This window comes from Pelodiscus sinensis, chromosome 16 (genome assembly GCF_049634645.1).
Source record: "Pelodiscus sinensis isolate JC-2024 chromosome 16, ASM4963464v1, whole genome shotgun sequence".
In the NCBI taxonomy this organism is placed as follows: domain Eukaryota; kingdom Metazoa; phylum Chordata; order Testudines; family Trionychidae; genus Pelodiscus; species Pelodiscus sinensis.
The window spans coordinates 2,125,508-2,185,019 of record NC_134726.1 but is presented as its reverse complement, the minus strand read 5'-3'; the positions used below and the strand labels follow the sequence as shown (position 1 = coordinate 2,185,019).

At 53.1% G+C, this 59,512-nt stretch overlaps 1 protein-coding gene across 1 annotated transcript; it reads left to right on the top strand.

Moving 5' to 3' along the window:
* The first annotated feature begins 8,544 nt into the window (after nucleotides 1-8,544).
* On the top strand, nucleotides 8,545-58,079 carry RAB40C (RAB40C, member RAS oncogene family). Its single transcript, XM_075899040.1, has 7 exons — nucleotides 8,545-8,693; nucleotides 9,214-9,576; nucleotides 37,855-37,915; nucleotides 41,027-41,087; nucleotides 52,552-52,629; nucleotides 54,093-54,315; nucleotides 55,477-58,079. The coding sequence occupies exons 2-7, from the start codon at nucleotides 9,423-9,425 to the stop codon at nucleotides 55,755-55,757; spliced, it is 858 nt and encodes a 285-aa protein (XP_075755155.1). The 5' UTR covers nucleotides 8,545-8,693; nucleotides 9,214-9,422; the 3' UTR covers nucleotides 55,758-58,079.
* Nucleotides 58,080-59,512: the final 1,433 nt, after the last annotated feature.

Sequence of the window (59,512 nt, the reverse complement as noted above, 5' to 3'; positions counted from 1 at the left end):
GAGCTACCCTGGTCGGGGAGAGACCTGCCCCTGGGGCCCGGCTGCCCTGGTTGGGGGAGGTGGCTTCAGCCCCAATAGGGCACAGCCGTGGCTTTGTTCTGTCACCTCAGCCCTCCTCTATAGGGTCTGTGTCTTGGACAATGTTCTCTCTAGTCTTTTCCATCCATGTGTGGAATTAATTTTTTTGTGCACCAAGGCATGTGCAAATGTGCACCACCAGTAGAAAGAAGAAAACCTGGCTGTGGGCGCTCTGCCTGTCAGCTGGGCGGCACGTGCGTTTCCTCTGCGCGGCCGCACAGGAGCCCAGCTCCCAGGGAACACTTATCCAGGGAACCAGCGGAAGTGATTCTGACTGGACCTGGATTTGTGGGAATTGCAGGGTCTCGGCACCACTCCAGACCAGGCCCTGAGTTTGTTGTGGCTACAGAGTTGTGCGATGGGGATTTTGCTGTCATCTAGCATGTCTCAGGCCTGTTGACTGTCAGGGCTAACCACTGATGGGACACTTCTCCTCAGTCTGAGGCTGATGTCTCTTGCCCTGCACACCCTAGTGAGCTTCGTAAATAACTGATCTCTCTGGGGCACAGCCTCAGCTGGTGTGAAATGCTGCGGCTCCACTGAGTCGTGGCGTGACACTGCTTTGCACTAGTGTCCATCTAGCCACCTCATTCTTTCTCTTGCACCAGACCCTCCTAGGGCAGCAGTGACTGTGCGAGTTCCCACAAGTCATGGGCGTGGGGCTGGCTCGTGAAGTGAAAGTGTGTGGATGTCTCCGGGGTGTTCCCCAGGGTGCAGTTGCTGTGTCCCCTCAGTTCTCTTTCCCACTGCTTTGCTGTGAGAGCCACGCTCTGGAAGTGGCTCGCACACAGCCTCCTGCGTGTACATCACTCCCAGCTGAGTGCCTTCAGCTAGCCACTCCGCTGCACAGGGACACCAGCAGATGTCCCGCTCCAGACCCGTGCATCTTGTACTTTCTCCTCGGGGCCAGTACAAGCTCACAGAACAGCGAAGGGCAACCGAGGATAGTGAGTGGGTTGCCTGAGTGGGCCGCAAGACTGTTGTAACCACGCCAGGCTCCTGGGAGAGGGTCGATTTGCTAATTGCATTTGCATACCTAGAATTGCAGGGTGTGCCAATGAACCATAGCAGCATTTGGATTGGACGCAGGGGAGCGCCTGGCTCTCACCATTAATGTGATGTGCCACCAGCACCCACCTCCCTTCCCAGGCCCTGGCCAGTTTAGTAATAGCTGTAGGGATGGAAACTAGCACAATCTGGCAGCCCTGCACGTGGGCAATGGCAAACAACATGTCTTGTGGGCTACAAATAAAACCCCAATGGGCCGCATGGGGGCTGCAGGTCCCCCACCACTCTCATAGAAAGGCTGTCTCTATGAATAGAAAATGGTATGCACAGACCCTGTTATCCCACACGCCGTGTCCCGAACCCGGTAATCCAAACGCACGCTGGTTTAGATACAAGTTTATTAACAACAGGTGGGGTGATTTTAAGGGATTACAAGGAATGAGGCATAAGAGTCAGAATCGGTTACAAAGAAATAAAAGCGAAAACTCAAACCAATACCTAACTTAACAAGCTAAAAGTGAACTTAAAGCAAAAAGGTTTCCGTCCCCACATGCTCACTGCCGACTGGCTGGATTCCTCTCAGCCAGGATCCCTCCCCCAGTTCAATGGTGCTTCCTTTTCTTTCAAGGATTGTTGATGCTGTGAGTAGCGATGAGGACAGAGGAGTAATTTGGGACTTCCATTCCTCATTTTTATCTTTTTCTTTTGAGACTTTTCTCCAGCGAGGGTTTAGAAGACAAAGTCTAGGGTTGGGAACTTCCAGCTACGTCTTTGCCAAGATGTACATTTCTTTCTGATACCCTTTTTCCTGGCAAAGAATGGCCACTTAACTGGCTGAGAGTCCCCTTGATTTTGTTGACACCTGGTTGAGGCATCAATTTGCCTTTTGTCTGTGAAGAACTGATTTGTGCCTGCTTATTTAAATTTGGAGCATGCCTCAGGAGCTTTCTATGGTAGACTCTTAATATTGCCAAACACGTTTTACCAGGACAATAATGTTCAGTATATTATGAGTTTTCAAATGATACCTCACCAGGCGCATTCTGTGTACAAAATCCATTATACTTTTGTGAAAGGATGGATATAGGGATACAGATTGTCTCAATCCCCACTCTGGATAAAGGCAGGCTTACTGCATGGTACTGTATGGGAAGAAGACCTCTAGAAGAACTCTACACTGGTTTAAACAGCCCCTTCCCATTCTCCAGCTCACCAGCCAGGATCCCAGCACTGATATGGCTTTGGATCAGACAACAATTTAATTTATTAAAGGTCCTTTCGTTTCTCTTTGGCGATTCCCACAAATGCGCCTGCATGCTTTCTCTGATTTCACTTCAGTCCCTCTCCCGCCTGCCCCGCCCTTCATGTATCAGCAAGAATTTTATATGCAGTCTTTAATCTCCCATCCCCTGGGTCCTTGGAGACGGTTATTGGCAATGGTGGGAGAGGAAAAAATAGCAGCAGTAGTGCTGAGTGAACTCAGCAGAACATCTGCTGTTTAATTTTTTCTTTGTACTTGTGATGAGCTGTTGATGTTCAGGAAGTACAGGTGGGAGTGGGTGGTGGACATTTCTGGCTGCTGCTATTTGGGTAACGGAAGAAAAGAAGCAGTATTAACCATGAGCCAAGGGACCCAGCACCAAAACACCGCCGCTGTTGGATCCCTGGGGCCAGGATGGGAGGCTGGCTAGATTTTTGACCATCACCTTGAGCAGAAAATGCTGGCTGAGGCCATCTGCCAAAGCTCTTCTCCTCTATATGAATCTCTTCGTAAAGCCTGGGAAATCTGCCTCCCGGGGAGAAGTTTATTTTATTTAAACAAAACTGGCCAGATTCTCAAAGGTGTTTGGGCACCTAACCCTCACTGAAATCAGCCTTAAGGGTCTGAGTCAACACCCTTCCCTGACCAGGTCCCGTCATGAGAGCCAGAATTTGCATGGAGCATGTCACCAGGTGAGCGGCACCGAGAACGGACGTGCTGCTCTGTGGCATGCACTGACCTCAGGGCGGCTTTTCCATTCATGTGCCAGCTCAGCTCTTTGGCTTGCAGTGAAGGGGGTTGGTGTTCCAGATGTTCTGCTAACGCTGGCACATGTGCGCACCAGTATGTGAGTGTGCCTCGGCTCGGGGTTCTTGGGGCATTTCTGCACATGCGGCGATGTGCACCAGGGCTGCATTCTCGCCCCAGTGCTGGTCCGTTGAGCTATCGATTGGATACTGGGACTTGCCGCACCATCCGTTGGAATCAAGGTTGGGGTAGGAGTTTACCGGCCAAGACTGCGCCAGTGCTGCTGCCCTGCTCTTGGAGAGATCAGGGATTTCCGCCAGGCCTGAATTCCCACACATGTAGGCAAAGCAAGTGCCAGGAGATGCTTCAGCCTGGACTTGCTGGGTCCCTGGGCCATGCAGTGGGAGCTGTCAGTGCTGCTCTAGCGGGATGGGGCAGTTTGCTTCTGTTCTGGCTCATACCCTGCCGTGTCCGTGTCACTTCTGGCCTCTCGGCAGAGCTGCTGTTTGGCAGGCTGCCAGTCCCTGCCCCAGCCGGGGAAGCACAGGCCTGAAGCCAGGTTCTCCTTGTGCACCTCTGGGGACGCCCTGGCTCCTGGCTTCGGAAGCCAGCTTGCATTGGCTCTGTGGGACCTGTGCTCCCGGAGAGTTGGGCTATTCCCCAGGCTTGCAGGGCCTCTCCATTCAGCCTCCCAAGTCCTAGGCCTGGAATTCGGGGTGTCCTGCTGGGCACAGAGAGCTCCCAAGAGGAGGAAGGAGACTTGGCCATGCAGTGAAGGCAAAGGCTGCTTTGGTAAAAACCCTGCTGCTGCAGCTTGGGGTGTGCAGCAGGGAGACAGGTGCACGCAAGAGGAACAGATGGGGTAGGGGAGCGGGTTGCTGACTCGACCCAGGGAAGCGGAGGCCGGCGTGAGCACTACAGCCTGACAGGTGAGGGTTTCCATGCCAGGGCTGAGACCAGGGTGACAGGCAGGAAGGGTTCTGACCATCCTCCCCCTGCCAGCAGTTATGGCCACCTGCCATTGGTCAGGCGTTCGAGGGCGGACCTGGCCACGAGAGGGACCAAGCCCCCGTGGGAGGAGAGCTCAGGGACTCAGTACCTTGCATGAGCAGGCCCTTTGGGGGTGCAGCGGTAGCACCTGTAGGAGGAGGCTGCCTGCTGCTACTGAGGCCAAGGAACCACAGGCCCAAGTGGGGAAGAAATTATTCTCCATGCGGGGCCCTTAGAGGGAGGGCTGGGACCAGGTGTGGAGGTGGGATGGAGGCTGCCCCCTGCGGTGGGGTCCCAGCAATGCTGGGGGCACCCTGAGCTTGCTGGCAGAGCGAGGTCCAGGAAGTGTGGGTCTCAGAGGGCTGGCGGGTCGAGGTGCCCCTGCCCCATGCAGCCCCCTCACCATGCGCAGCGGCAGCTCAAAGCTCGGATTCGTCAGGGCTGCGTGGGACGAGTAGTGAACGAAGGGCCAGGCCCCTTCTCTGTCACCCCCCGGCCTTTGACTCATCAGTGCTGAAATGATAAAACCCAGCCCCCTGGATCTAATTGGGGGGGGGGCTAAGGGAACAAAGGGGGCGTGTCCCCCGCCTGGCCAGCCACCCCCAGCCATGGGCAAGAGCAGGGAGGGGAAACAAGCAGAAAGGTGCCGCTCCAGGCCAGTTCATGTGTAATAAATGTGACTCCCAACAGGGGGCAGGCCCAAAGGAGCCCCCAGTGCCTCTCACTCAGCCCCTTTAAACCCGCCCTGCTAGATCAGCCACTGGGGGCCATCCAGCACTTCAGGGCAATGTCTCCTTCCCCTTGGTCTGACGTCCCGCCCCACCACTTCCCAGCCCCTGTCCCAGCCAGGCACCCCAGGGCCTGTGTTAACTTTCCGGCTTCGCCCTGGTCTCGTGTGACCTCGGGCAAGTCCCTTCATCTCACCGGGACACCTTGTGCAGCCATGGCTCACAGGAGCCGGCCCTGCCAGTGTGAGTGCTCACCAGTGTCCGAACATGGCCGGGCTCAGCCCTGGGGCTCCCAGCTGGGCTACGGGGACGTGGATCGCTGCCGGCAGGGCGTGCGTGGCCAGAGAACGTCGGGGCACACGTGCGACTCTTGGGACTGGCGGTGATCTGCCCTCCTGCCCCCATCCACTAGCCCCACAGCTTCCTCAGAGAAGCAGAGATTTTGGGGGTGCTCTCCCCAGCTGTCCTGTGGCCCAACCCACTCCCTGCAGCCTCGCTGGTGCCAACCCTTCTTGCTTTTTCATGAGTCCCTTGTTGTTTGGGAGTTGACTTAAAGCCCCAGTGGCCAGAGTCACATTATTCTGTGATCATCTGTTTTGGGGACCAAAAAAAGAACATTCCTGGCCTGCAGGGTGGCCGAGCAAAGCTTGACAGCGTGACCTGAAACAGCCCTAACACAGGAAGCAGAGGGAACCCCCCCAAGAGTATTAATTGTACTAAACTCATGATTGGGGGGGAAATACAATTGTCCCCCCCACAACCTCTTGACCCCCGTTTCCTTTCAGTCCCTCCCTTTTGGGGGAGCGTGGTCAATTTCCCTCCACTGGCCAGGCCTCCGGGGCCCCTCCCTCCCCAGTGGAGCCCATCCGGCCAGCACTGCCCCCAGGGCTAATGCTGCTTTTACCAGAAGAGGGAGGGGGAACTGGGGAACCTCTCTCCTGGCAGTGGACTGAGCCTGTCAGACGCCACAAAGCGTCCAACGGCCTGGCGCCTGCAGGCCAGGGAGCCAGCCAGGACACAAGGAAGCTGCAGTCCCCCTGTTACTGCAGTGAGTCTCCTAAGTGCCCCTGCCCGCCACAGGCTGGGCCCTGATGCTCTTTTGAGTTAATGCAGCAGGGGTACGGGAACGTGCCAGCCACCTTCCGCCGCTGCAGCGCAACGAACCAGCCTGCTGGGGCTCCGCACCCGGCGCTGAGCTGACGGAGGGAGGCGGATGGGACTGCGGATGCGGCACTAGCACAGCCAGGGTGCCCAGCCCCATTGGCTCCCTGCCGAGGGGAGCGTTAAGCACGGCAGGGCAGCCTGGCAGTGGCGTGTAAAGAGCCGGCTGCGCGGCCATAAAAGGATTAGCCCAAATCCATTGTTTGCTGTGAGATCTGTCACTGACACTCCCGGGAGAGGAGACCTTGAGCCCGCAGGTCCCCAGCTCCTGCCAGACGGGGCCACCCCAACCAGGGGCCTGATCCTGCTCCCCTTGTGTGGCCAGGGAAGGGTGCTGAGCAATGGCAGCTGTGGAGGGGTTGGCCTGTGGGGAAGAGCACCCTGTGGCCTCAGAGACCAGCCTCCCGGCCTCATCCAGCCGATGATTCCGGGTCCTTGGATATTTGACTGTCCAGCCTGAGGCCCCTGCTTTGCAGAAAGGGCGGAGCCCTTGTGGGGAGTGCTCTGCTGCAGGGGTAGCTGCTGCCTCCGGTATCCCCCACCAGCTCCCAGGGGCCTGAGTGGCCTCTGCTGCAAGGTGCCAGCTGTCAGATTGGCACAGCGCTCCTTCCTGGACTAGTCCTGTGCCTGTCTGCCCTTCCCGCCCCTCTCCCCCTCCCTTCCCCATGGGCCACCCAGCGCTGGGAAGCCTGGCAGCCCTAGGGCTAGCTGTCACTCCCCCTCAGGGGCACTAGCCAGGGCTCAGCCTCCCATCACAAAAGCACACGGAGCACAGTTCGGAAGTGAGGGACGCCAGGCACTTTCTGTGCCCGGACAACTGGCTGGGAACTAGCTGGGAGCCAGAGGCGCTTCTGGGCATTGAAGTGCAAATTAGCTCTGCCAGGGAGAGGCAGAGGTCCAGGCTGGCTGTGGCACTTAACGGGGCTCTTAAACAAGGGAGGAAATATTCCATTTCCAGCTGGGGCGTGGAGGGGCTTCTGTTTGTCCAGGATGATGCTGCGCTTAAACCTTCCGTGTAACCCAGGCCCCAGGAATCCTCCAGCTCTGTAGCCACAGACTCCAGCATCGCTGCCGACTCTATCTCCAGGACTGAAGCCTATCAAATGAAAGCTCCCACAAACAAAACCTGTGACATGTGAACTGAGTGCAGCAACCTCTGCAAAGAGCTGGAAACAACCATACAGGAGCTGCCCTGTTCATCTCACTTGACTGTTAACTCTGAAGCATAAGGATGGTGGTTGGAATGCCTGCCCTGTTAGCTATTGGAACAGCAGAGCCATGCTGCTCATGCGCTTACCACACAGGGGACAAGTTCCTGACAGTGTCACCGGAGAGAGGAGAATGAAGTCCAGCTACGAGCTATGCTAATTAGCCTAGTCTGTCCTTGTCCCCTTTGCAGATAAAGTGCTCCCTGCCCCCCTTCCAAAGTAGAGAAGGTCTGAGTCTTTAGCCTGTAAACTCTTTGGGACTTGGATCCTGCTTGGGCACTGAAATGGTGTTTGGAATTGACTGGAATAGGACTGACAGGCAGCTAGTGCCTTTCCCACTGAAGGAATCCTGTCACAAATACAGCAATTCCATTAAGGAGAGCAGTGACCTACAATACTTGGTATTTAAATAACTACATCTGTATCTTTCCATGCTCTCCTTATTTGCTTGATTGTGATTTCTTACTGTCAGTCTGTAATTTCTCTGTCCTGGAGACATGCACCTTTTTATCCAATATTGCCATCCACAAGTACTCAAAATTCACGAGTCAGGCCACAGAAAATCATGAAATTATCTTAAAAATCACAAGACATTTGAAAAAACAAATATGTGATCATTTTTATTTACCCCTTGAAGTTAGGATGGATTCGGGTCACATTTTCAAGCTTTTCTCTGCAATCAGCAGGGTTAGAAACTTATTTTTTTAATAAAAATAGTCTCATATAATCACTAGCCAATCGAGTACGTTGGCAATACTGTGCGTTGATACTTTCTACCAGTGGTTCCGCCGCTGTACGCACGCTGCGCCCCACAGCCCGCAGGCACTGGCTGCATTCCTCTGCCCCGGGAGTAATGAACCCGTCATGCAATAAAACCCCGCACGAGGGGTAATTGCATCGCAGGCAGGAGTGAGGCTGCTGCTTTCAGTGTGGAGCCATTTCCATGCCTGTGCCCTTCCCCTGCCAGCCACCGCGTCTGCACCGTGGTGCTGCGACCAGGGCTGGGGACCAGCAGCTGCCACCCGGCCGGCTCCGCGCGCAGCCCGGCGGGGACATGGGGGGGCGGGGCTGGGGCCCCCGCCGGGTCCCCGGGCTGGACGCCGAGCCCGGCCCAGGCTTGGCCCGGGACGTTTGCCGTGTCCGGGCAGCTCCCGCTCCCCTCGCCCGGCCCGGCTGGAGGGCGCCCGCGCCCCTGCACGGAGCCCTGCCCGGGGCCCACCGCTGAGCCTACAACTCCCAGCATGCTCCGCTCAGCCGTGGCGCGTGGCACGCTGGGGTCTGTAGTCCTGCCCTCAGCCCGTGATGGGCTGCCTTGCCCGCCAATGAGCTGGCTCCCCCGCGAGGCTGCCGCCGGGCGGGGGCGGGCCGGCGCGGCGAGGGGCGGGCGTGCGGCGGATTGGCGGGGCCGCCGGCCAATGAGCGAGCGGCGGGGGGGCGGGCGCGGCTGAGGCGGAGCTGGCGGAGCCTGGGTCGGAGCCTGCAGCCGCCTGCCCGGCCCGGCCGCGCCGCACGGTGAGTCCCGGCCCCCTCCCCCCCCGGACACCCCCCGCTCCTCCCTGCCCCCGCCCGCAGCCCCCTGCCCCTCCCCCTCCCGGGCGCCCCTTCTCGGCGGGGCCGGCGCCTGTCGGGGGGTCCCTGGGGGGCGGGGCCCGCACGCGCACGGCCGGCCTGGCTCTCGCCCCCCCCCCCCCGAGCCGGGCCCGCGGGGGCCCCTTCCGGGGGGGAGGGGCCGCTCCACTGGCCCGGCCACGGGCACCCGACCGGCGCGACTCCCTGCTGCGTGGGGGCCACCGCCTGGGCGGAGTGCGGTGGGGCCGGGAGCGGCTCGGTCCCTGCTCCCCGGGGCCCCGCAGGCCTGTTGGCGGGTCTGTCCCTTCGCAGCAGGTAGAGCCCTGCCCCGGGTCCGCGCGCCGCTGGCATTCTCCCTTAGCAGTGCGGGGCTCTGAGAATTGAACCATAATTTATGTCTGGATATTGGAAAAGCGCGAAGTGCGAGCGAAGAAACAAGGATCCTCCTCCTCTTTTCTTCCAGGCTGCCAGCGTATCGAAGAGCAGGTATAAGGTGGAAAGGATGGAAGGCTCATTCTGAGGTTGACTCATTCTTCCGTACCCTCCCTGCCCCCCTTAGAAGGGGGGACAAAAACTCTGCTGGTAAGAGCCTCTCTAAAAGCAAGGAAGCTGGCGTTAGTGATCCTTTCAGTCTGGCTACATGTTTAGTATGCGGATTGCGCCTCTTCACTAATGAGAGGCAGAATGGGAACCCAGGGAAGCCCTGTGAAGAGCTATGATTATCTGCTCAAGTTCCTGTTGGTAGGAGACAGTGATGTTGGAAAAGGAGAAATCCTGGAGAGCCTTCAAGACGGAGCATCCGAATCCCCTTACGCCTACAGCAATGGTGAGGATTTTGGAATGGGTCGTGGGAGAATGCTCTACCCAGGAAAACTGCAGCCATAATGATAAAGAAGCTGTTTATATTTGTTGCTGAGCTGCAGCCTTGGTTTTTCTTAAAAATAGGGTGACTTTAGTGAGGAAAGGAATTGTACAGGGACATGATGCTCAATGGCCGATGTCCCAAGTTTTTCATTGTGCTTTGCTCCAGTTGAGCTTGGTGGTTTATCAGTTCAGCTTAAAGCTGTGTTTCTCAGACTGTGGGTCCTGACCCCCCAAGGGGTTGCAGCAACTTAGAGGGGGGTTGCTGTATCACAAAGTTTGAGAACCCCTGGCTTAAGGGGACACTGGGACTGATGCAAAGGCACCGTGACTTTGTTCCTTAATCATAAGAATCTGCCTCATGGTTACCTAATCATTTCTCCATTATGAGACACAGTGCATGCTTCTGTTACCTGACACACTCATTAGCTGGGCAAGGCCATGGTGAAGAGCTGCTCGCAAGCACGGCTCTTCTTATACATTGTCTCTTAAGGAAAAAGCCAACTGTTTATTTTGGAGGGTTGTTGGAAGGTGGGTACGGGCACTGAACTATACTCAAAGGGGACTCAGACATTGTTCTTTCTGTACTAGTGAGACTAGCTTATACTTAAAGCTTCTGGTGAGTAGCTATTTTGGGTACTAGAGAGCCTAAACTTAATCTGTCTACCTCCAGCAAAATCAAGGTTTATAATGGAATCCCTGACAGCCCATTAACTATGTCACAAGACTATAATTAAGAGCCAAGGAATGGTGCTGCTCTCTCTCCTGCATCCCCTCAGAAGTTACAACGTAACATTGCCTTGCAGGGTGCAGGCCCCGTGGTGGCTTGCAATCTGTCATGGTTCGCACCATCTTCAATGCAAAATGTGGCCTAAGGGCTTGACAGACGCCATCTAATTCAGCTCCTGGAACATTGCATTTTCACCAGGATGGGTCTGGCGGCTGTAGCACTCGGCCCTTGCAGTTTAATCTACAGGCAGGAGTCTGAGAGAGTCAGGCGCTTGTTAACCTTTGGGGGGGGGAGAGATTGAATTCAGAGTTGGGAGGATCCGTCCAGCTCAACTCCTGACAGTGCTGAATTCTCAGCAGGCATAGTCTTTATTGGAGATGCGGCAGAGTCCATGCAATAACTGCGGAAGATGACTTGGAGAGGGCAGCGTAGCTGTGAGATCTGGACGCATAGTGGCAGTTTAAGGGGCTTGAGACAAGGCTTGATGTGCGTGCTAGCATTCATATGTTAAGGGCCTGCTCTTGGGAGGTACTGGGTACCTGCAAAAAGGGCTCAGCACCCAGCTTTATGTGAGAGCTGTGTTATTGAGAACTGTGTACTTTGCGCCCAGTCTTGGCTGACAAGAAAGAAATGAAGCATGCAGCAGGACTTATTGTTGATATCATTTCAGTAGGTGTGTCTAGGTTCTGAAAAATATAATTAAAACCTTTTATTTAATAAGGAAGGTCAGATCAGTTGGAAGCCAGTAATGCAGGGAAAGAACTAGTGACTCAATAACTTGGCTTGATTTTTACATCCTAACCATGACAGTAGCTCTATGAAAGGAACCAGTATGTTAGGAATGGTTCACTAGGGGCTAGGCCTCCTGCATCCAAACAGTGAACCCCAGAAAATTCCACAGCTCAAAACCCAAAAGAGCTCTGGTAGCTTTAACAGTTCTCCTTGCTGCGCTCCGTGGGTGCTTGCGCCCTTTTTTTATGTAGCTAATGTGACTGCTCTGTTTTGAATCTTGCTCAATGCTAATGCATTTTTTTCATATTTCCACTACTTATTGGCTCATCTTGCTAAATTGTATAATGGGGTGGGACAGGTTTGCAATGTGAGTGAATTTAACACCGATGGAAAAGCTTGGCAGTCCTGGCTATCGGCTTTCCCTGGCTCTGGAAGAGCTAGAGTGCACCCACAAAACCCTGCCAACATGCCACAACTGTGGTGAGGCAGGGACCATCTTAGCTGTAAAGAAAGTTAAGCAGCCATGTGCGTTCAGGGCTTGGCCTCTTGGCTGAAATGTCAGCTAAGGTATTAATTTTACATGTTTGTGGTGGTAGTGCTTGTCCACTAAGAACTGGCCTGAGGTCACTTATTGCTCCAAACATACCCCTTGAAGAGCAAGCCAGTTTGGTCAGTACTGGTCAAGATTAAACCAGTGATCTGTAGGTGAAAGGCTGCCGCTTCCCTTACCAGCCTCTCTCACCATCCAGTTTTGTCTGTCATAAGCTTGGGGCACGTTTCTCATGCTGTCCAAACCCCGTCCCAGGGGCTCTTGTGCAAAGCCTACAGACTTCTGTACACATCCTCTTTTTCCCTGCAAACAGATGTTCACGTTGTACCATCGTTTCTCACGTTAATTGTCCAGGAAACAGAGCTTACCATGGGTGAGAAAAGGGAATATGCTTTGAGCTGGCCTTGTGGTTAGTGCAGCAGCTCATTTCTCAAGCGTGATTTCCCCTCGCCATGCTGGGTCCTGGGGTAAGATGGCTGGGCCCATGTACTGAACCTGGGGGGTGGCCTCCAGGGTAACTGCTGGCCCCAAACAAGCAACAATGGGGAGTTGTGAAGGGAATTCCACATCCTTTGCCAAGGATGGCTGCTGTGTGCAGGGCTCTAAGGTGGGCTGGGGAAACTTTGGAGAGTAGGTGGGGGAAGGTGGACATGCAGATATTGAGAGTCACCCCAGGAGAGAGTCAAATGCTGCCCAGCTAACTAGCACAGTGCCCACAGACAGCAGCATGTTTCTACTGGTGATGCACACCCACACATGCCTCAGTGCACATAACAAAACTTATTCCACACACAGATGGAAAAATGAGAGGGATCACTGCCAAGGGCCAGAGCTTTCTGTGCAGCTGAGCTTTGGCTTACCCTTCTATTTGTCCTTACCTGATCTGATTTAGCAAAGGCGTGCCCCAAGAGAGTTCTTGGCAGCCTCTAGGTGTGACTTGAGACAGGGCCCAGGTGAGCAGTGGGTCTGCTTTCGTTGCAGTGGACTATGCAGTCCATAAGAGTGGCTGAGAGCCTCAGCAGCTGCAATTCCTGCTTATGCGCAGCTGCTCAGTGGGCCTTTGAGATGTCCAATGCCTCTTTCCTGAAAGCACGGCTAGTGTAAGGCCTTCTCAGCCTTTCCTGGTCCCTGCAAGCAGAGTCCAAAGCTCACTGCCGGCTAAAGCTCTGTGGCTGGGAACCTCTTATCACATGTGACAAGCTGGATTCTGATTGACTGTTTCTTGTTTCCAGTGCCTAGAAGAGGCCCCCCCACCTCCACCCTGCGGTGTGTTCGTGTGCGGTGACACAGCTGCCCCCTAGAGGCTGCTCTGGGAAATGCCCCAGTTGCATCCCTTGGCTATTGAGAGCTCTCCAGCATCTGGGCAAGTGGCTGCAGGAGGTGCACAGCCTCCAGCCAGGGTGTGAGAGGCATCTGCTCAGATGAACAAGCATCTTCCCCCGGCAGGAAGGCCTGTCATTCAGACAGTGCTGTGTCACCGCTCAGCCCTCGCCCTGCCAGCCATGCCGCTCCCATGCCTGCACTTCCCAGATCTGGTCCAGCCTGTTCCTTCGGCTGCGACCTGCTCTGCGCTGTGCTGCGGCACAGCCCGATGAGTCTTGTGAACGTCTCTCTGGCGCGCTGGGCAGCGGGTGCAAGCGGCAGTGCTGCCCGGGGAGCAGCATCCCCCAGACACAGGCTGTGTCTCAGCGCTGGCGAGGACCTGCTGGTAGCCCGCTTCCTTGGTGGCTGTGCGCATCCCATCAAAGGTCCCCCTCCCCGCCCGCTGCTAGCCCCCTAGGAACCGCACGTTCTCCCTCCCTGACCTACCCTTCCCTAAGCACAGGGTGTGGACCGGAGCTTTCCTTTCCTACCACGTCAGGGCACAGCCCAGGAGGTTGAGCAGGTTTCAGGAGAGCAGAGTCTGCTAGACAGAGTAGCCCTGAGTTGGGCTGCAGTACCGAGAGGAGCAGCGTTTCCACGTGCGCCCCAAAGCCCCACCCAGAATTGCGTTCATTCAGAGGAGTGCGGGAGTGAGCTCCCCAGCAGGGTCTGAGTTATAGAACCGCCCAAGGTGCTGTGGGAGGGGGGAGGGGGAGACCCAAATAACCTTAGGTCTTTCTGATGCCGCGTTTCTCTGTGCAGGCTTCCCGTTTCGGTAATTTTCTAGAAAAACTCAGCTACATGAGTCAAAGGGATTTGAAATGTGAGTTTCCCTCTTTTCACCCTGTGCTGCTGTTTCCACTCCTAGTGGTGCATCCTATGTAGAATCTGCTCATCCTTGCAGACAAGGGCATGTACACCTGGCCAGAGCCGAGGAACAAAGCGAAGCAGGATTGTGGACTGGCAGTTACCGAACTGATCGGCCTCAGCACAAGCTGGCCTAGGTGCAAGATGTAGGTCGGTGTTACTCGACTGTCCTTGCTCGGGGTGAGAGGGCAGGCAAGGAGCAGCGCAATAAAGAATAAATGAATGTGCAGAGCATTTCACTAGGATACGCTGGGTTCCCCCAATCCTTACTGACACCTTCTCCCCATTCACTCTTCCAAGAGAGTCTCCTCATTTCATTGGCAATAATCCATTTTGGTTGTTTCTAGAGCAGATCGTCTCTTCTGACCAAACGCTCCCTTTATCACATGCTCCGGTCTACCTCCATGGAGTTCCCGCTCTTGGAACTGCCCTCTTGACTAAGGCTCATGGGCTTCCACCCTCTGCTTCCAACCCACCTTTGAAATGTCCCCGCAATCCCTAATCAAACACCGCCTGCCCTTGCGTACCCCGGGGTCTTTCCACCTTTGCCATCGCTCGGCGCGTTTGCTGCGTGTTTCCATGGTCTGTGCAGCAGTCTGCAAGTTACCTCGTAGGCCCCTCGCGAAAAGACTCGTCCTTGTGGCAGTTGGTGCAGGCCGGCGTGGAGAGGAGGGAAAGCTTGTCTTTGGGAAGAACAGAGGAGCGTCCTGCTGAGCTTCTGACATCCACAAGCCAGAGGCAGCAACTGCCTCCTCCAGTTGCATGTCTTTCCTCTCCCCCTTCCCCTCCCCCCCAAATGGGTCTTCTGGGGGCAGAGTCCTGCAGTGACTGGGAGCGCTGCCCTGCCACTGTTTGCCTTGAGAAATACTAGCAGACGTGACACTGTTTGCTGCCTGGACTGCTAAGTCCTTCAGGAGAAGGCCTCTGTCTCCTTTCCTTGCAGTCCGTCTGACCTTCCCCCTTTGCACTGCACAGGGAGCATCTGACTTACACCCAGCGTTTACTAATGTCTTGGAAAGGGGCAGTCGAGGGTCGTTCTTCACAAGGTTGGTCACTGTGATGCATCAGGGATCCCGAGGGGCGGTGGGGAAGGAACAGCTATCCTGACACGGGTTCTCTGCTCCCTCTCCATCTTTCCCCCGGCTGTGTGCAGTTGGGTGTCTTTTGTGGTATCTCGACAGAACAGTATTTTCGTGATGGTTGTAGACATCCGTTTGGGCTGACCACCAACAGGCACTGCACATCAGTAGACATGACTTCATTCTCTGGCATGAATTGTGTTCATGGGAACAGTCTTTCGTGCTGAGGTTTCCACATTCTGGTGAGGGATGGATTGGGACAAAATCTTGCAAATGAAGCCATGCCATGAAGTTCCCCCTGTGGTTGCACAATTAATAGGCAGGGAACTCTTCAGTGTGGCTGCATTGGCCAAGCTGCTAGAAATCTCCTCCTTGTAATCACTTGAAATATAGTGCCCATGGAGAGTGATTATTACGGGAATCCCTTCTGCCTGCTAGCACTCAGTCCAGGCCCTCTCAGGGAGAGTTTATCTCCACTACAGCAAGAGGACATGGCTCTAATCTAATCCAACAGGCACTGAACCCTACAACTTCCAGCCAGCAATTCTGGTTTTCCTTTGTCTCCTTTTTTAGTTCTTTTTGTGAGCACACGCTCCTCAGATTCTCCCTTGTGTTCTCTTCTGTTTGAGGTGAGCCAGGCGGGGCTTCCATCCTGGGGTACAGGCAGGCCTGTTCCCACTGGGGTACAGGCAGGCCCTGGACACCTATGATCCGGAATATCTTCAGCTCGCAGGGAGGGCTTTTTGGGGTGCTCAGCATCTTTGGCTGGGCTGCGGTCTCTCTTTCGAAGGGGTTGGTTGAAAGGAAGCTATAGAGTTATGGAACAGATGCATAATGCAGAGCAGAAGGGAAGAGCTCTTCAAATGCTCTGGAAACTGTTAACCCAGTGATCTCAGCTGTTTACAACACACCTCCTTTTATCTGCCTCCTGCATCGTATGAGGGATTTATAGTTTGTAACGCTGAAGTGAGAGGGGTATAATTAATAACTAGAAGAAAAATGGTGCTTGTTTTGCTGCCTTGCTCTTATGATCACCTTGTTAAGCAAGCAGAGCCTGTTTCAAACTGCTAAACCCTGTCACAACACAGCATTGCCTGCTGCTTTGTGGAAAGACGGCAAGCTCAGGACAGAAGTTGCATGCATTTGGCCATGGCAGATCTTTGTCCTGCCTCCCAGTGAGGGTTACTGAGCACTGCCTGACACTTTCCTCGAGTTCTGCCCTTTACGGAGGGACGGGAAAGACATCTTCCTGTAACATCTGTGATTGTACTTGCAGCTGCCCCGCAGCAAGCTGTAAGTACCTTTGTGGGGGAGCAGTAAGTCTGGCTCCCAGGCTTCCCTCAGCTCTCGTCTGCATTTCCTTCCTTCCCTTGATAAGTCTCTCTCTCCTACCTCCCCTGCCTTCCCAAACATATTTCTCCAGAAACTTTCTGCATCTTACCTGTTTCCTTAGCAGCAACATTACGTCACTAGTCTATTTCAGGCTTTGGGTGAGTAGGAAGAAGCTGTCTGGAGTTGGAAAGCATTGGCACGGTGTCCCTTCCACTTCGTGTAGATATTCTGTGCACTGACAGAGACGGGATAACATGGGATTTTACATCCCTCGCCTGAAGTCTGGTGATGTGCGTTGGGGGCAAAATCCTGTCTGGGGGAAGTTTTTCTTTTTTGCAAATCTCATTCCCTCCCCTGTTAACGATTAAAAGAGACTGTTAAACATACCGGACTCCTAAAAACCTCATTGCTTGTTTACCCTTCTAAACCAGCCTCGACTGCCATGTCTCATATTTTGGTATTAAACGTGTACCCTTGTTGTTAATGTTGGGAGCTGATGTTCCCATTAAGATGTATCAGGAAATTATTTGTTACCCTACAATGTGATGTGGAGATCTCAACATAAGACATGGTATTTATTGCTATAGGGTTTTAAGATTAACACGATGTAGTTGCTGTTAGGCTGTGTAGAGAGGGAGGCACGCTAAAAGAAGAGTTACAGGTGCATTGAACAAATGACAGATGTAAGTGAAAGGCAGCAATGCAGGTCTGGGGTCATGCTTAGTTACTGGGTTAAACCCTTCAGATATCTGTGTGTTCCTAAAGGGACCTCAGCTGAGTCCAGTGTAAGAGTTAAATCGTTCCAGGTTCTACACTAGCCCTTAAATCACCTGCCAGCACTTGTGGTTTTACATTCCCACTTTACTCTCTTTTAGAGCAGGGCTGGGGAACCTTCTTTTGGCTCAGGGGCTGCTGATCCACATAAAAAGCGATTGGAGGCCACACACAAGTGAGAAGCAAAATAACCCACCCACTGACGTGGCCCCCAACTGAGGAGAAAGGCACTCCCCACATTCCCCTCATACCAGAGCATAGAGGGGCCCAGCCTACTAGATTTTGTATGCTCCAGCCCCATGGGAGACTGCGGGGGAGAGGGGACTGGAGCACCAGCACGGGCTCCCCAGTGCTGCAGGGGAGTCCCTGAGCCTCGAGGGTCAGATCCAGGCAAGGCGGGGACCGCATCTGGGCCTGAGGTTTCCCACCCCTGTTTTAAAGTGATTGTTTTCCCCTTTCTGCTGGAAAGATGGACACACAGGAAAAGCTACGAAGTTTTGATTTACAGAAGGGTCCAGAGACTCCAGTTGGGATCAGGACCCCTTTTGTTGTAGATAACCTACTAACAGACACATGCAGTCTGCACCCAAAGGAGCTTGGGGAAACTAACTACAAAGACTTATTTCACAGCAGTGCACTTGATTTCCTCGCTTTCCAGTTTGTTTCATCTTAGGTTGTGTTTCCACTGCCCCAAAGGTTGGGTTTTTTGACAGAACTAATGTTTATTAGTTACCTTGCTGGAAAATCCAGTGGAAACAATGCGCAGGTAGGTTTTACTATGATGTAGCTGAGTGAGGTCAGGACTTCCCCACTGCCATATGCAGATGATCTTGAATAGCTTCATCGTGGTAAAAACTAGAGCTTTGTTCCCACAAGGATTTTACAGTGCGATAGCTAACATCTTCCTGTGAAAGGCGGTGAAGCCGTAGCCTCTGGCCTCCTAGGTGTTCTTTTAACGCTAGGTTAAAAACTCCATAGCACGATTGTAAAATGGACAGTGTCCTTTGAAACCTTAACCCCGGCACCATCCAGGCGTATCGCCAAACAAATGTTTTCTCAAACGAGGGAAGTAGTTCAGTGATTGTAAGTCCAAGGCTCTTTCTCTCTGCCTGCCCCTTAATTCTCTCTCTCCCTTGGCACTACTGCATCCTTTAAAGAGACCTGATACTTTCCACCAAAGACTGAGCTAGAGCTGTGCACTGACTGTACGTCAGAGGAGGGCTCATGGGAGTCCTAATTAGCTATATAGCCTCTGCTGGCTAATTGGGAGTCCTAATTAGCTATATAGCCTCTGAGTAGCTTGCCCAGACTTGGTTTCCAAGCTGCTCAGACCTGAAGCAATATTGCTGGAACCTAGCCGCATTCGTGCAGGAGAGTAAAAAGGCACATACTTTACTAACAGTTGCAGCCCCTCGTGCAGGGAGAAGGATGGATTTTCAAGCATGCAGCCACATGCTGGGAGGGTCAAATGCCTTGAAGTGCTGGGTGCGGGATTGTACCCACGACAGCAATTGGAAATGCACGCTGAGGTGTGACACATCAGCACTCACACCCATCGCATAAGCCAAGCCGAGAGGTCACAGCCGTTTTCAAGGGTGGGAGCCACTTGAAGATGCTATAAGGAGAACTGTAGCCCAGAGTAGGGGTCCCGACCTCCTCCTGTAATTCATTCTGAACACCCTGGTCTCTCCATACTTACGATTGGACCATTGTAAACCTGTTGTTTTTGACACACTTAACTTTTCCAGAGCTAACCACTTTGCCTGAAATTCCCCAGATGGGAGTCAATGCTGCAACATTTTTGCTTCGTTTGGGGCCAGTTGGGTGAAGCATTTTGGAGCGATGATGTCCAAACATTGGGCTGTTAACACCAGGAAAGCACTCAAGTAGTGACACTAGACTCTGATTTTTCAAATGGCTCAGCTTAGAAATGCTGAATTTGTTTTAAACAGCTGGCTTTGTGATAGGGATGTAAAAAGTCAGTTAAATAGTGGTCACCAAATGAAATTAATAGGCAGCAGGTTTAAAACAAACAAAAGGAAATTTTTCTTCACTCAGCATAGTCAACTTGTGGAACTCCTTGCCAGAGGATGCGGTGAAGGCCAGGACTTTAACAGGGTTCAAAAAAAAAGAGCTAGCTAGATTCATGGAGGTTAGGTCCAACAATGGCTATTAGCCAGGATGGGTAGGAATGGTGTCACTAGCCTCTGTTTCTCTGGAGGCGGGGGACAGGGGAGGGATCACATGAGGATTCCCTGTTGTGATACCTCCCTCTGGGGCATCTGGCATTGGCCACTGTCGGCAGACAGGTCACTGGGCTAGATGGGCCTTTGGTCTGACCCAGCCTGGCCGTTCTTAGGTAAATAGGTAACTGTGTAAGTGCTGAAAACCTCATCGGTTACACATGCGAAGGGCTCTGCAGTATTCAGCTAAGCTATATACTGCAGAGCCCGCAGTGAAGGGTTGGCAGGGGCTGCTGGCTCCGCTCCCTGTCGCATCAAAACCTCTTCCCCAGGAGTGGAGCTGCCAAGAGCGTCCTGGGGATGCTTTGCACCCTGCCAGCCCCACTCCCAGGGAGCCAGTGTGTAACCTGCGTTTTGGGGTGGGGGGCCAGGCGGGTTCCTCTGGCCAGGCAGCTGCTCCAGCCCCTGCGGTTAACTGGAACCAGTGAGCATTACCCTTGTAGGGTGTTACTTACTGGTTAACCGTTCACATCCTTGCTCTGAGAGTAGTGCCTGTGAGAATTGTGCATACGTGGAGTCGTTAGTGACTTCACTGACGTATGGCCGCGCTGTTCGTAAGTGTGGATTTCATTCGTAACTCGGGTTCCGGCTATATAGGAGGTTGGTCGTAAATACCAACAGTCGTAAATCGATGCGTTCGTAACTTGGGGACCGGCTGTATTAGAAACTCTGTTCACGTCCATCTAGGACACTGCAGCGTTCTGGTGTCGGCTAGCTGCTCTGTTTGTGCTCTAGGACACATGCGTGAGCTATGTTGCCTAAGCTAGGTATTGATGCCACACACGGGTTTTGAAACAAACCTCTCTGAATTCTGAATGGTGCCTGCACTCTGTACCTCCAAAGTACTGCATGCTGGCCAGCAATAAGGGTGTTTCTCTGTTTCAAAAAACACAGACATTTCTCTCTAACACCAGGCCTTGGAACATAGCTTTCCCCAAACACACTCTTTGTGTTCTCCAGAAATTATTTTGACCACTCTGAATATTTGTGTCTGAACAGATCTTTCATTGCATCTGTTTTATAATCTAACAATGCAGGCTGTTGCAATGGCCTCTGATTTCCCTCATAGTCTCTGTTACCAAGTGGCAGGTGCATCGTTTTATGGCTGAGTGGTAAATTGCGAAGAAACTTTTGTCTTTGTTGCTTCGGCGCATAAAATCAGTCTCAATTTTTCTGTTAAAGACCAAATCCGTTTAACATTCCCAATTTTCTACTGTTGTGACTGTTTCTCCGGCTTCCTGCATGTTCAGTGAAATTGTTTGGAGCTTTAGGAACAGATTGGCTTTGGCTCGGAACATAATTTTCAGATGCAGTTGCCATCCTCAAATGAGGCCTAGAACAAAGTTCTACTGTGAATGGAAACTGTAGCTAGCTGCTTGAATTTTATTGTAGAGAGAGAAGCTGAAGAATAAAGTAGCCTACAAACCTGGACTCTTGACAGGGATCAGAACATGCATTCTGCTGCTGTCCATGTACAAAATGCAATTTGCAATTCAGCGCTCACTTGTGTTGTGTAGTACCTGGGAACCCCCACCCTGAGCCACAACCGCATTGTGCTTGAACAAAGACACTGGCCCCAATGTTTGCATTTTAAGTGTAAGATGTTGGATACAGAGAGGAAGAGAGTTCAGAGATGTTGTTGTTGTTTGTTGTTTAAAATCTTTCATAACTATAATAACTCCAAGTCAACAAGTTATCCCTCGTTTCTGGGATCTTCTGATGGCAGTTTGTTCAGGGGACCCCAGTTTTCTGGACCCAAGCCCATTTTCTGCAGTGCTATCTAAGCTCCTTACCGTTTAGATGGAGGCAGCTGATATGAGGCTTCCCAAACACATGAATGCTGCTCGACCACTTCTAGCGATCAATTCGTAGACTCAAAGGAGGAAGTTGTCTCCCCTCAGGGCCACACATAGTAACAAAGAACTTAAGAATGAAGAATTAAGACCCTGCTCCTTGCAGCTGCAACCCATCATGATCTGCAGCAAGAACTGATCTTGCATTTGATGTTACTCTGGTAGGCAGGAAGTGCCACAGGATTTAGACCAAATGTCTGCAAAATACACCAGGCAAGAGACAGAATCCAACATGCCGCACTGAGGGGGCATAATTTCTATAGCCCCTGTGGTTCTTCCAGAGTGCTTGGTGTAGACTGAGACCTTTCCTTGGTGCTGTCAAATTAAACAGGCTTCGTGAACTCTTTCCGTTGGGGTGACATATTAGTAAATAGTTTCCAGTCCTGATCCTACTGCTTACTTCAGTCCTAGCACTTTATGCATTACCTGGGATTATTCTCCTATAGTACAGTTCTCCGGTAGAATATTGTTTAAAAGAGAAAATATAACCTTGGATGTATTGCTATTGACCGTAGAAAGCCTGGCATAAGTTGACTGGTGGTGGTGGTGAACCTGTTTAAAAGCATCTCCCACTTGGTCCAATCAAAGATACTGACAATCTTCTTTGGGACCAAGAGGCAAGCTTTGGAACCAAAACAGCTCTCCTTCCTCACCTACCTTGTGTCTCTGATATCCTGGGATAGACCTGGCTGCAGCCACACTGTATTTAAAAGACCCAGACATGTGAAGAACCCTTCATTGCCAAGTAAGAGTATTGCTACACCTACTAAATAAGACAGAGTACACAACTGGCTGAATATGAGCATGATTCTGCTATAATAAAGCTTGACTGGCACTCTTTGCATCCATTGGCTTTATAATGCTGGGCTGAAAAATTTAATTCCTCACCACTGATAAATCTAGGTTCAGATGTCTTCAGTGTTTATCCAGGATTTTAACAGTAAAGCCTTTTTTTTTTTTTTAAGCTCACCATGGTGCAGGGCTACTCAACACGTGGCCCTTTTTTTTGCGGCCCGCAGTGCGGTTTGGCTTTACGGTGCAGTTTGGGTTGGTACGTGTTTTAGTAGTTAAATTCCTGGACTGTTGTGAAGCCAAAACAAAAAAGTAGTCAATATAATAGTCTTCTGTTGAGATGCGTTTTAGTAGTTAAATCCCTGGACTGTCATTGCTCATTGAAAGTGCTGTCATATGGATGGAAATCGGGTAAATATTGCATTTGATTAATATCAGCAGAACTGACTTAAATGGGGCCTGCGTGTTGTGTAGTCTTGCCTTAATCTTTGGAAAAACTTCAACAACAAATAGACTAGTAGCACTTTAAAGACTAACAAAACATGTAGATGGTATCATGAGCTTTCGTGGGACAACCCACTTCTACGGACTAACTCAGCTACCCCTCTGAAGCTCTTAATCTTTGTATTCATGCCTGTCAGTGTGAAAGAATATATTTGCACATATATGCAACCACACTTAAGTTGCGGCCCGCGGCATGTGCTGGGAGTATCATTGTGGCCCCTGGGGCTTCCGAAGTTTAGTGGCCCTGCCACAGTGTTTACCTATTCATAATGCATTTTTCAGGAAGACTCTCTTAGGGCCACTCAGTGTTTATGATCTATAGATGGAGAGTAGCTCCTCAAAGTGAACTGTTTTCTTTTGCAGTGCATGTAAGCCATAGCAGTCTTTTTCCTAAATAATAGCACTGCTCTTACATTACCAGGGACCCTAACTACCTGCATTCTCTGTGCACATGGGCAATAGCCGTATCACTCCCGTCCACTGGTTTTGTAGCAATATGTGAAAGTTGTGACTGTGTAACTGGCTCTGATTGCAGATCCTAGTGTAAAAGTGATACAGCCAGGCTACACCGAATCAGTGTGTAAGAGTGAAGGGGGCCATATGGCCAGCTGACCGTTTGGCTAGAAATAGAATGACAAACTGAGTGTTCATGTTAGCGTGTGCAAACACACAGGAAACCATTCGGCGCGCCGTCTCACAGCCCCGCCTGATAACTGTCCATCACTCACCTGCACGTGAAGACAGGAAGGGAACAGTTAGGGATGGGAGGTCGGTCAGAATGTTGAGCGTTCACTCCAGTCTCCTGATCGTTTAGGTTTCATCTTGTGTTTTGTAGGCTCTAATGCAGGGGTGGGGAACCTGAGGCCCACGCTGGCACTCCAGCCGCTCCCCTGTCCCTCCCAGGGCTGGAGCACAGCAAATCTACTAGCCTGGCCTCTCCTTCCCCTCTCGCCCCAGGCTCTGGTGTGCGAGGGGAATGTGAGGAGGGTCTTTCTCCTCATTCAGGGGCTTCTCACTTGTGTGCAGCCCCCAACTGACTTTTTTTCTGTGGGTGAGTGGCCCCCGACCCAAAAAGGGTTCACCAGCTCTGCTCTACTGCATCAGTTTTACTTCAGAGCGAGTCTAACCGTGGACCTGTCTGGCTACAGCTGTAAACAAGCAAACAAAGCTCAGATTAAAACATACAGACCAGGAAAATGGGCCCTGTTTTATGCAAGGGAGTGCCTGTTGAAATGGTTCCTCTGTGTGAGAATTTAAATGCGGAGGAAGGGTAGATGAATGGCCGTTTCTAGAATCTGACTTCGTGCTTTATTTTATAGTCCCTGAGGGCTATGGCACCACGGTGTCTGTATCGGAGCAAAGGAAGACTTGACAAAAACAGTGCAGAAAAATAATTACAAGGAACTTTCAAGCCTCCATGGACCTCTGGTGGAGAAGGTAGTGAATCTTTCCTGCTGCCAATGCAGAAAGTCCCTCTAACAGACATCGCTTCCTGTTGATCACTGCATGCCTGTCTCAGACTCCATGGGGAACAGCCATCTTTTCAAAACAGCCCCGTTACAGCTTCCACTTCCTTGTGGAATACAGTCATTATGCAGGAAAATGGGTCCCAGGTGGCTTCTGCCTGCTGTAGAATCTCAAATTAAAGGATTTGTGGGGAATATGGTGATTCCACATAGACAGCATAGAAAATATTAATTGCTTTTAGCTTTGTTGCCTGTATAATCTTGCACCCTTCCTCATACCTACTGGAGCATCTTTAACACAGGACACACAGAGAAGTTGGGGGCAGGACTGTTGCGTGTGGTTCAGCCAGCATCCTTTGTCATAGGCCATCTCTGCCGTGAGCTACTACCACCAGCTGCTTTCATGATCTCGTAGGAGAAGCTTTGTTGAAAATTGAGACCTAGAAGTGGAAATGTTGTTTCTGTTGCAAGGTCTGTGGGGTGGTGCCTTATCACAGCTATCACACGGATTTGGAACTACTGTTCCTGTCTCTTGTTTCTGACTTGTAACATGCAGTGACCCATCGATCTCTGCTCGGAGAATAACCAGCTGAGATGCTGGTGTGCTAGGGGACATGATCCTCCTCCACAAATGGTCAGAGAGGGCAGGATGGTCTACGCCACACCTGTAGCCCCATAAAAGTGACTGCTCCTCTAGGGAGGAGGAAGAAAACTGTTCCAACTCTTGACTGGAAAATCCTGCTGCCAGAGTAGCTGCAGGAGGGGCCATTTGGCCTGATCTGGAAGCAAAAGGCTGTTGCTGTGTGTTGCTTACGGACTCAAGTACAGATTTGGGTGAATAGACTGAATTTTGCTCTGTCATCTGGCACGTGGGTCAACATGCAGTATGAGGAGTCTGTCACTATGTGCAAAGTGTACTTAGCTTGTGGAACTCACAGCCCCAAGATAGTCCAAGATTTTAGCACAAGTCTACATGGGGCTAGACACTTGGAATAAAAAATAAGGGATGTGAACACTCATGCTTCAGAACATAAACTAATGAAGTGGAGAGACGAGGAAACTCCTTTCCCTGTGGATGGGCTATTTCAGAAACTTCCTTGGGAGATTTTTATTCTCTTGTCGTGTCTGGTATCGGCCAGTGGTAGGATACCGGACTAGACAGCCCATTGGTCTGATCAGTATAGTATTTTCTATGTCCCTGAGCAGAGCCATTTTACAACATTACATGTAAAACACTCAGTCTGTAGGTGGCAAAAATACCTCATAATTACCCCTGGAGGTTAGAACAGGCCGTCTGAACAATGACATTTACACCCTCGCTTCTCTCCTGCGTCAGCTACGGAATTAGAGACGGTTATGACCAGGTGCTGCTAAGGGCTCCGATGGAGGATCAAGCATTTAAATTTGCTTCTGGAACTTGTTCCACATTTGCAAGTCCTATGAAGATGATTGGCTTGGAGGGCAGATACCGCCACTTTAAGGCAAAGTTGTTGGCCTTATGAGAACCCACCCAGAACATCACCTTTTCTGCAAGCCTGCCCTTCAAGTAATCTTGCTGCTCTTCCCCTCGCTGGTGAAACTTGCTTAACGTCTGAAAAGCAGCGGCTTGGAAAGCACTTGAGAATATTTACCTGGCTGCCGGGCTTGCTTGACTGAACACCTAGCATTGCAAGCTTTGAACAGAAGGCAACTCCTGCATCTGACACTTTTTTTCTCAACAGACTTTCATGATGGAGCTGCATCTGCAAGAAACACTCAGCATACAGTATATCTAAAAACCAGTCCCTTTCTCAAAGCCTCTTTCATGGCTCATCAGAGGGGATGACACAGCCTCCCTTTTTGGGCCTCATCTTGATTATGCTCTGCTTGACGCAGACGTCTTAATACAGAGTAAGGTAGCCTCCAAGCACTGCACAATAATTCTAAAGCGAGTACTCAAACCTCCAGCATTGGGCATCTGAATAAAAGGCAGAGCTGACTTTGTCCAGAGTTCGCTCCGGTTGCTCTGCAGTTTGCATTGGACAGAAAGTTGTTATATAAATTGTTAAAGCAGAGATTTAAAATAGAGAACAAGTGAATGCTACAGTCCTATAGCCTCTTAGATATGCAGAAGGAGCAAGCCTGGTTACACAGACTAGTTTAGATGAAGTGTTTGTTTAGAATAAGTACTCCTGTGAAAGAGCAGGGGTGGGATTTTTCAGCTGCTTGAATCTGGTGCATCCAGTTAAACATTCATTTCCCGAGGGATTCTGCCACGGCAGCGTACACCTCTCAGATGTGAGCGTGTGCCTTTTGCTCCATCAGCTGCTTGAGTGCGGAAACTGCGTGTGCATCTCATTTTGTGGCCAATTAGTGACAATATTTTCAAAAATGTGAAGGAAAAGATCTAGTCTGTAATAGGGATGTAAGCATATAGTCATGTGAATGGCTAACGGTCACAATTACACACAGACTCCTGCTCCCGGGAACCCACCTCCGGTCCCAGGCTGCTACCTTTGCTACAGAGGTAGCAGCTGGGGGGGCGGCGCACATCAGCTCCCGAGGAGCCGGCTGCAGGTGTGTGACCGTTCAGCAGTTACATCTTTACACAATTACCCACAGTCTGTAACTCTCTGCAAATACAAAATTGCTCCCTCTTGTGCACTTATTAATATATTGTCCAGTCCATTGTTAGATGTCTTGAGACTGGTCTTCCATTCCTTACCTTAAGTACAGTCTAATCATCTCCACTGTCCGATAGCTGTGAGAACCTACACCTACATTCCTGTCTCTTAATTTCATCCAATCATTCCTAATTACTTCCCACTGGATCACCTCTGTTTCCGCTTTCCTCACTCCTACAAACTCCCAAACAACACACACCTTGGCGCCTGGGCAATGTGTTAGTATAATCCAAGTCTCGTTCATCAGCCCAGTCTCCTGACGTTTTGTTCTTTTCTGAATTCCCTTTCTGGCATTGTGGTACGTTGCACTGAATGCAGGACTCCGGGTGCTGCGGTTCTGGAGCCACATGTGATAGGAACCAGATTTGTCAAAGCCTTTCATGGGCTATATTGTCATCTGGTTTTATGGCTGCTTCTGCTCACATTTGCAGTTAAATGGGCTGCCCCTTTTCCTGTTCGCTGTCAAATCCTCTAACATCTGTGACATGACAGACTGCTTACAGGGAGAAGTTACATCGGCACAGGAAGTGTTAGCTGCTTTCGTGCAAGGTGTTCCCTCTGTAATCTCCTGGGTGTGCCACGCTACAGATTGAACCTCTCAAAACCCGGACTCCTTGGTCCAGCAGCATCCATGTTCTGGTAGGGCCACGGATGTTGCTAGACCAAAGAGTTCCAGAGGCTGGGAGCGGGACCCAGCTGGGAGAACGTGAGGGCTGGGCCTGGCCCACGGGCCCCAGCTGGGAACCCCGAGAAATCTCCAGCAGCAGTGTTGGCAGGGTGGAGAGTCCCAGGAAGAGGAGCCCGCAGCAGGGCAGCTAGCAGTGGAGCATTGATCTCCCCTGGTCTGGGACCGCTCCCCTTCCGAGCATGCCAGACCAGGGAGGTCCAACCTGTAGAAACCAGAAGAGCTTGTACCATGTGACCAGCCACTTTTCTGTGGTTCACCAGTTGCCCACAGGCCACAGTTTAGGAAACTTACTGCTTCATGATGATCCAGTGGAGCCAAAATGACATTGACTTTTCTTACTGTCACACCGGCTCAAGCCAGAACGTAGGCTTTTCTCACCCAGAGACTCTGACATTGCAAACCACGAGACAGGAAAGCAGCTCTCCCGAATGCTGGCCGCCTCTCTGCCCCACTGCCAGTCTCTCCCGGTTACCGGTCTGCGTTTTAGTAACACTGGTGGGTGTTTGTCAGGACTCCAGTCCCTGTTTGCACCCCCTTGGCACTTCCCCCAGCTTGATGTGTTGCTACTTACTTACTGCTGTCTTGCAAGCTTTGACTCCATAAAGAAGTATTTGTAACATTGTCGAATCCAATGTTCCTTTTCACTGCGGATTCTGTTGTGCGGGGGAGGGAGAGGACTTTCAAGGCTTACTGATGATAAACCTGCCCTTACTGATCCCAACTCTGAGAGCTAGTTGCTGAGACTCCCACTTGTTTCATGTTCTACAGTGCGCACCTAAAGAGTTTACTCTGTGGATTTATTCCTTGCACTGATGCATTCAGAGAGGTTGTGGTCACTGGCAGCAGTTTTCCATGTGATTCTGAATCCGTTCTTCCTTGTAAGAAAGAACTAGATCCAGGGTAGCTTATCTGTCCTTTGTCATCCAGAAAATATGGAACCTCCAGTGTGATTTAGCGCTTCCCACATTTTATTGCATGTTAATATGGTTGCTCATCTGAGTAGGTTTAGAACAAAACAGAGAAAATAAAACTTAACTGAGTGGACTGGGAAGTTTGGCCAGAAATCCTTTCTTCTTCCAGTGTGACTGGTCTGTAGCAAGCTCTCAGTCTGCAGAATGGTATTCACTGGCATTGCCGATAGCCATAACAGAGCTGTTCTGTCTAAGCAAAGGTCAGAGAGACGAGGTGGAGGAGGAATAACTTCTACTGGACCAACCTCTGTGGAGAACTTCTCTGAAAAACTCATCTCTCATATCAGCACCAGTTGGGCCAATCAAAGAAACTACCTGACCCACCTTATGTCTAATATCCTGGGCCTGACATGGGTATTAGGGATGTAAATCCTGTTTAATCAGTTAACCTGTGAAGCGTTGCGTTTAACCAGTTAACCGCTTAACCGGGATCCCGTAGGCAAGGGCTGCTCTGGCCAGCCAGTTACTGGTAAGAATCACCCGGTGATGGTGATGACCCAGTTACATCCCGAATGGGTACAGCAGCTCTACATGAGCAAAGTTCAGTGCTCTGTATTCTTAGCCAGTCTCTCCCTCCCTCCCGAGCAGCAGAGCACTAGTGCAGCATCTCTGGTCTCCTGGGCGACACAGACTATTAGATGGATTGTGCAGCAAGGATAATACTTCTCAGGGGCATCTGGTTCCTTCTCCAGAGGCTCAGTGGGCCAGCCCCAGTGTTCATTAGTCCTTGCCAGCTGAGAGTCCAAATCCATTCCAGTAGCTGTCTCCAGGGCCCTGGAGTCTGGCACCTTCTGCTCTAATTCTGTCTGCTATTTGAACCACAATCTGCCAGTTCTAAAGAGCCAGATGAGAGACTAGGTTACAGAATTCTGCTTGGGTTACCCTCCCCTCTGCTTCCTGATGCACTGGAAGGAATCCTCCTTTGCTCTGCTACGGAGGCTGGACCGCTGACCCTGTGCATAAGGATCCATGGGCTGATTGGCCTCTTTCCCTTCCTTGATTTGTAACTGAGTCAAAATGAATAATAGTTCATAGCTTATTTGTGAAGCGGACCCGTTCTTCTTTTGCAGTGTGTCTCTTTGTATAACGCTTTGAAAACTGCTGACAAGTGCTGTGTTGGAGCGAGGCTTTTTATTTTGAATGAGTTTTAGCAGCAGTGTTTGTTTTGGTTTTGGCTTTTTGCTGGTGCAAACATTTTATTAAATAAACTACTATAAAGACAAGATTCACCAGACCACGAGTGGAAAAGAGTGCGCATACATACATACATACAGGGCTCGAAAAATAATGTAATCTACTCGCCACGGGTGAGTAGATTACAACCCGGAAGAGCCGACGCAGAATTGCGCGGCTAGCGAATGGGGCTTGCCGCTGCTTGATGAGGTGTGTGTGTGTGTGTGTGTGTGTGTGAACACATGTAAGGACGCATCTCCGATCAATGGACAATTCATGCAACAAATGTACATCTCTAGCAACAACTACTAAGAATTTTGTGAAGCAAGCAAGCGTTACCCAGGACATGGAGGGTTGTTTGTTGCTGTTGTGGTTTAGAGGTGGTGGTTTAAGGATTCTCTTCCTTGGTCCATAATGTCACTGTGGCTAAGATCCTCCCAGCCCAGGTGTATGGATAGAGCTTACTGTATATTTTAGAAATGTGTATGTGCGTTTGAGTCCATTGTTCAAGATCTCCTACACAGTAAGAGCTAGAACCACCACATTGGGTAGGCAGCTTCCTCTTCTCATAACTTAAAGCCAGGCCAGGGTTTGGTTGTGCCAGGACAATTGGATGTGTGTGGAATTTGATTGTTTCTCATGAAGTGGAAAGGGAGGGGGGTGGATCTGTCAGGAGAGAGTTTTACTGCATAATGACCACAGTGGGTCAGCAAGGAACCAGAGATGGGGACTGGGACAGCTTCAAGCCCACTGGGCCAGCAGGGGGCAGGATTGCAGAAAGACAGCTATCCACTTTATATCTCAAAGAGTTTGTGTGTCTGTCCCCCGGCTGGACTTGCACTTCTCCCCTGGCCTCAAGCTGCTGCGGTGAGAGAGGGCCGGGGTTGTCTTCCTTCCCCGGGGCACCTTGCCTATTGAATCCCACATTCCTAGCCCTGCCTCAGAACAGTGATTTAAATGAAGAAAAACGAAACTTATTTGCGTTAAGGACCTGGGCAAGGCCAGGTAAATCTAGTGATCTACAAAGTCTCTTCCATTTTGCTCAAAGAAACTTGAGGCTATGGCTGCATTCAAACGCTGTTGCTAGCTGAACCCCAGCTCTTCGCGGCCCTTGTGCTAGAACTAGGGCTCTAATCAACTAGTCAGCTAGCCAATAAGCAAAAGCTTATCGGATAGTCAACACGCTAGTCGGTTAGTTGCTTCCATCCCCTTTCTGCCTCTGATCACAAAGCAGCAGCAAGGGATGGAAGAGGAGGCGGTGCAGGGGGGAGCCGGCTTAAAAGCTGGTTCCCCCCCAGCTCCACTTCCGTGGGACAGGGTGGGGCGCAGCAGTGGTGCTGCCTCTTTGAAAGCACATTTAGAAGTTGAAATGCAGCATGGAGCCCAAGGCCAGCGGGGGAGTTCCCCTGCTGACCCCAAGTTCCACACGGCTCTTGTACATTTCAAAGGTGGAACGTGCACTAGTCCTTATCAACTAATCGAATAGTTGATGGAGATCCCATCAATTATTTGATTAGTTAGTTAATTGATATTTAACATCCCTAGGTAGAACTGTTTATTCCAGTGTGTTTTGCAGACTACTTACAGGCAGGTGGTCCCTTAGCTGGAGCATGGAAACCTCTGTGAGCCTGTCTAAGTTGCTTCATCTCTGTGCATCTTTCCTGGTCTGTAAAATTATACTTGCCCTCTGTAAACAAGCTGTGGCAGATAGAAGTGGGAAGTCTTACCTATGGCTGTGGGCCTTCAGGGACTGGCACAGCAGAGCCCTTTGGTGGGTGGGGGGGAGAACAATCTGTTCACACTGATCCAAAAAAAAGCACCATCCTGCTGCTAGCTGCTGTCGTGTTAGAGTGATACGGCGTCATTCTGACTCCATTGGCAATCCGGCTTCCAGGCTGATCCGCAGAGGAGCAGGGTGTGCACTCTTCTCTCGTTCTGGCCGCACGCCAGGACTGGGAAGGTTTTTCATCGGAATATTTCTAAGGGAAAAAGACTCTTGTCGGGTCTCTGTCTGAAGAAGCAATAAAAGGCACAAGCCCAATTCAACAACAACAAAGGCTCATTTGCCGTGCACGTTTTACAGCATCCACAGCTTTAAAAACAAGACTCTGCTCTTCGGAGCAACCGCAGGGCTGTGAGGAGCGAATATTTACAGGGACAGTCAACTTGAGTATTTTTCACGGAGTAAAAGAACCGGATTTGCTAGTGCACCCATGCAGTGTTTTGGCGGGGGGTTATTTTTTTAAGGTGTGTGTATTTTTCTACTGATCTGTTGAAAAATATTTGGAATAAGGGAGGGGCTGGCTCCCAGAGCAATCCCAAATGTCCACCCTCCCTGTTTCCAGCCCCCATCCTGCTGTCTCTTTGGTCTCAGGTTTGGCTTGCTGCAGCTCGCACACTTCTGAAGGGCCTGGTAAAAGTGCACAGGGCAGCTCCCCCAGAGACTAGCATGCTAGTGGACAGGAAACTGGCACTCAAAAGCAGTGACCCTCGATGGCATAGCAAGCGCTGCCATTCACACTGGCAGGCCCTGGGGATGTAAGGGGTTGGTTAAAGAGGCGACCGTGTAACTGCCGCAAATCCTAGCGGCTACACGCGCTGCGGGCTGTGCAGTGTAAAGCTTATTTAAGTTGTTTTATTTCAGCTTTACACTGCAGTGCAGCCTCCCCAGGAGGGGGGTCGCCAGTGTGTAAGCCTGCGGCAGGGGAGCCAAGCCAGCCACAGACGGGGTTCCTCCAGCCGGCCAGAGCAGCCCCTGCCTGTGGTGGGTCCTGCAGGGCTGGAGCTGCTCCTAGGGCCGCCAGGTGTCCAGTTTTGAGCCAGACAGTCCAGGATTTGAGCTTTCTGTTGGGGAAACACATGGAGACGCTAGAACTGAGAGGGTAGAACTGTCCGGTGTTTTCTAACTCAGGTGGGACGTCATGGCAAGTGTGTCCGGTATTTTTGTCGAAACCATCTGGCAACCCTACCTGCCCCCTGCTCGGGGTGGGTGGGACACTGCCCTAGCCCCTTCCTGTCAACCAGAGCTGGTTAGCATTACCAGTTAGGGTGGTGATTACTGGTTAACCACTTCACCTTTCGCTTCCCTAGCAGGTACATTTTATAAGGGAAGTGTCAGTCTGTAAGTCGGGGAGGTTGGTCAGAGAATCCTGCAACCTGTGACTGATTCCCCCGCCTTCACCTGAGGACGGCTGCATTTTCCATGGAAAATGCTGTTTTCACTTTCCTTATAGCTAATGGCTGTTCTTAGCAGGGGTTTGGAATCCTTCAGGAGCAGGATATGGAAGTCTCCATGATACTGGTAATTCCTGATCCACCTGAAAAGGTACCAGGGATTGAAAACTTCCTCCCAAAAGGGAGGCATGTGCCTGATGGGGTGATCTTTCGCCTGCTGCTCCAGCATCTTATGCCAAAGAGCTTTAGACACTTTAAAAAATGTCCAGTTGAGCTGGTGTCTAAGAGGCTGTTGGTGAGCTAGAAGGGCAGATGCGCTGGCTTGCACTCTGCCCGAGACAGCAGCTCAGACTTGTTTTCCAGGCTTCACCCTTGCAACATCTCCAAGATCTTGCCAACAAGCTCTTAAATGATCTCCTCAGCCAATAAAAGAAGGCACAAGCCTTACATCAGAATATCTTTTCTTAGTACTGCACACCCTGTGGCTGAGACAAGGTTACCTAACAGCTACAGCGAGCCGACTCGCTCTTTCAGTTACTGCATATGCTGCAATAGGAGAAATACGTGCCTGGTCTCGAGAGCCGTTTGGAATGAAATCGGAACTAGTGCTGGCTAACCTATTAGATGTCTATTTCCAAATGAGCTGCACTTTGCTACTGGTAGATTATGCATTCGGGGGGGAAACGCTGTAATCACAGTTCTCTCAGAAATCAATGTCAGACTTCCTTTAGAAGCTGGGAGAGTAAGCTGCAAAATGATCAGCCCTCCTGTACACTCCGAGAAGGCTTGGCGTGGGGGAGCGGTAAGGTGTTGCATTGCTACACGTTTCTGTGCAACAGTGGCATCTAGTGGCGGGTGAAGATGAAAATACCGTGTCCTGACACATGTCTCTGTTGCAAAATCAGTGTGGCAAAAAGCAAAGCACCACCTAGCACACTGTGACTGTAGATCTGTTGTAGCAAACGTGCAGGGGATTGAGTGCAATTCCACCTGGCTCACTTATCTGGTCTAGCCTGATGCTCTCAACAGGAGCAAACTCCTGGGAGCTACAGGTGGAGACATACTGCCCGTGGGGCCGTCTCTGCTCTCATAGGAGTGGAGCGTGCATACTCCATTTCAGTGAAAACAGTAACTCGTGAGCTGAGTGAGTGGGGCGAGGGAATGCAGTAGTCGTACAGGCTAGATCTCTGCTGCAAGGCTGCCATGCCCGGCTAGCAATTCCCCCTCTTGCGGGGGCTTGCCTGTAGGCTGTCAGTTCAGCAGTATTCCCCATCTGGTCGATGGTCTCCCTAAAAGAACAAATAATAAAGTACAGGCGGATGGCTCCTGCAGTGTACAGGAGAACAGGCTGTGGCTGTACCAGCAATGTTGCAAGTTGCACGACTGCAGGTGCCTTTGTGGTGACTGGCTGCTGGGAGCGGTGTGAGGGGAGCCATAGATTTGATGCGCTGTTGGTGTTCCTGCACAGCTGTCTGAGCATTACCCTCCCTCCCGCTGGGCTGCAGGTGTGCACAGCACGCAGCTCAGACGGACCCACCTACTGCAGGGCACGACTGGCGCAAGCTCCCAGGCTCACGCTGGTGCAGGAACCTCGGATTTCCCTAACCGCCCCGCCTCCCACTAGCAATCACCGGTAGCACCTTTTAGAGAGCTGTTGGTCCCGGAAGAGGAAAGCTCACGGCAGACAGTTGTGACCAATGGCAAGGTTAATTATGCAAGTTGTAGGGTGGTGCAGTTTCCCAAGACTCAGATTCCCATTTAGACACCAAATGTTAACAGCAAAGCCCAACCGACCTATAGCTTCTTTATATAACGTCGGCTAATAGAGTCCCGGCTTCTCAACCCCGCAGGCTGCTGTGATACATGAGACTGAATGCAATTGCCTTTTCCAGCACTTAAACACCGAGGAATAAGCACCACAGGAAATATATGGACTGCCTGGAGGGGTTATTTAACTCTTGTAAAGAGAAATTACTGGCCAACTGCCTGAAACTTTAAGTGCAAAGCTGGAGGCAGGCTTGATACTTTCCTTGCTGTCCACCATTGCATAAGACTTAAAACTAGGCTGAGTAAAGTACTAGAAAATACTCTAGGGACCCTTCCTCTGCTAGCAGGAAATGGGCGTCCATCGCCTCCGAGAGGAAATGTTTGAGTGTCTGGTCTGATTCTACTTTAGAGCAGTCTAAGGCGCAAGCTGCCGCGTTCCCACTGCCAGTCTGTATTCTGCACTAGGTTTTTCCATTTTATTTGCTTTAATGAGTGAGGCTGCCCTTTGTCTGGAGCCAGGCTTAGTGGGAGCAGGTGCTCTAAGCTGCTGCGACACAGCCTTGCCAATGTACCTCTCTCATGGCCCACTCTGCAGTCCCTGCTCCAGCGAGGCCCAGACTGCTAGAGGTGCTGGCCTTAGCCATGTAGTAAGAGACCTGGCAGTGGCTGGGGGGCCGGGCTAGCATGAAATCCCCAATGGTGAATGGCTACTGCTTTAGCCCGCTGCCTCTCTGACGTGCCCGTTTGAAGGAGGAAGGCAAGAGGCTGCTAGGTAACCTTGAGAGAGACGCTTGCCCACTGTTTAAACGCCCAGGCCAAGGCTGTCTTGAGTCTTTAAGTACGCAGTTGGTTCCTTTCATCGACCTGCAGCAAGCACTAACAGCAGGAATTCACAACAGGGTACCTGCTGCCTGATCAGGGTGTGCTAGGAATGTTCAGAGTGGGCGGCTAATGGCAGTGGAGGCGGCGTGTAGCTTTGTTTCCTCCTTTCATGGGCTGGCGTGTTTGCAGTTTGCATTTGAGCCCTCGCGGAGCCATTCGGCACTGCTAGCTTTTCAAAGAAACAGTAGCCAAGTGCTTGATCCCACCCTGGCAAAGGTATTTTGGAAGCACTTGGCCTTTGCCCCCATGAGAATATGCTGCTGTCCCCTGTAGTCAGCTTGGCTTAGCACTTTGACACGTGTTCCATTCATGCAGTTGAACGCTGGCACAGCGCTTTCCGGCTGAGTGCTTTCCACACGGAGCGCTGCGGTGCATGCAGACCCGCAGGGCACCTCACTTTGGAGCAGAGCCTCCCGGGCATTGCGGCTGAAGCAAGGCAGCATTCTTGATGAGTTCTGTCCCCCAGCAGAACCCCTCAGTCATGCTAACTCTGGGGTGGCCCGTGTTCCACGAAGGGATGTTTGGTTGGACATGCTTCCCTGTATTGGGGTGGGGATGGGGGAGGCGTAAGTTTTGCCAGCATTAATGCAATGGGGCAGGACTGGCTGAGGGACTCGAGATCTTTATCTGTGGGCGTCAGTCCAGATCCCTAGCTTGTCTCCAGGTGAAGATAACATGTAAAGTGCCTGCATGGTGTGATAAGTCCTGGAAACAGTTGGAATTCGAGATAACTATCTTTATGGCTCTTTATAGCCCCACACTTGGAGCTCAAACCTAACTTTCCATCAGCAGAAATCTGGTGGGGGGAAGGGGAGACTGCTTGTTTGAGCAAACTTGTAGCTGTTAATAGGCAATTGGAGAGGGATTGTCGTTGCAGGAGAGAGGAAATGCACCCGGTAACTCACAGCTGGCTAGTTCTTACTGCACGGGAGAAATCTAGCTGGAGGGGACCCTCGCTTAGCAGGCTCTGTCTGTGAGGATGGCGCTTGGCTTGGTTAAACAGGGCTGGACTGTTGGGGATGTGGCTTCCTGAACCCACAGCACTGGAAAGCAGCAAGGTGGCTCCCTTCACATCTGAAGCCAGCTGGCTGGGGGGGGGAGAGGGCGCCTGTCCCCTGGATACCCATGGGGTGAGCAGTGTGTTGGCTAGCTTTGCAAGGGGGAGTAATAGCTTGCAGCGTTGTAACCCTTCCCAGCCAGCCTCTTGCGAAGGAGATACAGCTTTCTCTAACTCCGAGGAAGGCGGCAAGCTGACTGGCTCCCCCATTACTAACAAACATCCTTGTTTATCCAGAAGTTTTCAAATACTTTCAAATAAATGGGGCTTAATTGTTAACATGGCCTACCTGCCGCCAGGAGCGCTCTTGGTATTTCCTTGCTGTTGAGTCTAGGGCCCAGTAGAATTGTGATTCATGTTTTTAGTAAAATGTATTAACTGTGTCCTACCTCAGACTGATCCTTTCACAAACGCTTCTAGAGGAAGTGTTCCTTGTCCTGCGTGACCCAAATAGCGTACGATTTGTGTGGTTCTTCTTACACTAAGAACTTTCACTTCCAAGTGACTAAACTAGGAAGAGTTCAAACAGTGTTCTGCACTGTTGTCTAAATCTAGGTATTGCAAACAACTCCTACTAGTGGGCTCTTAAAACCTAGAGCAAGCAAAGTGAAATGACCTGGGGGAAAACGCTTCTACAGCAATCTGGGAAAGCATAACTTTGAACTGAGCTCTAAGGAGTCTTTGAATGGAAGAGGTTTAAACCCTCATCCATTAAGCAGATGCAAGAGCATGCCAGGTCCTAGTTGCATTCACCACCCCCACCTTGCCTCGAACATTTGCAAGACTTGGTGTGATTCTCATACAACAACCCTTTCTACAGAAAGACGGTATGAGGTGCTACGATACGTGTCTTGCCTCACAGCAGATTTAGAAGCAGGAGTTTCTGGATGTGCCCCTGGTGGTTTAGAGCCTGGTTTTCAACCTGATTTTGATGTGATGCTGTGCAATCCTGTAGTGTGTTGCAGTCTCCTTATCCTCACATGCTGAGAGGTGATAAAGGAGGAGGTGAAGGTGTTCTCTTCTAATAGAATGAAATTTGCGAGAGTGCCTTTGTCACTCAGTCTCAGACTTACTTTTAGTGAGATGAGAACTCGTTTTTCTTGAGACTTTGCTACAGTTTTCCCGGCGGCCTTGTGTACACTTACTGGGAGATCAGTGCAGCAGGGATCCGGCTTTCAGGCTAAAGCTCCTCTGATATAAAGTTGCCAACTCTCAAGTTAATCATAAAACCTTGAACTTAATACTCAGTTCTGTCACTTGGAGTGGTGGCACACGTTGATACGTTCTGTGTAACCAGGGTCTTCAGTATTGGCTGAAGATCTGGATACAAAGAGAAGAGTTCAACATGGTTGGGAGGAGGTGATTCTTGTATGAAGGCAAAATGCTTTCCCAGGGAGCTGCTTTAGTTGATCACTCTAGCTCCAGGCACTCCATGTGTACTTGATAGCGTACGGGCGATGGAGTAGCATCTTCTGCAAACCTTGTAGCCAGAGAAGTGTGAGCAGCTGAGGACAGTAGATAGCATGTTTTGTCTCTCCAAAGACGTGCTCCATGTTTGTTCAGCTTTTGTTGGTTTCCTTGCAGGGATTGACTACAAGACCACCACTATCTTGCTGGATGGCAGAAGGGTCAAGTTGGAACTCTGGTGAGTTTACATTTCTAAGCTCTCTTGGCAGCGGGCCCAGTGTCTCCGAGCGTGCTGGAGAGAGAATACAGCTAGCTCTGGAAAGCGCGCTTCCGTTCCCTGCCGTACTGCAAGACCTGCCAGCGTGCAGCTCACTCCCCTTGCCGCTAGAATAACCGCCAGCCCTTTTCCTGGTCAGTGGCTCGCACCCTGAGGAGGGAGCTGCAGCACTGAGGCTATGATGCCCTGGTTTGCAGGGTCCTGCTGAAAGCTCCACACCTGTAGTTCACGAGCTTGCAGTGCGCTCCAGAGGAGACAGACCTAATCTCAAGGAGCAGTTTGCCGAAGCTGCCGTTAACACAGTTCATGTCCCTCTGCCTCCCGGTAACTGGCATTAATCCCACCTTCTCAGTGGGTGGCCCGTGAGAATTTGGGATCCATAACCAAGTGGTTTTGTTGGCTGGGTTGCCGTGCTAGTGTGAGTTGGCCCACGCCATCTGCATGCCCAGCCTCAGCAACCAGACAACCATCCTCTGTTTCAGGTGAGGTCCCGTTTTGTTCCACTGCTGGCACATCGCCTCATTCTCACACGACCTTCCTGCTCTTTAAAACAAAACAACAAATCCTTTTTCAGCTACAGTGCTTGGTTGCCCACATCACCCCGGGAAAGAACCACAAGAAGGAAAGGAAGCTGGTGGTGGGGCTCCACATTTCTCTCCAGAGAGCTGGGCGCGGATTCCATCCTCCAGGCTAAGCGCTGGAGACGGGGAACTCTGAGATGACCCCAGTAATGGAAAGGGCACAGCCGACAGTTTCTTGGGAACAGGCTTTACTTCAATAACAAGACTCTGAGGCAGGGCACAGTGAGTGGAGTGCAGGGTTTGCATGAAATGTCCCTGCCGGGCAGGTAGGAATTGCAAACCTGGATCACGCTTTGGTCCGTCTGTCTGTAGCTTGCACCAGGCACTTCAGAGGAGCGTGTAAGAACCCCAAGCAGGAGGAAGATGCGGGGAATCTGCCCCACATATAGGTCTCACCTTGGTCTAATAGAGATTGACATAAGCCCTGAAACATGAGGTTTTAATATCCCTTCAGCATATCATGTAGCGTTAGGAAAACACTAGATATTTGTTTTTCCTATAAATGTCCCATTTTTATTTGAATCCTGTTAAGTTCTTGGACTCAGTGTCCTGTTGCACTGAGCCTCAGAGTTCAATGGCATGTGTAAAAAGTGTTTCCTTCTGCTGGTTTTGAATTCCCATTTTCATTTGATTGGCTGGCTTCCTGTTGTTCTGCGAGGGGGAGAACAGAAGTTCCCAATCTTCTTTGCTAGGTATGTAGATAGGAACAGGATAGACAGCAATTCCTTCTCACTCTGCTTCTTTCCCCAGGAACAACCCTAATCTTTTCGGTCATTCTTCAGAGGGAGTTTTCCTGGCCTTTGGTCCGCAGATTGTCCTTCTCTGAACCCGTCCCCTGGACTCTCTCTTTGGAAGTGCAGGGAGCGGTGCTGCCGCAGGCCTTAGAGGAGGCCTCACCTTTTGATGTACAGAACAGCACTGTACTAGCCTGCACCCTGCCCCGCATGTGACCCAGTACTGTTTGTGCTTTTTTGTCCACAGCTGCACTCAAAGCAGAGGGCTGCATTGAGCTGTCCCAGCAATGCCCAGGCGCTGGGTCAAAGTTTAAATCTGAGTGCAGAGCAGTGTTGACACTGAAAGCACCTCTGACTTGTCAGGCAGATGATGAGTCAGAAGGTGAGTCTCTGGGGGACCTGATCCAGCGTGATCACACATCCCACGGTGTGCTGACATGGCCCTCCTAGAGCCGCATGGGACGGACACAGCCGTCCCAGGGCACTGTCTGCGTAGCCTGACCTCGGCTTGCACTTCAGTAGGCACTGCTCCCATCACTGGGGTGTGCTCCAGCATCACCTCCCAGAGGTCCACAGCTGTTTGTTGCAAGACTGTGAGAGTTGTTTGTTTAAACTCGGCGAAATGACTTCAGCCTGCGCACAGAGAGTTGCGGTGTTTAGTGTCTGCAGGGCTGCCTGTTGCGCTGTGCGCCGTGGAACACGCTGTTCCTGAGGACGGTGGGCTGTGAAGCATCAGCGCATGTGGTGGCCAAGGAGGGTTGGGTGTAAAGGTCTCTCCTGCAGCCAAGAGAAGGTCACTGATCCAGCTTCCCTTTGGAAGGGCTGCTGAACGGATGAGCTCCAGGCCTTTCTCATGTCTAGTTTTTGTAAGGCTTAAATAAAAACGTTGAGGAGGTAGGCGAGGTCTGCCCTGCTGCCAGAGCAGGGATCCCTAGCCCTCGTCTCGCCTGCAGCTGTGCAAAATTAAGGAGAAAATGACTTCCCTTGGAATAGTGACTCTGCCCCTTGTGTCGTCACAGGGAGGGCGGCAGGTTTGTCACGGCGCCGTTGATTTCCCTAGGTTATCGGTCGGCGATTCCCCCTTGCAGCGATGGCTGGGCATGGTGCCTGGTGTGCAGGGTCCAGCATCACTCCTGTGTGGGCCAGCCCCGTGTGCCAGCTCCCCATGCCCAGAGCGGGGAGCCGCGGCCGCAGGGTGAGCGCAGGATGGGGTTGGTCTCCAGCCCCCTCTCTGGGGCACCTCCTCATCGGTTTCTAGCACAACTCGGAGTCCGTGAGTTTTACTAAATTCACCGGGGCTGCTGTGTAACGGCTGGTGAAGAAACGCCGCGGCAGGTGGCAGCCCTCACCGTGGAGTAGCCCTGAGAGGTGCAGATTGAGAGTGGCTCCCCAGGAAGGGAGAGGTCTGCAGCAGGGAACCTGGGCAACCAGGAGGGATCACGTGAGGATTCCCTGTTGTGTTCACTGCCTCTGGGCACCTGGCCGTGGCTGCTGTGGGCAGCCAGGGGACCCTGGGCTGGACGGGCCTTTGGTCTGACTCCGCCTGGCCGCGCTGATTCTCTGTTGGGGGGAAGGACTTTTGAAAACGACGTAAAAGCATCTTGCAGAGCAGCCCACACTCTCTCCAGCCACGGGGCGCTGTGCATCGACAGAGCTCTGCTGGCACCGTTGCTGGGCCTTCTGTTGTCTGCAGGGGCAGTGGGGGGGGTCTCCAGAGTTGTCTAACGCTTCTCAACTGGCTGGATTTTCTGTTTCAGGGACACGTCTGGCCAGGGGAGGTTCTGCACCATCTTTAGATCGTACTCCAGAGGTGCTCAGGTAAGCACTACCGGCACTGTGCCCCGGGGCCGGGCCTGCTCACATCAACGTTCTCCAGACAGGTGGCAAGCAGTGAATGCCCACTAGCGCCTTCCAGCGCCTCACCTTTCCCTCTGGTCCCTGCCCTTCGCAGCAGCCAGCACACGCATGGAGGGACGTGCACTCTGAGGCTGACTTCTGCCGCTGCGGAGGAACGGAGTGTGTCACGGTTCTGTGGGGAGAGGAGGCGTGGCTCCTGGTGTGGATCGTGCCAGGCAGTCTTTGCACTGCACCCGGGTTGGGGTTAGGTTGGCGTTCTGGTTTTTGGCCGAAAGCTAACTTGGTAAGCCTCGGATAGCAGCACGCTCAGGAGATCAGCTTGCCCTGCTCTGGGCCCGTTCCAGGAAATGAGCCTCTTCTGTTGACTCAGGCTGTAAGCCAGGAGAGCTGCTTGAGATCTGATAACCCAGTCCTCAGTGTGAGGGGCAGGCTTGGAATGGGAGCCTCTGCCTTGGGCCCAGCCTCTCTCCTGGCTCAGACCCTGAAGAGCTGTCCCTCCGTTACTACAGCGGTGTGGCATCCCTAACTCAGCCCCCAGGAAGGTGATGGGCCCTACAGCACACAGGCCTCTTAAGCTGCTCATTTCTCTGGCCCAGAGGGGCTTGGGAGATGTCCCCTGGCCTTCTTTTCAAGAGTAGTGGCTGTCAAAAGGTTCGCTGGCTGAACGGCTGCATCCAGCAGTTACCCCAGGCCTCAGCCTCAGTTTCTGCCACTTCAGCTTAATCTCTCCCCGCCTTGGGATTTCACTCCCACAGCTGCCAAGCTGCTTCTCCGCCTCCTTTTCTCAGCACTTCCTACAGATGTGCTTGAGACTAGACCTGCGAGCACTAGAGCACCCACCCGCGCCGTCTCCTCCAGGTGCCGCACGCCGTCCTTTCCTGTACAAGCCTCTAGTGTTGTGGAGGTTCCCTGGGGCGCCTTTTTGGCTGTGTCCAACTGGGTGCTCCTGTTGGTGAGGAGCAGAGCGCTATGGTGTGTGTGTAGGGAGAACTCACAGGCCCTGGGCCTGCACATCCAACATGATGCAGGAGCTTGTTACAATTTACTCCCCTTCCTGCCCCCAGCCAGTCCAGCCCTGAAATTGCATTCCAGAGGGATCTAGAAGAACTCCACTCCCAGGAAAACGTGTGGTCAGGACAGGTCTTTGTCCTAGACGGCTCTGAGGCCGTGATTACAATTTATTTAAATATTTGTGGATGTTTTCTACATTTGCAGTTGTTTGAATTGACACGCAATACAAAGTGTACGGTGCTCACCTTGCTCACTTTGTTTGGTTTTTATTACACATTTGCACTGTAAAAAAAGAAACCAATCCTATTTTTCAGTTCATCTAGTGAAAGTCCGGTAGTGCAATCTCTTCTTTGTGGAAGTGTAACTTACAATTGTAGATTTTTTGTTACCTAACTGCATTCAAAACAATCAAAAACGTTAGTGCCTACAAGTTGTCAGTCAGTCCTGTTTCTTGGTCAGCCAATTTGCTTATGATTGCAGGAGATAACATTGCCTGCTTCTTGATTACAGTGTCATCTGAAAATGAGAACAGGTGTTCACGTGGCACTGTGGTAGCCAGCATTGTAAGGTATTTCCATGCCAGATACTCTAAAGATTCATCTGTCCCTTCAGGCTGCAGCCAGCACTCCAGAGAACATACGCCCATGCTGACAACAGGTTCTGCTTGATTACTGTCCAAAGCAGTGCAGGCCAGCGCATGCTCATTTTCATTATCTGAGTCAAATGCCACCAGCAGATGGCTGATTTTCTTTTTTGATGGTTCAAGTTCTGTAGTTTTTTGCATCAGTGTGTTGCTCTTTTTAACGAGTTCTGAAAGCCTGATCCATAGCTTGTCCTTCTCAGGCTTTGGAAGGCACGTTGGGTTCTTAACCCTTGGGTTGAGTGCTGCAGCTATCCTCAGAAATCTCACATTGCTACCTTCATTGTGTTTTGTCACATCTGCAGCAAAAGTGTTCTTAAAAAGAACCGTGTGTGGCAGTCTCAGATGACAACCCAGCACAACATGAAATATGTGGCAGAATTCTGGTAAAACAGAGCACGAGACGTACAGTTCTCCAACGAGTCCGATCACAATTTAATTAAGGCATTCCGTTTTTGAAATGAGCATTGTCTGCATGAAAGCATATCCTCTGGAATAGTGACTGAATCATGGAGGGGCATACAAATGTTTAGCATATCTAGCATGCAAATACCTTGGAATGCCAGCTAGGAAAGTGCCTTGCAAAAACCTGTTCCCACTTTCAAGAGACAATGCTGCCTGCTTCTTATTTACAATATCTTCCATAAATGGAAAAAAACGTGTTTGTCTTAGCAATTGGCTGAACAAGAAGTAGGACTGAATGGACTTGTAGGTGAAGTTTTACATTGTTTTGGTTTTGAGTGCAGATAAGTAGTAATTTACATTGGTAAGTCAAACTTTCACAATAAAGAGATCATACTACAGTACTGGTATGACACGAGTTAAAATACTATTATCATTTTTACAGTGCAGATAATTCTAGTCCAAGATAATATAATGAGCATTGTACACTTTGAATTCTGTAATTAAAATTAATATATTTTAACATGTAGAAAAACACCCAACATATTTATGTAATACATTTCAGTTGGCTTTCTATTGTTTAACAGTGCAATTCAAACTGTGTTGAATCACAATTAACTTTTTTGAGTTAATCCTGTGGGTTAACTGCAATTAATAGACAGCCCTACTTTTAATGTAAACAAAGGACTGTGTGCAGAGTTGTAGACGGGAGCTTATGTAGCAATGTACAACTCTGGTCTTCCTCAAAACCTCTGGTCTCTGCACAACTTGTAACTTCCCTTTTTACAGGGGACCTCTTTGTGATCCTAAATGTTGAGTGTAAATAGTGAGTGAACTGACCTATTACAAAGCAAAAGAACGTAGTAGGCATGCCTTCCCTTTAAGGCATGCTCAGTCTTGCTCGTGAACCTGGCCGCACCTTTCAAGAAAAGAGCCAGCCTAATTTAACCTGCTCTCTAAGTAGCCAAACAAAGACATGGGATTGGTGGCATCAGAACACTGAATTGCCACAAGGATGTGCTTTGGTGCATTAGTTTCTTAGCACCACCTGCTGGCTCTTGAAAAAGCTTCTACAGGCTCCATTGTAGCATGTCCCCTGCTCATCCCTCTGAAAGCGACTGTTCAACAAGAGCCCCTGGGCTGGGGATAGGGGAGATGCCTCTGAATGCATCTTAGGCTCCTAGGAGTAGGTGCCAAGCAGTCGCTTGGTCTGAGAAGCATCCCCTCTTTAGGGAGGTTGCCCTTGCCTGTGGCATGGAGCCTGGCTGGAGTGCAGAGAGCAAAACCTCTGTGGAAGCTTCCTTAAGAAACGTGTCCCTAATGGGAGGAGACTCTGCCTTGATTCCCTTTCTCATGCCATGCGTTTGCTCATCCAGCCCAAGCTCTGGGTTGTGCGTGGCGATAGTCAGTAGGAACAAGGAGGCAGTGTGTGTGTTGACACCCTCCTTTTCAAGAGCATTTGAGCCCTACTCTGGAGATTTAGGCACTCCTGCAAGCTTTCCCCAAAGCTCTATCACGCACGCTCTCGGGAATCCAACTGGCAGGACTTTGGTCTCTAATCTTCCTGGTAATAGTGCCCTTAGATGTACGAGTGATGGTTACAAATTGTTCAGATAAAATGTCTGATTAAGTGGGTGTCCTAACTTGAGCAGACCCCATATTGCTGCTCCCCAGATTTGGGATAAGACCGCTCCAACACAACTTACAGCCGGGGGCGTCTGCGTAGCATGGGCCGCCAGTCATGTGGTTGCTGTGCCAAATGCCTCGCCGCCTGACGTCCCCATCCATGGCAGCAGGACTGAACAGGAAAGCAGCCGTGCTGATGGCCGCCTCCACTGCGGTCATGAGAGAGGAGTGCTCCTAGCAGAGAGGCCAGGACATCTGGGATGCAAACTGAGGCTGGCTTGCTTCTTTCCCACCCTGCCCTTGCCTGCTCTCTCTGGTTGAAATGGGAGGGCGATGAGGACATTAGCTCTTCCAGTTCCCAGCCCCTTTCTCCCCGTGTCTTTGTACAGCCGTGTGGTGAAGGGTTGGGCTATGCTACGCAATACGTCGCCCCGGAAGTCTGTTACTTGGGTGTCTACGCCGTGCTGTGTCAGTGCGATTCCCTCTCCTGCTGACTCAGCAGGTCTTCATCAGACCTCAGTCAACACAGCTGCAGCAGGGCCACGTCAGCCATTAGTACGGGCAAGCCCTCAACTCCATCTCATTCAGGGAGGGCCAGGCCTTCAGCTCCTCAGCCCCACCATGCCGACTGTGTGTGTGTGTCTGGTCTGTACATGGAGGCAGGATTTTGAACAAGGTTGTATTCTAATCGGAAGTGTGAGCAGCCAGCAGAAGCCCTCAGTAGACCTGTCCTGCCGCTGTTGGGCTCTTGCTAACTGGCATTTGTACCTCACACTGGGGTGCTCCTGATGTCGAATGGTTACGTGTGTGAATTAGGGTCTTTGCTCTGCCAACTTAATCTGCCTCTGTTCTTGAGCAGGGTATCTGTTCTGGAATTTCTGGCTCGGTCTTCAGTAGGAGCCGTCATCTGAGCATCCTGCAGCAGTTCTGTACGTAAACACCAGCCAAGCCTCCGACAGCTTGTTTCGACCCTCAGCAAGGGGGACGTTTGCCTCTTGTAAGCTGGTAAATTGAGGCAGAGGCACTGTGACTGGATCAAAACGACTAGCAAAATGTCAGTCAAGAATGCGACTTAGGGATCAGGATGCCTAGTCTTGTACTCTACCTTCCGGACTACGCCCTCACCCAAGTCCTGGACTCCACCCGCCGGACTACGCCCTCACCTTCTCCCAAGACATGCACCCTCACCCGAGTTTTGTACTCTACCTGCTAGACTGCATACTAAAGAAAATGGACTTTGGCCAGCAGAGAAGTAGCCGCAGTAGCACAGCATGAAGCATGCGATGCCTCTGGACTGCTCCATGTAAACCTGCAAGGTGCCGTTAGCAATCACTGCCATGCTCTCCCTGTGTTGAATAGTTGTAGGATGTGTGGTGATATCCACATTGCACTTGTGATTGTAGGGGATTGCCTGGGGCCAGCAGACGACTATTTGGTTTTGAAATTTGCTTGCAGCCTAGTGCGTGTAAGAGCATTTCTCAAGGCTGAAAGCAAACACCTTGAGCAAGGGCCTGCGATCTTTGAGCACTTTCACAGCTCTGACAGTCGTGCAGTCCAGCCCAGCCTGCCAGATCCGTGTGACCCCTTGTGGCTCTTGAGGCACTCAGCTGGGCCCTAAGCGCCAAGAACAAACCAGCTAGATTAGCTCAACTTTCAGAATTCTGATCAAGTGTGGGGCCTGCCAGTCAACAGGGGGCCCATCTTCCCCTCCCTTCTGCAACCAAGCACCCTAACCTGCCTCTCGGCCTGGGTCACGCTCTCCTGGGACCCTCTGCTGCCTATGAAGAGCTGATCCTGCTTATGCGGGGTGGGAACTCACCAGCCCTTTACAAATGCAAATCTTGGCTCTGAAGTTGTTTTGTTTGCATGAGTGTATATTAAAAATAATTCCCAGCATTCAAGCGATGACTTACTACAGTGCAGCTGTTAATGGTGTTTCATTAACTGTTGAAGTGTTGCCTAGAGCACACATGGCATATTTCACGGTGTTGAAAGTGGGGCAGAAATCTAGACACCGCTTTGGCTTCTCATCTTTTGTCCATGTCTGCTGTAAATCATTCTGCCTGAAGCTCACAACTAGTTCTCCTAAGAATACAGTTGTTAGAAAAGTAGTAGGGGGTAAATAACGTTGCAGCACTCATGGCTTTTTGAAGGCTCGATTAGCTTCTGGGTTGGGGGAGGAGCAGTTTTCAGCACCTTCGCAGATGCCAGGAACTAAACTTCTTTCCACAGACACTGTGGAGACCCGATTAGCCACCACTCGCGTTGGCTGGAATACACAGAGGTTCAAAGAATGTGCCGCATGAATTGTTCCAGACAGCTGTCCGCAGTTCGTTTTTAATATGCATTCTGAGATGATTCCATGGGCAGCCTGCATCGGAGTCTCTAAGCTGCAGCCATACCACAATAAAAATATTGCTGAGCTCTGCCTAGTAACTACATTTCTGCCGGATTGCCTGTTTGCCCAGTGGATGGGTTAACAGGATTTGGTAGGACACTGGAATTGTTGGCACCTTTTGCTGTTTCTCTTGCAGCTGGTTTGACACAATCCGTATATCTGCTGTGATCAGTCACTCAGCGTCAAGCCAAGGTGAGAGGAGGGGGCAAAGGACACAGTGGAACTGCTTTGGTTGCAGGCAGTGCCTTCAGCCCTCCAGGTCAGAGGGTTTCTCTACCCAGCTTGTGTGCTAGAGAGGAGGATGGGCGCCCTTCCAAGCCTTGCTTCCCAGCAGCTTTCTGGGTCACTATCCTACTCCAGGCAATCCTCCTACCACATAGCATGCACCGGGGCTAAGCAGAGCCCTTCTGCGATCATGTAGCCTCCTAGGGTCGACTTGTCCTCTTTGTCTCAGTCTCAGGAGCTCAGGTTTTCAAGCCACAGTTGGCTCATTCATTAAATAGTCCGAGCACCATAGCAGAAATAACAGGCATTGCATCGGCACCAGAACAAACGCCCTGTCCAGTCTTCATAAACCCTCGCTCTTCACCGCTATCCAGCTAGTCACCTCTAGCTAATGCAGGGGCAGCAGCTCTCCATGGGACTTTGATCCCCTGCCATTGCAGGGCTTCCTGCTGCCTCCTCTGGGAATGCAGAAATGCCTTTTGATGGGGAGTGAAAATCCGCTTTAGCTTCAGCACAGTTTAAAATGCTTGAAAAACCAATGTGCATGGACACTGCTTTACTGTCCAGTAACAGACTGTTCCTTTTTCCTGCTCGTCTACATGACATGGAAACTTCCACTTGACAGAGAGGGCAAGAGACAAACGCCCGCTCTTTCTTTCTCGGCGTTGTATGGTGCCAAAAAGCCAAGCAGAACTTCATTTTCTGAGTGCATCTGATGGTGTGGAGACAGGGGAGGGTGGAGTCTAGCCGCCTTCTAGCTGAGGTGAAGGTGAGCGAGTGGATTGTGCAGGACGGGTAGGAAGGATGAGCTAGTGGCTAACGGCCAGCCGTGAAAGTGAGGAGCAGGGTCCAGCTCCCGCCACCTCCTGTGTGCCCTTGGACGGGTCACTTAACCTCCCTGTGCCTCAGTTTGTTCATCTGCAAAATGGGGTTCGTCGCACTCTTGGCCATCAGGAGCAGCGTGAGGGGGGTTACGTTTCTGTGAGGTGTGCAGATGGATTTAGTGTGATTGGAAGACGGAAAAGGGAGGTGCTCAGTGAGAAAATGCCATAAGTTAGGATTGTCTATCCCACTCTATCCCAACCCAGATTGCAGGTGCGTGCATCATGTGTCACTACTTTTGGTTCCGAATGAACATTGAGTGAAGCAGGGGCGTGTAACAAGCGAAGCCTGTTTCCAAAGCACCTTCCAAACTCACTGCTTGGCCTGTAGGGTGTCAGAACAACAGATTAAGATTTAAAAAAAAACCCAGGCGCCTTACGCAGACAGTGCCATCCACCCTGTGCAGAAAGTGCATGGAATCGCTCCACCGTAACGCACACGCTGGGGGAATAGTGGCAGAGTTAACTTTGGGGCATGTGTGGGTTTCACTTGGTAACCTAAATTCAGTCCGTGTGTGCATGGATTTATATACCCCTGTGCTGACAGTGGAGGAATATATCTTGAAGTCAAAGTAAGTGGAGCCTTGATCTTTCATTAACCTGCTGATAATTAGGCACCATCTTCCTTGGTGATGAATTGCGCTGATGTAAAATACTCCTCTTTAAGGAGATCTTGGGCCGCAGCTCCCCGCTTGCCCTCCCACAGCATATCTCCATCAGAAACGCGCTCTTGGCAAACAAGGCCTCGGGATTACTGGCTAAGGGAATTGTGTCCAGGAGTAAACAGGGCACTTGCATGTCTTCTGTCTAACTGGTTTGCAGTTTAACCTTTTTAAAAAATCCCACTTTTTCCTTTATGAAGGAAAGAAAGAGTGAATCTCTCTCTTGGCTGCTTTGATTTATGAAGAAAGAATCCTCCCCCCCCCCCCCTCACTAAACAGCCCCAAACCCTGGTTGTTTACTTAGGGAGCATCTTAATGTTTGTCTCCTCTGTTTTAGTGGATGATTCCATAGAAGGCCACAGAACTACAGTGATTTTTTTTCACCCTTAGTTGAACAATTTTGCAAAATTCCTATCAACTTCTTTTACCCTTTCTACCCCCATCTGCCCCTATGTACGTGCGCTCGCTCTCTCTCTCTCTCTCGCTCTCTCAGTGCCTGTTATTTTCACACTCCCAAGCAATTCTCAGGTGCCTTGATAGAAATTCAAGGTTTTGTCTCATTGTGGGGTTGGTAAGTAAGAGAGAGGGTGTCTGATTTTCAGTAGCTTTCTCATGACCTGAGCTTTGCACACTGGGCTTTTGGTAGATGCTCACCTTTCTACAGCCAACGAAAACTCCCCCTTAGTGGACACTAATGAAGAGCCGTGGGCAGGCTTTGTAGAAGACAAAAGACATTATGGATCAGGGCTATTGGACTGTGTCAATCAGGACTAGGAAGAGGAAGTTGTAGTTGCTTGGAGAGGTATTGAAGAGTGAAGTAAACTGGCCAGGCCCTGGCTCTCTTCTCCCTGCCTGCCCCCAAGAGCATGTGGACGCCTGTTCAAAGGGAAGCCCATTGTGAAAATACATGCACTCTGCTGCACCCAGCATCTCTTTGCCTTGTACTCTGCACTCCTGCAGAAGGAAGATGAATAATGCTGCATCTGCTTTATAACACGACTGGGGACAGTCACAGCAGTGCATGGTACAAACACTGACCTAGCTAGAACGTCCACACAGGCCTCACTCCCATGTAATCCGAGTGTTCTCGCAGGGCAGGAGAATCAGGAAAATCCCCCACCCAGCTCTGGTGCACTCTGGGATTTTGTTTAACTATTGACACTGAAGCAGGGTGCTGGAAGGGTAAGTGGAGGAGGGGCCCACCGGGTACAGTAAGTCCTGTGCTGCCGACTTCATGCAGTAGCCCCGGTTGCCCCCTGCTCTGTGGGAATGTCCTGTCGGTTCGGTACTAGATGGGACTGAAATGTCAGGGCAGCCTTCGGAACGTCACTGCGTGGCGCACGGATCCGGGGGGGAGGCTGCGCAAGACTTTCCCTTCGGGCTCACCGCCAGGTTGTTTTGATTTGTCCTTGAACTCCGACCCTGGAGCTGGCTGGCTCCGCTGTGCCTGCTGCAAGAGGAGAGACTGTCGCCTGGACCTGCTTGTTCTGCACTCGCATTGGCCTCTGACCATTTATCTCCAGGCTGGGGGTTTCCCCTTCCCCCTGAGCCTCTGTGTCAGAGCAAGGCTGGTTCATCTGTCCCTACTCGACCAGTCTCTCCCTCTAGGTTCCTCTGCAGCCCCGTTACAACAGTAGCGGTGGAGCTGTAGGAGCCAGTCACCTTTGAACTGTCTCTTTTCATTCAAGTGCCCTTGGTGAGGGGGGAGAGAACAAACACAGTAGGAGTGTTGGAAAGCTCCGCACTCAGGCACTAGCTGCCCATTAAGCAGAATCCTGCAGCATGGACATGGCTGCTCACTTTCTTGTAAGAGCTTTGAAAGGGCAGCCGTGTTGCTGGGTGCCAGGAGGACAGGAAAGCGTGGGACTGGAGGGGTTCATCCGTGTTTCCCTGGGTTGCTACGGCCTCGTGTCGTAGTGGCCATTCAGACGGCAGGACGTGCCTGGCAGCTATCACGTTATTGCTTCCAGATGAAAGCCCAGGCTGGGAAATGTGATCTCGCAACTGCGAGGTGGTAGCTCTTAGCAACCGGCAGCTTTTTGATGGTTGTGGTGTCACGCAAGCGGCCTGGCTGGTAGCGATCTAGCTAGTCGTTCCATTGCAAGCAGCAGGCTGTGTGTGGGGGGGGGGGCCTCCTCTCCCTGATGTGTGTTCCCGAGTGGCTACCTAGGGTGCTGCCTGTGGTCAGCCTGGGAGTCTGCCTTCTGGCCACCTTCGGAGGCATTCCCGTCTCTCATTTGGCTCTACTGCGTTTTACCTTTTGATGATGCATCTCCCATGGCTGGCTGCTTCTCCCCTCCACTAGGCAGCCTTGTCTGCACCCAGACGTAAACAGGACACCTTGCAAAGAGTGAGGCTTCGGCCCAGATGTGTAGCCTGGCCCTTTGCATCTTCAGAAGTAGCTGGAGGCTGCTCAGTGTGTATTCCCAAGGGTTCTCACCAAAGGCGCCTTCTCTCCCATCTCTGCAGTCGTGTTTCTCTCTCCCACCTTCTCCACTTTCTTGTGTTGCAGCTTCGGGGCAAGGCCTGAGCTAGAGCGCTCCAGGAAAGGGTGTAGTAACTGTCTTCCTGTTGAAACCAGCGGTCCATTTTAGGGTTGTAAAAGAGCAGTTGTTGACTGCTCACACCCCCACCCCGCTGCCTGGTTTGAGGAAGCTTTATGGGGAACTCTGCCTGGTGTTCGCACTAGCACTGGTGAGAGCGCCCTCGGGCTTGTAGTCGCTTACCCACGTGTGCCTTAGTTCCCGTCTCTGGCGCAGTCCCCGGGCAAAGCAATGCCTTTGGCGTGGGCACTGGCAGTCACCTCGGAGTCACGGTAGCCAAGAGCCTTCAGCAGCCAGAAGCCCGAGACGGGGAGCGTGTCCGTGACCCCTGCACTAGTCACCTCGGCAGTGGCCCGACGTGTCCCCGGGGATGCAGCCGGAAGAGTGCTCGGTTGTGCACAAGTGGCAGTTCCTGGGGCGCTTCCACGGGGCGGGATGGCCGCCCCCTCGCGTCCCCGGTTGGTGAATACCTGCCAGTATAAAGGTGCCTTCACTGAAAGGAGCTGGCCGAAGAGGGAGCCCTCCTTGGCAAACCAGTGCAGGCCGCGTGCTAGATGGGCTGGGCTGGGCCCGTCAGCTCTGCGGCAGCCTCTCCAAGTGCACTTAGTGTGAGTGTGAACAGCCTGGCTCCTGCTTGAGATACTCCATTTCCGTGCTACCGGGCAGCGCCCCGCCCCGCCCCTCCACTGCTCGTCTTGTAAACGTAGCCAGAGAGAGGCTGGGATGAGGGTGGGGGTAATAGGTGCCTGAATGAGGAAAAATCCCCAAATAGCAGGAGTGTTCCTGGAAAATCTGGTCTCCGCAGTGTCAGACCCTCCGTGTCCATCCGCCCTCGGTCGTGCCAGGCTGCTGAGGCCTGATGAGCGAGCCAGAGCAGGTTGACTGTCCCAGGGCAGTGTCTCCGGGGCCCAAGGTAAACTGTTCAGCCTCTTGTGCTGAGTGCCAGTTTCGTTCAGTTGCAAAACTGGGGATTCTCCAGCTCCTCTCCCTGCTTGCATGGCGTGAAATTCACCAGGCTCCTGTTGGTTTCCACACAGGGGATTCTCTTGGTGTATGACATCACTAACCGCTGGTCCTTCGATGGGATAGACCGCTGGATAAAGGAAATAGACGAGGTAAGAGACTGCAGCTTGTTCGGGCTGTGTGTGCAGCGCCGGCCATGCCAGGGCCTGGCCATGCCAGGGCGTGATAAAAGCTGCAGCTTCTGGTATCCGCATGCCGTAAACAGGGCAGTTCTCCTGGGATGCTGGCACATCTGGTTTCACTGCCCCCCCCCCCCCCCCCCCCCCCGGCGCATGCTGGGAGGCAGAGATCACACACAGTCGAGGGGATGTAATGGGCCCTTCTAGGGGCCCACTTCAGTTGGCGGAATGGACCCGCTTTTGACATCCCCAAAGCTCTTCAGGTCTGGGCGCGGCCCCCAGAGCGTCTGTGGCTTGTCTGCTGTGACGCTGCCACGGGACGGCTGTCGTGCTTCAGGAAAGGCACAACCTGCGCCCATGGGCGGGGTCTGGCCCTGGCCTAGGCAATCCAGCGCCCCGGGAGCAAGGTCGCTGAATTCTCCCGTCACGCTGGTTAGCCCCACAGAGGCTCTTCAGGTCTGGGGAAGGCAAGCAAAGTCGGGACAGATTCACGAAGGCTGGAGGAGGCCTCTTGAAAGGGCCCCTGAGGGTTAGCGGGCAGGAGGGACGCTACGGCCTGTCGTGAGCCAAAGGCGCTCTGCTAGACACTGGTCTTGTGGCTCTTACAGCCACTTGTACCGCCCCTACTGCCTGCTAACCTCTTCCCCAGCCCACAGGAACCCCTCATGCCTTCCGTCTGCCCCAGCCGTTTCGGGTGCCTTCCCCAGGCCTGATGGGAGCTCTGTGAAGCATGGGAGCTTCCCCTTTCCATAAGAGATCCTTTCCCCTCCCTTCCCTTGCCTCTAGTCCTGGGAGCAGCACAGCCACCCCTGCGAATACAGACCGCAGGGGGGAGGGGGACTCCCAAGTACGGCTCGGACCTCAGTGGTCCAGGGTGGCCTGCTCCGGCTTTGTGCGCAGCCCTGTGGCTGCTCTAGGGCTGGAGCCAGGTGGGGAAATCTAGCGCCATCTGCCCTTCCCCCATACGCCAGCGGCCCTGCCCTGCCCTGCCCGCAGAGCGCCTGGCGCCCCCGTGCTGGTTGGCAGAGGCCGAGTGCAGGGCATGCTCAGGGGAAGAGGGGCAGCGCTGGGGCCCCGTGTCCAGGAGCATCAGCGGAGGGACCGGCACTGCCCTCCGTAGGCCTGGCCAATTCCCTGGTTTGTGGCCGGGGCTGGGATGGGGAAGGTCAGCCTGTCAGAACGCAAAAGCCACGTCTGCCCGGCCAAAAGCAGGGCGGCAGCACAGCTGAGCTGTGGGGCCAGGGATGTGGGGTGGTGCCCTGCAAACCCCCGAGTGGAAGGGTCTGGAGGGGTCGCTGCGTCTGTATCGCAGTGGTCGCTCCCAGCGGGGCGGCGCCCCTGGCCACTGCCCGCTAAGCAGCCCGCGTGGCGGCCGTCGTCCGGGGCGTGCCGTGGTTCTGCCGCCCCGGTCTCAGCATGGCCCATGTTCTTTGAAGCATGCTCCAGGTGTCCCCCGGATTTTGGTCGGGAACAGGCTTCACCTGGCCTTCAAGCGGCAGGTGCCCACGGAGCAGGCCCGCTCCTACGCGGAGAAGAACTGCATGACCTTCTTCGAGGTCAGCCCGCTGTGCAACTTCAACGTGACCGAGTCCTTCACCGAGCTGTCGCGCATCGTGCTCATGCGGCACGGCATGGAGAAGATCTGGAGGCCTAACCGGGGTGAGTGTGGCGCCCGTGGGCGGGCTGGGCGCTGGAGGCAACATCTGGGGAGCTCCGCCCAGGTCAGGCGCAAAGGACCTCGGGGAGCTGGGAAAACGCCCTCTCCCTTTGCCTGGTGGTGGCCCACTAGTGCCAGCTCCCCCGGGGAAGGCATGAGTTAGCCAGGCCTGGACCCCCGTGCTAGGGGCGCGCTGCTCCGCGTGTGCTCTAGGGGAGGCTCCTCGGTTGGCCTGGGGCGCAGGGTGGCAGGTCCCTGAGCTCAGGCCTTCGATGTCAGGCTGGGGGAGAAGGGACACTTGGCTCCAGGAGAGGCTGGTTCCGCCCTCTGCCTGCCTCGGGGCGGCTGCAGTGCCGGGGCGCCGCCGTGGAGGTGGCGGGGAGGAAGGAGGCCATCTGCCCCTTTGGGCGGGCTCGTTTCCTCCTGCAGGCAGGGCTGTCCGAGCGTGGGCTGGCCCCGAGTGCTGCCGGAAGGGATGGCAGAGTCCTCTGCCTAGGTGACACCCAGGCCCCGCTCTGAGAGGCACTGGGCGGCTCGGGGGCGTACGAGGGGTTCAGCCCAAGTCCCATTGGAGGCAGCACGCGATGCCGCTGCAGCCGGACCCCTCGCTCTGCGGGGCAGGGTCCTGGGGCCAGTGCTCTCCGCTGGCTCCAGGTAAGACGCAGCTGGTCTGGTTGCTCTGTTGCCCTGCAAGCCGGATTCAGCGGGGAGCGCTGCACCTCCAGCCTGAACGTCCCGGGCAGGGTCTCCAGCTCGTGCCCCTGCGCAGTGCCGCAGCGAGGCGTGGCAGGCTCATCCAGAAATGGGAGCAGGCCCCACATGGCCAGCTGCAAGGGAAACCCGCGCCGGCCGTCACCTGCCAGGGAGCAAGGGGCTGGGCACGGGGGCAGGGATCAGACAGACAGGGGCCGGTACAGATAGAACACGGCCCATGCGGGCATGTGCTCTGCCCTTTGTACGTTGGGGTGGAGGCAGGGGCAGGGCTAGTTCTGCGCCGCGGGAGGCAGAGCTCCGAGGGGAGCCGCGGCGCCTGTTGCCGCTGCCGGTGTCTCCCTCGCTGGGAGGCGGGTGAGGTGCCGGGAAGGCAAGATGGGCAGCGGGGGAAGCCCTCTCCTTGGGGGCGCCTGCCCTCTGACCGTGCAGTGTTCTTGCTCTCCCGCCAGTGTTCAGCCTACAGGACCTCTGCTGCCGTGCGATCGTGTCCTGCACCCCGGTGCACCTCATCGACAAGCTGCCGCTGCCCGTCACCATCAAGAGCCACCTGAAATCCTTCTCCATGGCCAACGGCATGAACGCGGTGATGATGCACGGCCGGTCGTACTCCGTGGCCAGCAGCGGGGGCGGGAGCAGCAGCAAAGGCAACAGCCTGAAGAGATCCAAGTCCATCCGCCCGCCCCAGAGCCCGCCCCAGAACTGCTCCCGCAACAACTGCAAGATCTCGTAGCCAGGCGGGCCCGCTCTTTGCGCACGGGACCCTGGGGGCGGGGCGGTGCCTCGGAGGGCGTGCACGGCCCACGGATCGCCGGGGTCCCCCCCAGCTGGCGCCGTGGGAGCCTGGAGGAAAGCTGTGGGCTTCTCCTCTGCCCGGCTGGGAACCTCGGCAGCTGCCGGCTTGGGGGAGGGACGCCCTGGCGGAGGCAGGGATTTAGGGAAGATCAGAGGCGTGGGGGGAAAAGGGGTCTGCGCTGCAGCCGTGGCTCTTGGCTCCCCGAGGGGCTGCGGGTGCCATAGTGAACCGTGGCCGTCGGCAGGTGCAGTGGGGCGTCAGATGATGGCGTTGGCTTGCCATGGCCAAGAGGCCGAGGCCGGCTGCTTGGAGTCGGAAGGAAGCCGCCTGCGGCCGTCTCCACTTATTTATCTACAGATGCTGCGCCAGGGGCTGCCTGTTTTAAAGCGGGGGGGTTTAAGGAGCAGTCGGGGCCAATGTTCTGTGGCCATGTAAATAGGAGCAGGGCCCCAGCGAAGGGGGCGGGGGTCTTAGGGTGAATCTCTTGCGGGGACTGTGCCGACAGCTGCACGGGCCTGCTCTGGGGGGTGTTTTAATACTGGGCGTGCGAAAGGAGCCAGCGGGGCGTGTGCCCCACGCCAGAGCCTGCCTGCACTCTGGAACCAAACTCCCAACAGCATTGCAGCTGGGGGCTGCCCTGGCCAGCAGCCTCAGTCCCACCAGGTCTTAGGCCCCCAAAGGCAGCTGGGCCCGTGTCTGTGTTCCCATGACCTGGCAGGGTTGCGGGGCAGGGCTGGCCTGGGAGGAAACGCTTCTGCTGGGTCTGCAGTCCCAAGCTTTCCTCCCCGGCTCGTTGCTCCTTCCCCCAGCTCCAGTGCTGCTGTCACCTCCTCCCACGCACCCTCCTGGGCCCCCAAGAGCAGGGGCACTTTGAGCTGTCCCTGAAGCCAGGGCCATTCCTCCCCCTATGGATAGCCATGTCCTCTTTCCAAGGGCCAGCTGGCTGTGGGGGGTGCGCTGCTTGCGCTGGAGCGCGCAGGTTGGGCTGGTTTTCTGGCCCCGAGGGGTTGGGCGGCCTCTCGAGTGAGCTGCATGCGTGGGGGAGGCGTGCAGTCAGTCGCATCTCGCAGCAGCGTCCTCTCCTTGGCCCCGTAGCAACGGGGCTTCCAGCTTTCCCCTCTGCTCCCAGACGCCGTGCCCAGTCCTCAAGCTGGAGAGGCCGCTGGCTGTGGGTGGGAGCTTGGTCCGGGGGGACACTGCGGTGTGGTGGCTGGCTCTTGGGGCCCCCAGGCAGGAGTTTTCCCGGGGCTTTTGGGATTGTCTGAGCTGCCTTGGGTTGCTCTGTTCTGCCTCCTTGCTTAGGAAACTGACGCTGGCGCCTGCCCACCCGCGCGCTCGCAGCCCGTCGCCCATCAGCAAGGCCAGCCCGAGGCTGCCACCCTGACGCAGCTTGGTACGTGGGCAGGATGAGGCTGCTGCCGGCTGACCGCCCACTCTGGTCAAGCTGCAACTAAGGCGGGTGGCAGGGAACGGGCAGCGCTCCTCCCGCAGCAGCCCTCTGCCAGGTTCTCCCATCGCGCCACACCCCAGAGAACACCACCCCTCGCCCAGCTGGTGGGCAGGAGCCCTGCCAGCCAAGCGCCAATGCGGGAGAAGGGAACGTCTTGTGGCCATGATTCACACTAAGAACCGGAGCTGCAGCCAGGCTCAGTGCTGTCACGGGAGGCCCGGGGATTTCTAGAGCCGCTCCGTGGCACACCCGCTGCTCCGTATCCCTGCGCAGGGAGCAGCCGCTGCCAGGCCGCCCAGGGACAGATGGCTAACAGGTGACAGGAGGCAACCGCACCACTACCCCGCCCTGTAGAATGACCTCGGGAGCAGCCCTCGAAGGAATTTGGTTTCCATTAGACCGTTACTTTTGAGGGGCTCCCACAATTAACGAACCCACAGTGGGGTGGGGAGGAGACGGAAGACGTCGTTCTAGGGAAGAAAAGATGCTGCATGTCTAGAAACACTTAACTACCTGTGGATGGGTGTCCCCTGTAAATGAAACCCTCGCCCCGTCAGGTTTCCCCTGTAGAGCCTCGGCAACTCCTGCCCAACAGGAAAGTTCTCCCGGACCTGGCACGTGTGCTGTTCAAACGCCTCTTGTTTTCTTCCTTGGAAAGAAAGCGGTTGCGGCATCCGATCTCAACACTAGTCTTTAGCTGCTGTCTGACACTCGGACCATTCCAATGTCACTTGGGACTCTGTTCCCTTTGTACAGTCTGTGGTTCAACCGTTTTATATAAATTAAAGTCTTTGGTTGTTTTAAACTACGGTGCTGGGTGTGGCCAGTCTGTGCGGCGCGGGGCTGCTGCCTTGGCCTGGCCTGGGGTGGGCGTGGGCTGCGGCAGGGCTCACGGGGGCTGGCAACGTGCTCCCCGGATTGCCCAAAACCCGGGAGACTCTGTCCTTTCTCGGTGGTTTGACCTCCAGGGTCCTGCTCGCATTCCCCCGCTCTCCAAAGCTCCCTGGTGGCGCTGGCAGCGGATTCTCCCGTGGGCGTGGGCCATGGGGCTGGTGCTTGAAGAGCAACGTGGACTCTCCTGAGCCTGGCGAGCGAATTCCCGCAGCTCTGCCGCCCCTTTGTGGCTCTGGAGCCTGGAGAAGCTCTGACCCCCACTGCTTGCAAGTAGGGGAAACTCCCTGGGCGGCGGTCGGTTGCGGGCCACCAGTGCGAGACTCCCAGATGGAGACCTGCCCTGCCGCCAGCGTGGGCCTGGGGCCGCTCCCCCGACTCAGGCTTCCTGGCTGCTGGGAGGAGAGCAGGCTCTGGCCCTCGGCGAGGGGGTTTCAGAAGCAAGCTGTGTCTTGGCTCCACTTTCTGCGGTTTGCCGTCCCCACAAACCTTGCAGGCCTGCCTGGGCCCAGCTAGAACAGTGGCCCATGGTGGCCATGGGATGAGGCTCTCGCTGTCGGGGAGAGGAACAGCGTGTCTCGGCCTGACCCTTCCTCCATCACCCCTAAGGCAGCAGGGACCCGGGTGCTCCTGTGGCCTTCCTCCTCCCCTCCCCGCCTCTCTGGGGTCGCGTTTCCACTCTGAACCCTTGGCCAGGCTTGTTTTAGCAGCTTGCCGGGCTGGCGGCGGGAAACCAGAGCACGGCTGAAGCCTGGAGAACCCCCATGGTGGGGGCAGGCCGAGGGCGCAGACATGCCTCTTGTTTTCCAGGCAGGTGCGTTAAGGGCCCTGTGCTGTCTCCCCCCAGGAGCCCGAACAAAGGGCTTGTGTGATTTCAGGTGGGGAAGGAGCGGCGGGAGGCCCAGGATGAACTGATCAGGACGGGGCCTCTCTAGCACTTAGCTGCCCCGGCGCCGGGTGAGAATCACTTTTCGTTTAACCCAGCGTCCGCTCCTGCGCGGAGGGAGACGTGCCAGTGACGCCCCAGCCCACCCGCCAGGCTCGAAGCCAGCTGGCGCCTCGCTGTCGGGGTGACAGGGCCCTGGGCGGCAGGCCCACGGTGCCCCGGCAATCTGCCGGCAAGCCCCACATCCCCCTGGCTAGTGCCCTGCGGCTCAGTCCGGGCCTCTCGCGCATCTGCTCTGCTCCACTCCCGCCAGCCCCCCGGGAGCGTCCCCCGGTCTGGAGCCGGAGCTCGGCCCAGGGGCTGGGGGGGCGTCAGGTCAGGCACCTCTGCCCCCCGGCCGCCGGGCAGGGCAGGAGTAGCTGGAGCTCAGATCAAACAGCAGAGGAAATAGCTGCTGGGTCTGTG

Coding starts and splice junctions, on each gene's coding strand:
- RAB40C (XM_075899040.1), top strand. CDS start 9,423: ATGAGAGGCAGAATGGGAACCCAGGGAAGCCCTGTGAAGAGCTATGAT. Junction 41,088..52,551: donor CGTACTCCAGAGGTGCTCAG/GTAAGCACTACC, acceptor GTTTCCACACAG/GGGATTCTCTTGGTGTATGA. Junction 54,316..55,476: donor GATCTGGAGGCCTAACCGGG/GTGAGTGTGGCG, acceptor CTCTCCCGCCAG/TGTTCAGCCTACAGGACCTC.